The sequence below is a fragment of the Pantherophis guttatus genome, chromosome 1 (assembly GCF_059756535.1).
Source record: "Pantherophis guttatus breed Tessera chromosome 1, ASM5975653v1, whole genome shotgun sequence".
Taxonomy (NCBI): domain Eukaryota; kingdom Metazoa; phylum Chordata; class Lepidosauria; order Squamata; family Colubridae; genus Pantherophis; species Pantherophis guttatus.
Genome location: NC_142063.1, coordinates 29,598,961 through 29,671,049, shown reverse-complemented (window position 1 = coordinate 29,671,049; position 72,089 = coordinate 29,598,961). Strand labels below are relative to the sequence as shown.

Sequence of the window (72,089 nt, the reverse complement as noted above, 5' to 3'; positions counted from 1 at the left end):
CAATTTGTATGCTGCCCCTCTCTGAAGACTCAGGGCGGCTAATACAGGCATTAAAAATACAGAACAATTAAAACTCGGACCACATGTTTTCTGAATAGTTTTTATCCCAGAGCTATAATTGCACTCAACAATGAACTAAAGGGCCACCATCAGTGAGCTGTTGGGCAGTATTACTTGGTCTGTTGTGTGGATGTTTGGGTGGTTTAGGGGTAGGGAATTGTGGTGGGTGGGAGTGTGTTTGGGGATTGTTATGTATGTTGGACCTGGTCTTTGTGTGTTAAGTGAATTTCATTGTATGGGTATACTGTGTATACACATACAATGACAATAAAGTTAATAATTAATTAATTAATTAATTACAATCCTGGCTGGAATTTCTGAAGTTGGTTAAAGCACCAGAGACAGGGAATTTAGCCTGCAATGCAGAATTGCCCCATGTCTGTAAATCTGATCTTTAGTCAATGAAACAGGATGCAATACCAGCACTACTGAAGAAATCATACAGGAGACATATTTTAATTACCAATGGTTTATTATTTGATGATTTATTATGGCTTCCTGATGCTAAAAAAGCAATGTCTTGAAGACTGAATGTTACCTCTGGATTTGCCTCCAAATATCAGTTGAAGAACATCAGCAGCGGGAAAAGATTATGATTCTTGCCTGCACCCCAGAAACATCTGGTTGTCAACAGTAAGAAACAAAATGCCGGAATAAGATGGAATTGACCTAATCCAGCAGGGTTGCTCTTACATCCTTACAAAAATACATGGAGCAACCTTGCACAAGAGATCTCCCTTTGGGATTTAGTTAAAACATGGGAAGCTGGGGAGGCTGAAGACAGCTAGAGAAAAAAAATGTAAACTTGAAAGACATTTACAAACACCCACTTTGTCTACCTTGTGACTAAATAAATCCAAGAACACTACATTATATATATATATGTGTGAATTTCTCTGAAATTCTGTTCTTTGGGGGAGAAAAACCTGTCCAAGCATTAAGCCTAGGTGTTCTTCCGTAGACAGTGCCTGTGTCAACCTGAGACTAATGTTGCTCTTGATGTTCCCACAATACAGTTTGAAGAGATTAAGTTTAGAATTGATTTAGTTAAGCTGCAGCAGCAGCACAGAAAATACAGCAAAGATGAGAGAGGGAGACAGGGGTGGGGTGGGGGGAGAGAGAGTTGAGATAGATAGATGATAGATAATAGATAGATAGACAGATAGACAGACAGGCAGGCAGACAGACAGACAGACAGAGGTAGAGGTAGAGGTAGAGGTAGAGGTAGAGGTAGAGATAGATAGAGATAGAGATAGCTAGCTAGATAGGTAGGTAGGTAGGTAGGCAGGCATAAACACACACACACACACACACACACACACACACACACACACACACACACACACTATACTATTCAGAGCAAGGAACATTATGAAGGACAAAGAAAAATGGTTAGAAAATGCTACCCAAATAAATTAAAAGCTTGAGATAAGAAAAGGAAAAGATACCTGAAGTTTACATCAACTCCATTCGTGAATTTCTCTAATGCTTTCTGTCTTTGCACACCAATCTTTGCTTTCACTCTATCCATACATCATTTTGTATGTCACTTTTAACATTCTCACCTCTTCCTTTTTGATGATCTATAATCTTATACTATGATTCCATTGTACAAGATCTAGAATCTCAAGAAGGAACTCAAGGATTCAAGGAATAAAACACACTGCCGTCAACCTGCGCAGGACAGGGCAAGTTACTGTATATAAACAGGGAGATAACTCCATGCTCACTAATACTGTTGATATTACCTAGTTGGGTAATGAACATCTGCAAGCAAATGATCAAGCTCAGCTACCATCAAGGACTCCACGGTGTTTGATGTGTTTCCTTTTCTTCTGCCCTGCAGCAAGGGAAGGAAACAAGGAAAAGACCGAAAATGCTGGCTAGCAGCCATTGTTAGTGCTTCCCAACTGGCCAGCTAGAGAGAACTTTGGGAGATGATAACATTCATGGAATGCTTCAGTGTGCCAGAAAAGTGATGCCAATAGTTTTATAGAAGTGGGGGCTAGGGGTAACGCTCACAGCCTGATGGAAAGGTTCTTTGCCCTGTTCAAACGTTGTATTCTAAGTACTATTCACATCCAGCAGCTTCCCAATTTCAAAGAAGGCCAGTGTTGAAGGTTTCAGGAGCAGAAAACGAGCAGAGAATGAGATTTGGAACAAGCACTGAAAATATAGTCGGTGCATAGATGACTACAGGATTGGAGGGCTTTTTCTTGAGTAGACCTTAACTCCACCAATTGTCTGCACATGGTGTACAGTATGCTTTTTTCTTTTTTCATTCAACATTGGATTTCTTTTTTAAAAAAATAGTACTTTATTAGAGTTTATTATAACATTAAATGCAATTAGAAACAAAGATCAGAAAAAAACGGGGAAAGAAGAATGCAAGGATGTAAAAAGGAAAAAAAGTAGGGACTTCCGTTTTTTTTTCAGTGCAGTGCAGTCCAATATAGTTAAAGCTTTAAGTTTTTACAAGCCATTCCTATAACAACGAACTTCATTTAAATATCAAAACCTTAAACCAGAAAATTTTCTGTTTCAAGCATAAAGTCCAGAAGTAGTTTCCAAGTGGAAACAAAACCGAGTAAGTTCTCTTTAATTAAAACAGTCAGCTTTACTATCTTTGCTAATTTCATCATCTGTTCCATCCATTCTTCCATTGTGGGAATTGATGTATTTTTCCATCTTTGTGCATATAGGATTCTCACCGCTTTTCATTCAATGTGGCTAAACACATTCCATGTTTGGATAAATGACATGGCAGATCAGCAGCAGCGAAGGAGCGATTAGTTTATCATCTCTCTTAGCTCAACCATCTAGATCTTTAACTCTTTTAAGAAGTGTCATTTAAAGCCTTGAGAACACCCAGAAGCAAGCCTCGGGCTTCGATTCTACTTTTCTCTCCCCTTCAGTAAAGATGCAAAACAAAAAAATTTCCAGCTTCTGTTTAAGCATTTGTGAAATTGGGATAGAAGGAAGGCGATTGGTTGCTCAGCTGATAAAGCTGTAAGAATCACAGCTTACCTGCAAAAAACAAAGCTGTATTATTATTATTATTTTGCAAGGAAAATTTCAGGGACAAGGGCATGGAAATTTTCTCCTGATTATGATGCAAGATGGAGCTGTAGTACCCAAGCTAAGCATTTAAGACTACTTTTACATAAACAGAGATTCAATTTCAGCTGTAATAATAATAACAATAACAGAAGCAAAAGAACTGGAGAAAAATCACAAAATATAAAGACCTGCAAATAGAAGTAGAATGACTGTGGCAATAGTAATAGGTGCCTTAGGTGCAATCCCAAAATATCTGGAGCACCGCTTGAACAGCATCGGCATTGACAAAATCCACCATCAGTCAATTGCAAAAGGCAGCTTTACTTAGAACAGCTTACATCCTGCAATAATTTTAAAGTATTAAGCCACAGCCTCTGCCTATCCCAGGTCCTTGGAAAGAACTTGATAGATGGACAAAAATGCCAAATCCAGTCTAAATTTCCCATTTAAAGTACTACTATGTTTGAATTCAGTTGCCTGTGGTTTCTTCTCCTTCTCTGGAGGTTTTCGAACATAGATTGTCATCTATCAGGGATAGTGCAGTGAATCCTGCAGTGTGCAATGGATTGGACTTGATCACCTCTTAGGACCTTTCCAACTCCCTGATTCTATGATTCTATCTCAGATCAAGAAAGACTGACAAACACCTATGCCATACATTATGCTAAGCCACAATCTGCTCAACCATAGCTTATTGGCTACATTAGCAAACATGCAAAGCCATGCATTTTAACAGGACTCAACGGTTGGGTTCACACAACACTTTAACTTAAACCAAATAAAACAAGATATAGTTTAGCACAGTATATGGATCCAGTCTTAAAAATGTAGAGCACTGTTTACATTCAGCATGGCTAAAGTCTGCATTTATTTTTCATTCCTTTGCCTTTCTCTCCTCTCTCTTTCTGGCACATGCATATTTTTGCAGGTCTTGATTTGTTGGTAAAGTGAGAAACATTTCACCCAGGCAAGGCTGACGTTGGAACCTCTTTGATGTTGATATAGCCACACGGCCAGCAGTGTTGTGCCATATCCACTCCATTTAAGATATGACCATATGAGTCACCCAACACTGGAGGAGAAGCAGGAGGCAGAATATCATTGACAGTCAACAGTGCTGCAGTGAAAGTACTGCAGTAAGCCTTGGTCAACTTCCTGCTTATAAAAGAATTATGTCCCTCTTATAGCATTCACAGAAGTAAAAAGAATTATATCCCTCTCTCATTCACAGAAGCAAAATAGGTAGTGCAACAGTTTTGAAACATAACTACCATATACTTAACAGTCAGTGGTGGGATTCAAATTTTTTTTACTACTGGTTCTGTGGGTGTGGCTTGGTAGGCGTGGCATGGTGGGCATGGCATGGCATGGCTTGGTGGGTGTGGCAGGGGAAGGATACTGTAAAATCTCCATTTCCTCCCGATCAGCTAGGACTCGGGAGACAGAGAATAGATGGGGGCGGGGCCAGTCAGAGGTGGTATTTACTGCTTCTCTGAACTACTCAAAATTTCCACTACCGGTTCTCCAGAACTGGTCAGAACCTGTTCAATACCACCTCTGTTAACAGTCTATGAAAACCAAGTCAAACCACACCTTAAGAACTATGCTCAGTTCTGGGCATCATAATTCATGAGGGTTTTAATTCAACCTGGAACAGTTCAAAGAAAGAACAATGAAGGTGATCAGGGAACTCAAAAACTAAGCTTTTGGAGGAAAGATTGGAGGAACTGGGAACATTTAATCTTGAGAAGATGGAAACAGGGGAGCACACAGAACTGATACCACAGAGAAGAAGGTCAAAACCTATTTTCTATCACCTCCAAGTGAAGGACATGGAGAGCCAGTGTGGAGGAATGGCTGAAATATTTTGCTAGTATTGGGGAGACCCAGGTGCAAGTCAGTTTTCAGCCATGGAAATACATGAGGTGGTCACTTCCTTTCAAGCCAACTTCACACTGTTGTGGGCATAAAATGAAGGAAAATCCTTTGTGACCCACAATGAACTCTGAAGAAAAGGCAGGAAAAGAACCACATAGATAAATAATAGATACATAGACAGACAGACAGACCGGGGTGAAATCCAGCAGGTCCTGACAGGTTCTGGAGAACTGGTAGTGGAAATTTTGAGCAATTCGGAAAACTGGTAGCGGAAATTGTGAGTAGTTCGGAGAACCAGCAAATACCATTTCTGGCTGGCCCCAGAGTGGGGTAGGAATGGAAATTTTGCAGTATCCTTCCCCTGCCATGCCCACCAAGCCAAGCCCACCAAGCCACGCCCACAGAACCGGTAGTAAAAAAAATCGGATTTCACTACTGCAGACAGACTATACAGTATGTTATTCAGATTTAGACTGAATGTTAGAAAAAAATTCCGAAGAGTAAAAGTAGCTTAACAGTGGAGCCAAGGTGATTGTCTCTTTACTGACTATGTTCAAGCAGATGATTATACTTGTTGATTATCACTACATATTATCTCTTTTCTAAGTGACTCTGGATCTCCTTTTGGTGAAAGGCGGGAGATAGCTAAAAAATTGAAACATTTTCTATATCTTTCCTAGGTATGGAAGGAAGGCTGGCAGCAGGAAGATAAAGACAAAAAACATTGGCCTATTATAGCATTGGTTCAGTTCTAAAATAAGTCTAGACATTCCTCAATTCCTCAGAATATAGACTAAATCCAGTTGGAGAAAATATGTGTTACTTATTTATCAGCAAAGAAAGTTTATGCATATATTGTCATGGCAGTAACCCCATTCTGCTTAGGATTGTTTGGTGGGGGAACCCTGTCCCAAACATCTGTCCGACACTAGATGGAGAAAAATGGTATTTTAATTATTTATTCTGCTTTGGCTAGATCCTGTCCTTAAGTTCCCATTTCCCTCTCTTTTAAAAATGTAAACGTGTAACCACAGGCATGGTGATGGATTAGCTACCCATCCCAGAAAGCGGATTTTAACCCTGAGTCTTCTTCCTCTCTAACAGGCTCACAAAACACAATTAGAGATGTAGACAGATGTCAGTTCTTTGAGTGCTGTGTGGCCTGGCTCATCTGAAGTGGTAAGTCTGGAAGTGGGGAGAGAAATGCAGGGTTCAAATGACAGGCCTCTGAAGCACCAGAGTCATCCCGAACTGCCAACAGAATTGTGGGCTTCCTTAAAAAAAACAAAACAAGGGTGGACGAGTGGGTGGGAGGTATGACTCAATGTAGCCTTGAGGAATTTGCATATCTGAATTTGCCAGATGCTTTCCTGAGGGAGGCTGGAGCACAACTTCCTAGGAGGTCTCAGGCATCATTGGAATGAATGGCAGTTCCTTCTAATGGGATGGGTGGAAAACAATTCCCAAGCAGACTGCCTGCCCTTGGAGAAAATGTGGTCTCTTCCTGCCAACTGCTATTTCAGAAGCATGGCATGGGCATTTCATCTTCCAGAACTAGCTATTATCTCTTCGAAAGGGTGAACAAGAGGATTTAAATGAATATTGAGGCTGAAATTCATACAGCTCCATAAACCTCAAAAAAACAAGGGGGGGGGGGGAAATCCAAGGAAAGTCCCCAACTAAGATGACTGGGGAAGTCTATCAGGGGAATCAAACTCGAGATGTTTGTACTTCACCTCTACAAGTGTGGGAAAGGGCCTTTCTCTCTCTAACTGGTTGTCACTGGTAACCTTTTTTCCCCCTAAGTTAGGATTAAAATATTTTCTTACTCCACTTTATTACAGTTGCTGCTGTTGAATTTTATGTCGCTTTTAAAATATTTATTCTGGTTCGTTCCTCTGTTTTGGAATCAGTTTGCAGATGAAAAAGGGACAGCAAACTTTTATGAATAAATTTATTTATTTAGTTTGTCAAACATGTATTAGACAACAGATAAAGTATAAACATGATTATGAATACAGGAAATGAGTACGAATAAATGGGGACAGTAGGACAGGGACGGTAGGCACATTGGTGCGCTTATGCACGCCCCTTACAGACCTCTTAGGAATGGGGTGAGGTCAACAGTAGACAGTCTAAGGTTAAAGTTTTGGGGGTTTGGGGAAAAGACCACAAAGTCAGGTAGTGCATTCCAGGCATTGACCACTCTGTTGCTTAAGTCGTATTTTCTGCAATCAAGTTTGGAGCGGTTTAATGAAGAATACATAGAAGGTTAGAGTGTGTATCTGGATCAACCACAGCCCTATTGTGTGAGCAAACAAAACAATACAATTGGAAGCCGTTTCTCCAACCTGATTAAAATGCCTTAAAAGTAGATTGTGACTATGCTGACTAAAGTCCAGGATAGGCCCAAATCCACAGAAACTGATGAAGGTGAAGAAAGAACAGGATTTACTCCTATTGTTTTAGTCCAAGACTTTGCACTGATTATTCCTTTCCTAGAAAAAAGAGAATGGCTGTACAACAGATGGGAATTATATTTTGTGCGGTTCAATCATCTTCCGTTTGTTTAGGCAAATGGTAGAAAGTATGGATCCAACGATGACCCATGTGAATTTATCTTGGTTGATGATTTTTTGATTGATTGATTGATTGATTGATTATGTGCCATCAGGTCTTAGTCACCACATAGATTTTCTCCATAATAATCTGTCCTGGTCTGATCTTTCAGATCTTCCAAGAGTGCACTCATTGTCACTGAAACTGAGTCTATCCACTTTGCTGCTTGTCATCTTGTCTTTCCTTCCACCTTTCCCAGCATTAGGGGCTTCTCTAGAGAGCTACGTCTTTGCATAATGTGTCCAAAGGAGGATAATTTGAGCCTTGTCATTTGTGCCTTGTGTGAGAAATCTGGATTGGTTTGTTTGATGATCCATTATTACCTTGGCTATCCATGGTTTTTCCAGGAGTCGTCTTCAACACCAAACTTAAAAAGCATCAATACTCATCCAACTTTCATTTCTGTCAACTATCACAGGGAACAACATTACTTGCGCTGTTCTGATCTTTGTACAGTAGGAATACACACATGATAGTATCTGAATATCTTTTCCAAGGCCTTCATGGCTGCTTTATTGCTATTTTGCAGCATATTTTTTTTGATTGCTTGTTTCTTTACAATTAATGATTAATGCTTTAATCATTAATACAATTAATGCTAAATGGGAAAAGCTATCTACCACTTCAGTATCTTCATTATTAATTCTAAGACTGGCTGCTAGTTAAAGAATGTACGGTAAAATGGGCCAATGATTTTGGGTTATAATATTCAAATGGATCAATGGGAGAGAATTGATTAAAAAGCCTGGAATTCACATTCCTTTACAATTTAAAACTTTTTAAAAAATGAAGTTGGTATGTGACATCAGAGAAATTGTCTACAATGTATAAAAGTAATTGTAATCGTCGTTGTAAATGTGAAAAACAGGAAGGGACGTTTCATCATGCATGGTGGACTTGTGAAAAAGACAAAAGACACTGGATATAAATATATATGGTGATGCAGAGAGTTTTAAAAATTAACGTTCAGATGAAACTGATTTTTTTTCCTGTTAGGACTTTTGGATGCTGAACTAGAAAAGGCTCATGGATGATTGGTTTTATATATGGTAATTGCAGCAAGGTTATTATAGACACAAAGATGGGAGATTACAAAAGCATCAGTAATGGAAGAATGGATTGTGAAGATGACTGAGTTTGCACAAATGGCTAAATTGACTCATTTGATAAAAGGGGGAAGTACAATTTCATTTACAAAAGACATTGTTGAGAATGAATAAAAATGGATTACTAATTTGGGGATTTATTGATTAAGAAGGTTTCTTTATGGGAAGAAGGGAACTATGATATGCAATATGGGAGGGTAGAGATGGTCATTACTATGTTTGTAACCGCTGCAAAGAAAATTGAAACCTGCTTCTTTAGCTATCTTTCTTTTTCTTGTTTTTTGTTATTCTTCACTTTTTATTTTACATTTTTATATTTTTTTTCCTTCTGTGTTTCTGTAGTTTTTAAAATCCCCTTTAATAAAAAAATATTTTTAAGATTTCTACTAAAGGAAAATATTTGTAGCTCAGGGTTGAAATGGGAAGTCTTTTGTGCTGTCTGAACTTGGTTGTTTTCTTGCAAATATTTCATTACCCAAACTAGGTAACATCATTAGAAGTAGCAGATGAGAGCAGCTACGATATATGCAGGTGGACTTTAAAATACAGATGATGTTACCTACAGTACTTTGGGTAATGAAACATCTGCAAGAAAACAATCAAACTCAGAAGTTGTTCAAGGATCCTTCAATTTTTTTAAAGGCTGCTTGTTGTACATTTTGTTTGGCTTTCCTTATATTTAATTTTGTTCCATTCTTTTCACTATAGTCCTTGCCTTTTATTAGTAGACCTTGCAGATTCTTTGCATTTTGGGTTATCAGAGTAGCACCATCACAATAGAGCAAGTATTGATGTTTCAATGGTGTAGGTTTTCCTGCTTGAGCAGGGGGCTGGACTAGAAGACCTCCAAGGTCTCTTCCAGCTCATTCTATTCCTATCCTATCCTATCCTATCCTATCCTATCCTATCCTATCCTATCCTATCCTATCCTATCCTATCCTATCCTATCCTATTCCTATCTATCCTTCCACTGATTGATGATATCCATATATAATTGCATGGTGAAAATGTACTACAAAAAGAAATACAGGTCAAAAACTAGTGGTTTGTTCCAGTGGTGGGTTCCAACTAGTGTTACCATTGGTTCTCTTCGTGCACACGCTTTGCGTGCTCTGTGCATTCGCATTAGATTTCTGCCCAGCTGAGGTGCAGCAATCCACTCTGCCGCGCCTATCAGCTGGGCTAAAAAACGACAAATAAAGGAAGGTATAACGTGGGGGCGGGAGGGAGGGCCCAGCTCACAGTCATAGAGAACTGGTTCGCTGGCATCACATCATCACCACCACTGGCTCGCCCAAACTGGGCCGAACCAGGAGCAACCCACCACTGGTTTGTTCCCATCTTCCTTCTCTTCCACCTCTTCCTTTTCTCAAAATACCTGATGGAGTAGGGTCCTCTTCAGCGACATTCTGTGCCAGGTTTCCCCAAACTATGAGGTGTGCCTCCCTTGGAGAGGTGCAGACAGAGTCTAGGGTAGGTGAAGATTTTTATTTATGTCCTTATTACAAGTAAAATTTAATTGCATTTTTTTTCATTGTTCGCTTATGTTCATTTTGGTGGTTGGATTTTTAGAGGAAGTGTTTACATTAGGATTGCACTAGAGGAGGTGAGGGACATGGTGACTCAGTGGCTAAGATGCTGAACTTGCCGATCAAAAGGTCGGCAGTTCAGTGGTTCGAATCCCTAGTGCTGCATAATGGGGTGAGCTCCCATTACTTGTCCCAGCTTCTGCCAGTCTAGCAGTTCGAAAGCATGTAAAAAATACAAGTAGAAAAATAGAGACCACCTTTGGTGGGAAGGTAACAGCATTCCGTGCACCTTTGGCATTTAATCATGCTGACTACATGACCATGGAGATGTCTTCGGACAGCACTGACTCTTCAGCTTTGAAATGGAGATGAGCACTGCCCCCTAGAGTTGGGAACGACTAGCACATATGTGCGAGGGGAACCTTTTAGAGGGAGGTGAGATGGCAAAAAATTTAGGAACCCCCATTCTATGGAAAATGAAGATGATGTTGCTAAATGCTCAGGCAGAACTTTGTTAGATGAAATACCCTGAAATGAACTCACTGATTCAGTTCAGTTGACACAGAAGCCTTTGCTGCCCATAGCTATTAGAACCTCAGAGCTCTGCAATGTGTTTAAGCAGATTGGGTATCAATCTTTCCTATGCATTCCGATCATCTCCCAATCTCTCTCATATATGTAACAATTTGAGGCAAAGACCTTGACATACCAATTTCCATACCAATTTCCTGCAAAGTCTCAGAATATCAAGGACTCAATCTGGATCAATCTTCTCCAATCTGATGACGTTTAGATCAGGGGTGAAATCCAGCAGTTTCTGACAGGTTCTGGAGAACCAGTAGCGGAAATTTTGAGCAGTTCAGAGAACTGGCAAATACCAACTCTGGCTGGCCCCAGAGTGGGATGGTAATGGAGCAGTGGTGGGTTTCTCCCGGTTCGGCCCGGTTCTGCCGAGCTGGTAGCGGTGATGATATGATGTCACCGAACCGGTTCTGCCCCCCCCACCCCCCATGTTATTCTTACCTTTTATTTGGCCCCACCCCCAATCTATTGCTGCCTCCTGAGTCCCAGCTGATGGGCTATAAGGAAAAAAACTGTTTAAACTCTTGTTGCAGGGCTTCAAAGGGCTGCCCTACAGCTGATCAGTGGTAAAAGGCAGTTTGGTGGTAGACCGGTGCCTCCAAAAACAAATGAGTAGACTGGTGCCTGCAAAAATAAATGGGTGGACCAGTGCCTGCAAAAATACATGAGTAGACTGGTACAGCTCTGCAAGCAGTTAAAAGCCTGGTAGACCAGTACCTCTGCTAAATCCTAAAGAATTGACACATGACCATCAAGCCACGCCCACAAAATAAGTCACGCCCACAGAACCAGTAGTAAAAATTTTTAGAGCCCACCTCTGTAATGGAGATTTTGCAATATTCTTCCCCCAGGAGTGGGGAGGGAATGGGGATTTTGCAGTATCCTTCTCCTGCCATGCCCATCAAGCCACACCCACTGAACTGGTAGTAAAAAAATTTGGATTTCACCACTGGTTTAGATATGCTAAACCTCAACTCCCATTACAATTGTTCACTGGTAACAATGCACCCATGATACAGTGCTGATATCACAAGACTCTCATACTTACTGCTATACATAAAATGAATCTGAATTGTACTTTTCTGTTTTATACACACAGCCAACTGATTCTTGCATTCACTTGACAGCAACTAACGTGATACCTGCAATACCAGGTTAATTTTTAAACCTCCAAGTTGACAGTCTGGCATCTATTAGGTTGCACGGAATATAAGATCCAATGACTGCTCCTAGTTTCAAATGTTCAATGGTAAGAGATGTTATTATTAGAGGTGGGATGAAGAGGTGGGAAAGACTACTCGAAATCATGGAGAGTTACCACAAGTGACCAGGAGATGGCAGGCCATAGCAGAATCAGACTCCAGGTGTCAGATGTATTTATTTATTTATATATATATTTCTAAGATAAGCATTCTTAGGGTAATGCTAACACAAACATCATAATGAGGAAGTTGAAAATATTATAGAGGGAAGACAATGGAGCAGCACAAATGTAAAATAGCCTGAGTTTTTCAGGCGCTCAAGTAACAAAATAGATGTCAGGCAAAATTTTTGAGCTTCATTACAAAATGAAAAGTCAGTCTATTACTGAAAGATCATCTGCAAAGAACCATCCCATCATGCCCCAACATGTAAAGAAACTTAAAACAGAGTTCAGAAATGGGAAAAGTACTTCTTCAAGAGTCTTAGATGTGACATTGGCTGTTCTTGTCTAGGCTCAGAAGTTGGACAGTTCTGGTTAGTACTTGAATAGAAGTCCATCAGAATATCCTCAACGAAAGAAATCAATATATATATATCTTTACAAGGAGCTGTTCAGGGTATCTTAAATTTCATGCCAAAACAATTAGACACAAAGATAGATTTCCCCCCTATCTGTCAAACATCTAATTCTCACCTATCTCTATCTTATGCCTAAAGATATTCACCCATGTAGTAGGGCTGTATTGCGATTATCCTTCTCATTTTCTAATCTTTCCAATCTTTCTCACCTTATCATCTTTCTTACTACGTTCTCCTATTATTATCTTATGATTTATCATTTGTTGTCTGGATCTATGATTTATGATTGTCTCTTATGATTTATGATCTATGACTTGTCACATTGTTGTTTGTATGTACACTGAGAGCTTATGCATCAGAGACAAATTCCTTATGTGTCCAATCACACTTGGTCAATAAAGAATATTCCAGTTCCAATTCTCCAGACCCCGGGCTCATAATTGCAAAAGGTTGTATAAGTTAATACATAAGTCTTGAATAATGTAATGGTAATATTTAGATTACTATATCATAGCTCTATAGGACTCCCTTTTTCAGCAGGTTTTCCAAAATGAATTCTACCAGAGATGAAATAAGACTCTTCCACTGGGGAAGACATTCAAGCAAACTTCCTTGATTTTTCTTAAACTTATTAATGATGAGAAATTTCAGGGTTTGCTGCTTGTTTCTGAAAATTTATTTTGATTAACTTTAATGACTTTTTAACTGTGTTTCATGTTTTTTGTTCATTTTCCTTTATAATAGTTAATTGGTTTAAGCATCCTATATTGTAAAACAAGACAACATATAGAAATAATATGAAATAAGTAGCACAATAGTAATACTCTGACCCTAATTAAATGCACTTATCTCTGTAAACTATCTCCTTTTCATCTAAGCAGTTCCATCCTCTTCCATTGGAGTTACACATTTCTTTTGAAATGTTTTGCAAGTATTTCCACCAAAATATTTTTTTTATCTTGTTCCTGAGGGTATACCTTGGGGAGGTGATCCTATTTCTCTCAAATTTTGTGCATATTTCATCTTCATTGGACTATTTTACAACAGATTTATAAAAGATGTTGGATATTTCAGCAAGCTTTGAGGGTCACTCAACTTGTTTCTGTGACATGGAAGCAGCCAATATTTTTGCATTCATTCATTTAGGGCTATTAAACATTTTTAATTTTATTTGAATTTGCTTGGGAAGAAAGAAGAGAAAAGATCTTTGAGCCGTGGTGGCACAGTGGTTAGAGTGCAGTACTGCAGGCTACTTCTGCTGATCACCGGCTGCCAGCAGTTTGGCAGATCGAATCTCACCAGGCTCAGGGTTGACTCAGCCTTCCATCCTTCCAAGGTCGGTAAAAATGAGGAGCCAGATTGTTGGGGGCAATGTGTTGCCCCTTAAACCGCTTAGAGAGGGCTGTAAAGCACTATGAAGCGGTATATAAGTCTAAGTGCTATTGCTATTTATTTTATTATTTATTTTATTAGTCATATTTCTATGCCGCCCACTCTCCGAGGACTCTGGGTGGCTTACACTAAATAGCATATTGCCCCCTAACAATCTGGGTCCTCATTTTACCCACCTCAGAAGGGTGGAAGGCTGAGTCAACCTTGAGCCAGTGAGATTTGATCCGCTGATCTGCTGAACTAGCAGTCAGCTGAAGTAGCTGCAGTACTGCACCCTAACCACTGCGCCACCTCAGCTCTATTGCTACTTTAGTGATCAGATTGCGCAAAGACTTTTTCAGCTATGAGTGTGCCTCCCTTGGACTTACAGGACTGGCAAAGAGGGAGCTTTTGGCTAAGCCCTAATAAGCAGGTATATACAAAAGTATGAAGGCTATTGCTTAACGCATTGTAAGCTGCCCTGAGTCTCCAGAGAAGGGCGGCATATAAATTGAACCAATAAATAAATAAGCTAAGAGTTTAAAGGGATGGATACAAGAAATAGAAGATGAGTAGAACCTTCACAGTGTGCCAGCAAGTGTTATATATCTACAGAAAGTCAGAAAGGCTAAAGTGGGGTGTCAAACTTGCATCATCACAGCAGTGTCATGTGATGTATCATGACTTTCCCCCCTTTGCTAAACCAGGCATGGGCGTGGCCAGCACCTGACACATCTGGCCCGCGTGCTGCGAGTTTGACAGTCCTGGGCTAAAGCATTAGAAAAACATAGCCTCAGAAATAATACTAAAATCAACAAAAGGCTGTTTTGGCTATGTCAGAAGGGAGATGCATTCTTGTTGCTATGAAAAGAGGGTAAAGTAGGAAAAAGTGACAGGAAATGGATAGAGCTCTTCCATTCTTACTTCGCTTTGGTCTTCTCCCCAAACAAGAACTATGTTCAGATGGACCTTAGTAGACTCAAAGACATAAGATGGAGTAAAAATCTAAGTTAAATAAAAATAAAAATAGAGAGCCAGGCTGGTCTAATGGTTAAGGCACCAGGTTAATACCAGGAGACTGTGTGTTCTAGTCCCACATTAGGCATGAATGCCGGCTGGGTGACTGTAGGCCAATCACCAGGAGAATATGAATTCTAGCCCAATTCACCTCACACAGTTGTTGTTCTGTGGAAAATAGGAAGAGTATTAGGTAGGTTCACTGTTTTGAGTTATTTATTGGGGGGGGGGAGTGGAATTGAAAAAAAAAACTTTAAAAAGAGAAAGTGGTTAGGAAGCATCTGGTTATCACAAGTGAATTTAAGTTTCCAGAATCAGTTCAATGATGTTCAAGAGTCCTGAAAGAGATCACAAATGTCATATCAGCACCCTTTTCGGTAATATTTGAGAAATCACGCAAGGAAGCAGTGAAAATAAGGACTGAGGTAGGGCAAATTTGTTTCAAAAAGGAAATGGAAGATGGGGTCTGCTTGAAGTTGATATCAGGCAAAACTCCAAAATAAATTAAGTACTTGACTCATGAATATTTAGAAAATAACAAATTGTTTCATAGAGTTTATTAACAATAAATCATGCCAAGCCAGCTCGAATTCACTTTTGATAGTGTGACCAATTTTGCTGAGGGAATGGGTGGACCTTTAACAAAGCATTTGACAATTCTAATAAAGGCAATGGTTCAGAACAATGGAATCCAATACTATACATAAATGACTCTGTTTCCATCTGCCACGAAGTAGTGTGTATTATAAGGGTCTGTTTGAGTCCACTGTACTTCTTCAATTCATTTATAAATTATTTGAAACGGTGTGAGAAATGTATGACCTGCGTGCCTTGGTAAATCACAGATCAGTATGTAAAAGTCAGCACTGCCAATGCAATCCTGAGTTACATTAACAGAGGTATAACACTGAGATCATGGGAAATAAAAATTCCATTCTATACTGCACTGGACAGACTGCAGCTGGGATACCATGTCAAGTTCTGATCACCACAATTTAAGAAGGATGATGAGAAAACAGAAAGAGTATGGAGTATGGAGAAAAGCAACAAAAACTTTACAGAGTTTTACACAGAGAGATCCATTCTTTGAAATTTGGATGTTACTTTATTTATTTATTTTATTTTATATTGGATTTCTATACCGCCCTTCTCCCTAAGGACTCAGGGCGGTGTACAGCCAGATTAAAAAAACATGCAGAACAAATATTAAAAACAATTAAAAGATGTATAAATTTGGCCCAATTAAAACTCATTTACCAATTAAAAACGTTTAAAACATTTAAAAACAGTTAAAAATTTCATCTTAAGCCAGCCCGGCTTGTTTAAATAAATGGGTTTTAAGGGCGCGACGGAAGGCACTGAGGTCTTGGATTCTCCTTATCTCTGGGGGGAGCTGATTCCAGAGGGTGGGTGCCCCCACAGAGAAGGCCCTCCCCCTGGGGGTCACCAGCCTGCATTGTTTGGCTGATGGCACCCCGAGGAGGCCCTCTCTGTGGGAGCGCACGGGTCGCTGGGAGGTCGTCGGTAGCAGCAGGCGGTCTCGCAGATAGCTAGGCCCTATGCCATGGAGCGCTTTAAAGGTGATAACCAACACCTTGAAGCGCACCCGGAAGACAACTGGGAGCCAGTGCAGCTCGCGCAGGAGCGGTGTTACATGGGAGCGCCATGCTGCTCCCGTCACTACCCGAGCTGCTGCGTTCTGGACCAGCTGGAGCCTCCGGGTGCTCCTCAAGGGGAGCCCCATGTAGAGAGCGTTGCAGTAGTCAAGGCGAGAGGTGACGAGGGCATGAGTGACTGTGCACAGGGAATCCCGATCAAGAAAGGGCCGCAACTGGCGAATCAGGCGAACCTGACAAAAGGTCCCCCTGGTTACAGCCGTCAGATGTTCCTCCAAGGACAGCTGCATATCCAGGAGGACTCCCAGATTGCGAGCCCTCTCTGTGGGGGCCAATGACTCGCCCCCAATAGTCAGTGATGGAGTCAACTGACTATATCGGGATGCCGGGAGCCACAGCCACTCAGTCTTGGAAGGGTTGAGCTTGAGCCTGTTCCTCCCCATCCAGACCCGTACAGCCTCCAGGCACTGGGACATCACTTCAAGGGCATCGTTGGGGTGGCCTGGGGTGGAGATGTACAGCTGGGTGTCATCAGCGTACTGGTGGTATCTCACCCCAAAGCCACGGATGATCTCACCCAGCGGCTTCACATAAATGTTGAACAGAAGGGGCGAGAGGACCGATCCCTGCGGCACTCCACAAATGAGAGGCCTCGAGGTCGACCTCTGCCCCCCTGCCAACACAAACTGCGACCGGTCGGAGAGAAAGGAGGAGAACCACCGCAACACGGTGCCTCCCACCCCCAACTCTTCCAGCCGGTGCAGCATGATACCATGGTCGATGGTATCAAAAGCCGCTGAGAGGTCTAACAGGACCAGAACAGAGGAACAACCCCTGTCCCGAGCCCTCCAGAGATCATCAACCAACGCGACCAATGCCGTTTCTGTGCTGTGCCCAGACCTGAAACCCGACTGGAACGGATCTAGATAAGATGTTTCCTCCAGGAATTGCGGAAACTGTCGTGCGACCACACTCTCAACAACCTTCGCCATAAAGCGAAGGTTGGAGACAGGACGATAGTTGGCCAATATTGCCGGATCCAGGGACGGCTTCTTGAGGAGAGGCCTCACCACCGCCTCTTTCAAGGCGGTGGGGAAGTAACCCTCACTCAACGAAGCGTTGATAACACCCTGGAGCCAGCCTCGTGTAACCTCCCGGGAAGCCAGTACCAACCAGGAGGGACACGGGTCCAGTAAACATGTGGCCGCACTAAGTCTCCCCAAAATCCTGTCCACATCATCAGGAGTCACAGCATCAAACTCCTCCCAGATAACATTCTCAAGACTATTCCTCGTCACCCTGCCCTGATCTACCCAGTCAGAGTCCAAATCCCCCCGGATCTGGGCGATTTTGTCATACAGGTATTGTCCGAAATCCTCCGCCCTGCCTTCTAAGGGATCCTCCCGCACTCCTGGATGGAGCAGGGCGCGGGTCACCCTAAACAGGGCAGCCGGACGATTCCCTGATGACGCAATAGAGGCGGAAAAGTAGTTAGACTTTGCCGTCTCTATCGCCACTAGGTAGGCCTTAATATGCGACCTTACCAGTGTTCGATCAGATTCAGCGAGACTGGCCCTCCAACCGCTCTCCAGGCGTCTTTTCCGGCGCTTCATTTCCCTCAGCTCCTCAGTAAACCAAGGAGCCGCACGGGATCGGCATCGGGTCAGAGGCCGCAAAGGCACAACTCGGTCCAAGGCCCCACCAGCCGCCCGATCCCAGGCGGCTACCAGGTCCTCGGCCGAGTCATGTGCTAGATCCTCAGGAAATGGCCCAAGCTCCGTCTGGAACCTATCAGGATCCATCAGGCGCCTGGGGCGGATCCATCTAATTGGATCCACCTCCCTGCGGCGAGGGGTCGCGGTTCGAAGATCTAGGCGAAGGAGTGAGTGGTCAGACCATGACAAGGGTTCCATGTCTATATCCCCTATAACAAGACCACTCAACCACTGGCCAGAGACAAAAATCAGATCCAGAGTGTGACCTCCCCTGTGAGTAGGGCCATGAACTAACTGGGTCAGGTCCATGGCCGTCATGGAAGCCATGAACTCCCGAGCCACCTCAGACGTTTCACCGACGGATGGCAAGTTGAAATCACCCATGACTAAAAGCCTGGGTGTATCTACTGCCACCGTGGCTATCACGTCGAGTAGCTCAGGTAGGGCTGTTGCCACGCGGCAGGGAGCCAGGTACGTAAGCAACAAGCCCATCTGAACCCCACGGCCCCACCTCACAAGGAGGGACTCACATCCGGCTATCTGAGGCACAGTGGTCTCCCTCGGACCCAGATCCTCGTTAATAATAACCGCCACCCCCCCGCCCCTCCCCTGAGCCCTCGGCTGATGGAATGCTCTGAAGCCTGGTGGGCACATTTCAACCAGAGGGACGCCACCCTCCGGGCCCAACCAGGTCTCCGTAATACCCGCCAGGTCCGCTCCTCCCTCTTGTATAAGATCGTGAATGAGGGGGGCCTTATTGACCACGGACCTGGCATTGCACAGCATCAGCCGAAGGCCCAGCTCCTGAGTATCTAAGCCACCTAGTATCCGAGCAGAGCCTTGGGGACCGGGGCAAGCAATTGCTCTCAGACAGCAAGTGCGAGCCCCCAGCACCTGATGTGGTCCCCTGCTCCCGCCATATCTGCCCCTCCCATTCACCGTGCCGATGGTACGGCCCTCATAGATATCGTCCCCCATCCCTTTCCCAATCCCTCGTCCGGTGCCCCCCGGATCGTTACCCTGTGCCGGGCACGGCTCTGACCCTGGTGGATTTCCCCCCCAATCCGCCTTAGTCGTCTTCCCAATATCTTTAAAAGAATAATTACAACCCCCTCCCCCAGAACCCCTTAAAATCTACTACTATTACTATTACTATTTTTAATAATAATTTTTATAAAAATACTTATATAATCTAAAAAAAAGAAAAAAAGATGCAAAAAAGAGTTAGAAGAAAAATAAGAATACAGTAAAGAAAAACAAAAATATCTAAGAAATGACATCCCATCTTCCCCACTACAAGTATAAACCATTTTAATGATTTATTACCTTCTCTTAAAATACAACAAATGATCTCTTCTTCGCATGCCTCATCTCTTTTCTATAAACCAATCCATAAAGCCTTGGCATTTCAGTCCTGATTTCAGGAAAATTCTTTAAAGGTTACCAGAGGTAGCAATTTATCTATTTTAACCTTGATCAAATAAACCAATTTTACATTCCTTCCTTTTAACATTTTTTGATCTTTAGCCCTTTCAAATAATGTCTTAGATATTGATCTTTTCATTTTTTTTTCTTTGTACAATAAGAATGCTTTTTTTTTTTTTTTACTGCGATAGCTATTAAATAGTCAAGTAACCTGACTCCTGGCAGTCCATCATTGGAAGTTTTTAAACAAAAGTTGGATATCCTTTTGCCTGAGATGGGAATGCAGTTTTCTGTCCTAGGCAGGAAGTTGGACTAGAATATATTCAAGTCCCTTTCCACTTTATGACTTATTTTGATTCCATGAAAATATGATTATCAAATCTCAGATGACACAAAAATAGGAAAGAATGCAAAATAGTTGGAGGCAGATTTGTTCAATGGCCCATTTCTTTTCTTAGCCGATCACTCTCAGCAGTCACCTGCAACACCAAAGTTCAAAAGTGTCAAATTTTCTTTCTCTCCTGCTTCTTAGGACAGAATAAAAGAGCTGAAATGTGAAGCATGAATTGCCAGTGTAAGAGCAAGTTCAGTTGACAACCTTTTAAAATTTTCAGGCATTGCTAAAGATAAGTTCTTAAAGAAGTTATTTCACAAAATCTATCAAAGAAGCCTCTTTGAGACATTCTGATGATGAAATCAATTGGCACAGTAAGAGCGGAGTTTGGGATTTTTATCTTGATAAACAAAAATGGAGCCTTGATAGTACAGGGGTTTAGTGCACCCTGTAATTAACACAGCTGCCTGCAATTTCTGCTGGTTCGAATCTCTCCAAGGCTCAAGGTTGACTCAGCCTTCCATCCTTTCTAAGGTAGGTGAAATGAGGACCCAGTTTGTGAGGGCAATAAGCTGACTTTGTATAAAACATACAAAAGAATGAATGCTATTGCTTAACGCATTGTAAGCCGCCCGAGTCTCCGGAGAAGGGCGGCATATAAATCAAATTAAAAAAAAAGAAAAAGAAAGAAAAAAACAGAAAAAGAAGCATTTACTATAAGAATTGGACATTGCAACACTAACATTGGATGCAGTTGCTAGATAAGAGAGGCATTATTTAGAAAGGACATAATCCTTCCATCACCCCCACCATCCTACCAGAACTGATGGTGCTTCTTGGATGAGAAACGAAACTTCTTCTTCTTCTTCTTCTTCTTCTTCTTCTTCTTCTTCTTCTTCTTCTTCTTCTTCTTCTTCTTCTTCTTCTTCTTCTTCTTCTTCTCCTTCTCCTTCTCCTTCTCCTTCTCCTTCTCCTTCTCCTCCTTCTCAAGGAGAAAAATAGCCCACAGTCCATTGCCTTTTGAAAAAGAACCTTTGGAGACAACCATTTTATGGATTAAGCTTCCACTAGGTCCCAATCTGTGTATGTTTAAGGTGCAGGTGTGTGTGTGTGAGAGAGAGAAAGAGCAATTACTAGAACTGTTCACAAATGGCTTTTCGGAATTCTTTGCACATATTGTAGATAGGTAAAATTAAACTTCTTTCACGACTATTTCTCTCGGATTCAAAGAATGAGATGTAAGGAAATGCAGACTATTAGTGGAGATTGTGTGCCTTAGTGACCTCATAAATTAGTAAGTGCAAGAACTTCACACTTACCACCAGAATTTGAAATTCTATATTTACGGAGCATAGAGTGCTATTTTGTAATTAAGTTTGGGATTATATTTGGCTAAATAAATGTGACACTATTCTTGGGGGAACTGCAAGCTTTACTGCTAGATTCTCACTGGACACTGAGGAGCAGCAGTCCAAGGTCTGAGCTGGATTCTTTGGCAGGCACCAAATCAGCATGAGATAAGGTGAGAAGAGTTGGGTTGTGCATGAACAACCCGTTTATACACCCACCAGCTCTTCCTTGACCCGACGGGCATCCCACAACCGGCATGGGTTTTGTAACTTTCCCTAATCTGATGCCTTCCAGATCATCCCGGCTGGAAGACCCACTCGGATTAAAGTCAACCCTGCAGAAGATCGTGCCTTTTAAAGAAAAAAAAAAAAAGTGAGTGGGTGAATGAGATTGACAGAGGCCAAGGGGGTGGGACATCCACTTGCAAATCCCAGTACGGGAGGGTGGGGGGGTGGGGGGGAGGAAAGCGGGGAGGGCGGTGCTTTGCTTGTGCTGCGCTGACGGACAGGCCGGTGCGAGGAGTGACTTCTCCCGCCCACGTGACTCTCCCTGGAGCTGGAAGAAAAGCAGCGGCCTGTTGGGAGGGGGTTTCATTATATTCAAATATATTCATTTTCCAGGAGCCACTCCGGAGCATCAGGTCCCAGCGATCGTTCCTATCCGCGCTTCGGAGAAGCGATTCGTAATAGCTACAGCAGCGGCAGCGGCGGCGGCGGCGGCGGCAACAGCAGCAATCCAAGAGCGATTTTCCTCTTTCCCTCAAGCGGACTCCGGATTTCCCCGCGCGGCGAGTTTTGTTTTTGTTTTTTTTCTCCCCTCCCACGAGTCGCGTTTCACGCTGGCTGTCAAGAACCATGGACTGTTTTTGTATGCCTTGCTTTCTGTCAGTGAGTAGCGCTTTCGTGTTTTTTTTTTTTTTCCTTCCTCCCCCTGTGGTTTTGATGTAAAGCATAGGAGTCATTTTAAGGCTAGAAGAGTGAGTGTGTGTGTGTAAGAGAGAGAGAGAGAGAGAGAGAGGGGGAAAAAAAAAAGTGAACGCCTTCCTTGTGGATTTTCCATTTCTGTAATTGATTTCTTCGGCACCTGAAAAACAAGTCGCTGCGAAGCGGTTCGGGCTGCAGACTTAACCTAAGCCGCTTCCTCGAACCTAACAAACTCTCTCGGACCGGAGTTTTATTTCCGAATAAACATGGATAGCAGCACCGCGCTTTACTTATTTCAATATATTAAAACCTCTCTCCATCCCCCCCACCCCAAAAGATAAAAGCCCTTTAAGGTACTGTGGGGAGGGGGGCATCCTTATCCGCAACCCCCACTTTTCCCTCTCTCGGCGATCACAAAGCACTTAATCCGGAGCGCTCCTTGGGAGTTGGGGGGGAGAGGCAGGTCCCTAGTGGTTAGCATCTACGAACCGGGAAGGTTATAAGCGCCAAAACACGTCCGATGGAAAAAGCGCTCTGCGCCCCGACGGGAAGGGTTATTAACAATGAACCGAAGCGTCCGACCCCCGCAGCTCCCCGTCCCGCGTGTTTTTTTTCCCTCTCTGCGTTGCAAAAGGGGGCAACTCCGATCGAGGAGTGTCTTGAGTTTTTAGCGAGGGGTGGGTGGGTGGGTGGCTGCGGGGGTGGGGGTGGTGGAACAGTCCTTCCACGGAGATGGATTTGAATGGAAGCATTTCTCTTTGAGAACTTCTTCCAGGACAATCGCGTTTTTAGCCAGCATAGTCCGATAGAAACAGACGGGTGAAAAGAGAGGTGGGGAATTCGTTTGATGGGGGAACCTAAAGGCATTGTGCCCAAAGTTTTAATAGCCACTTCTTTTCTTTAAAAAAAAAAAAAGCTGTTGTCTGCATTCCCCCCCCCCCCCCAAAAGTGTAGGCTATTGGGTGCTTTATTTTATTTTATTTTATTTTATTTTATTTTTTTCACCAACCTTGTTTGCTTGTTCTGGTTCCTTTTCTCCTCCCTTCCCTGCTTCCTGCCCCCTCCTACACTTCCAACCACCCCCCCCTCCCCAGAGACACCATGACGCCTGGTAGCCGAATGCTGATGGTCATTCTATTGTGCCAAGTGATCCTAGGAGGTTCCAACCGGGCCAGTTTGATACCTGCCGAGACTGGGAAGAAGAAGGTGGCCGCGAGTTTGCATCAACAGCAGCAGCAGCAACGAGGAGGAGGAGGAGGAGGAGACGGAGACGGGGAGGGCGCCTCGGGAACTGCACGCCGCCTGTTCCCAAACCATGAACTCTTGCGTGGGTTCGAGGCCACCCTCCTCCAGATGTTTGGGCTGCGCCGGCGGCCACAGCCCAGCAAAACAGCCATCATCCCCTCTTACATGATGGATCTCTATCGCCTCCAGTCTGGGGATGAAGAGGAGAATCTCCAAGATCTCAACCTCCAATATCCCGAGAAATCGACCAGCCGCGCCAACACTGTGAGAAGCTTTCACCATGAAGGTGCGTTGCAAGATGAGGAGTTAGGTGGGTTCGGGTGGTTCCATTAAAGTGAGAAGTGATGGGATTGCAGAATTGCCTCTTCTGAGTAATAAAAGGGGAGGGGGGGGAATGTGACCATAGCAGCAACTGAAGCATCCCCTTAACAAGCTCCCCCAAATCCGATTGACTAGCATAGGAAAAGTAGGCTGCAGAAACAGCTTTTTGGAAGCTTCTTCACCTGGGAATTTGACTGGAGGGGCAGGTAGGCAGATTTACTTATTCCCCCCCCCCCCTTGATATTTTGCTGCCTTTCTAGCAATTTGCATTTTGGATGCAGTAGATTTAAACTGAAAGTTTGCTTTTTCAGGGTTCTATTCTAGATTGTGGCTTGGACTGTCCTGGGAAAGGGAGGGCATAGGATGAGGGTCCCTCTTCCTTTCATTTCTTCATATTTAGCAGTCTCCAGAAAAGGGAGGGATTGCTTTGTGGGATATTTAATGCACTGTCCTTGAATTTTTTTAAAAAAAGCATTTTGCCTAGGAAATAACAGCCTGCGGTGCTTGTCCTGCTGTCTTAGCAGTTAGCAGGGTGCCCGTGGCTTCAATAAGAAAAGGAAAGATATGGAAAGCCATATCTTTCACAACTGAGAATGCATCCAGGTAGAATTGGCACGGTAATAAAAATAGCAATTATTCCTATTACCAAATAATTATCATTGGTTTCGTAGCTTGGGTAGAGCATGCACTCTCTATGTGTGTGTATGTGTGTGCAAGAGACAAAGTGAGAGCGTCTGCACTCACATCCTGCACATGGAGCTCTAAGAACATATTCCATCAGATAACAGCAGTGAGATTCCAGATTTCACGCTGGTTGCACTGGATTGCTACCTGCTCCCCCATCCTGCTCCTTAGGAGTTTATGTAGGAATTATTATTGCTTTCCATACCAACTTTAGATAAAACTGTTTCCACTCATTCATTGTTGTATTTTTGGGTGGGTGGGTGTCCATACATTCTCCTTTTTAATGACCAATGTGAATGACTAGAAAGAGGGGAGGAGTGTGCATAACTGGACCCCCAAATATTTCCTAGCATGAATTTTGTCTCAGATCTCCCACTCCCTAAAGAAAAGTCCATGGTATTAATTTGCTCGTCCAGGATTGTATTTTTGGGAATCTGGACTTTGTAAAGCTGTGAACTAACTGGTGTGTATTGTAAGTGAATCTATTTCAAAGAATTAAAAGAAATAACAACACATGGAGTTTTTAAAAAGAAGCAAGCCTGCATATTTCATTAGATAAATATTTTTTACAATCCGATTTTCCCTTTCAGAAGAGATATATTTAATCTTATCCAACCACCATCCCATGATCTGCATCTGTCTCTTACCCTTGCTTCTGAAAGAACTTGCAATTTAGGGATTGTGAGAAGAGCTTATTTCAAAAGATAGGCAGAAGTGTGGGAGTTGAAGCAGTCCTGGGAAGGGTTACACTTTTGTTGTTTCCTAAAGATGTGACACAATTTCTGCTTTTTATTCTCCCCCATCCTCCATGGGGCACAGTCCATTTTTCTTTTTATGGTGTCCAGGGCTGGGCATGTGCCTGACATTCTATAAATACAAGAATGAATTATGATACAATTAGGACAAGAGATATGCACTCACAGGCTTGGCCAGAGGGCATGACTAGGTACACTGGCTGAACTTTGGCAGCACCCTGCAGATTGTTACTGAGGTAGGACCAAAGCAAAGGATGCTGCCAGGCTTGTTTGGACAAATTTGTCTGTTTCGAAGCATCCAACATTTTGCCTCAGTATCCCCTTGGAGCATCCTGGCTGCTGCATGATAACACTTATAGAAACCCCACTGATTTCACCGGGGCTAAGTTCCAACTAAACAGTTACTGAAGTATAGGTTGCAATCTTCTTTTCGTTGGCTTAATTTCCCAGGAAATCATGTTTGGGATCCAGCTAAGAAGGCTACTCTATGCTGAAAAGTTAAATCTCAGCAGGACTTTCCCATGACTTACTTGCCTTGTTGGCAACCCCATGGGATACCTCTAACATGTATCGTGGGCAGTGGCTTGACATTTCCTGACAGTTAGAACAATTAATCAGTGGAACAACTTACCTCCAGAAGTTGTGGGTGCTTCAACGCTGGAGGTTTTGAAGAAGAGATTGGACAGACATTTCTCTGAATGGCAGTGATGGCTAACCTTTTTGCCATCGCGTGCCAGGAGAGGGGGGTGGGGGGAGGGTCGCGCATGCACGTGCCCACGCGCATGCGCACGCAACCCCACCCACCCCCGCTCCTGGCACATGATGGCCTGGTAGGCCCATTTTTCTTTCTTACCTGATTCCAGATCCTTTCTATGCATCTGGGAAGGTCGAAAACAGCCTTTCCCACTCCCTTGGAGGCCCTACGGAGGCTGAAAGGGCCCATTTCCCAACTCTCGGTGGGACAGGAAGTGATGTTTTTTGCTGTCCCCAGCCTCCAGAATCTCTCTAGGAGTCTGTAGGAGCCTCTCTAGGAGTCTGTAGGAGCCTCTCTAGGAGTCTCTGGAGACTGGGGAGAGAAAAAAACATCACTTCCTGTCCCACTGGGAGTCGGGAGATGGGCCCTTTCAGCCTCTGTAGGGCCTCCGAGGGAGTGGGAAAGGCTGTTTTTGCCCTTCCCAGATCCATAGAAAGGATCTGGAGCCAGGTAAAAAAGAAAAACGGGCCTCCCCCACCCCCCAGGCCCTCCAGAGGCAGGAAACAGCCTGTTTCCCTACTTCTGGTGGGCCCAGAAGGCCCAAAAATCAGCTGTCCGGCATGCGCATGCGCCCCAGAGCTGAGCTGACATGCCCACTAATATGGCTTCGCGTGCCACCTGTGGCACGCGTGCCATAGGTTTGCCATCACGGGTATAGGGCCTCCTGCTTGAGCCAGGGGGGTTGAAGTAGAAGACCTCCAAGATCCCTTCTAACTCTGTTATTCTGTTAAAGCAAACAAAATGCATGAAAATGGGGGCATGGAGAATTTTCTTTAAGGGAAGGGGCATCCTTTCCACCTTGGTGCACAAAAGCAGGGAAATCACATCCCCATGGTGTCATCCTGTCGCTAATATAATGTTTATAATTTTCTGGGCTTGTGAAACTGCATCTCCTCCTTGGTGCATCCTGCTAACCTCTTCCCCTTTGTTCTTCTCTGTCTCTTCCTTCCTCCAGAACACCTGGAACACGTGGCCAACCCATGGAACCAACCCACTCACTTCCACTTCTTCTTCAACCTCAGCAGCGTGCCGCCCACCGAGCCCATCTCTTCTGCAGAGCTGAGACTCTTCCGGCAGCAAATCAAGGAAGAGGAGGCCGCGGCGACCGCAGCGGCTTGGGAGAAAGGCTTCCACCGGATCAACATTTATGAGGTGATGAAGCCCCTGCAAGGGGGGGACTTGGTCACCAGACTGCTGGACACACGCCTGGTGCATCACAATGTGAGCCGCTGGGAAAGCTTTGATGTAAGCCCCGCAGTCATCCGATGGACCGCAGGTGGCCAGCCTAACCACGGGCTGGCAGTGGAGGTCATCCACCTCTACCCCGCGCAGACTCACCAGGGCAAACATGTCCGGATTAGCCGCTCTTTACCTCAAGGAGACCGTCTGGAGGATGCTGAATGGGCTCACCTCCGGCCTCTCCTGGTCACCTTCAGCCACGATGGCAGGGGCCAATCTCTGCTCACCCGGAGGACCAAACGCAGCCCTAAGCATGCACAGCGGCAGCGCAAGAGCAAGAAGAATTGTCGCCGCCATGCCTTGTACGTGGATTTCAGCGACGTGGGCTGGAATGACTGGATTGTGGCCCCCCCAGGCTACCAAGCGTTCTATTGCCACGGGGATTGCCCCTTCCCTTTGGCTGACCACCTCAACTCTACTAACCATGCCATTGTGCAGACTCTGGTGAATTCCGTCAACTCCAGCATTCCCAAAGCCTGCTGTGTCCCCACAGAGCTGAGCGCCATCTCCATGCTCTATTTGGATGAGTACGATAAAGTTGTTCTCAAGAACTACCAGGAAATGGTGGTAGAGGGTTGTGGCTGTCGTTAAAGGAGGAGGGGGGGGGGAATGAGTACTCCCTGACTCTTCCACTTGCCACCTCCCAGCCAGTCTGGCCAAAATGTGCCCAGGATGAAGGGAGGGGGGGAATGGCCTTTGATTTCACAGAGGAAGCCAAACCTGATCAACCTCTTTATCGCAGTAACAACTACAACTCCCTTGATCCAGTAACAACTACAACTCCCTTGATCCGTTCTCCTTGACCTTATTTATGTGCAAATGTTTTGACAATAATAATCATATATTTTGGCAAGATATATTTATAACGACATATTAAAATATAAAAAAAAATTAAAACGAGTCATTATTTTAAAGGTAAAGCCAATAGATTTTATAAAATTATTTTTAAATATTTTTTTTTGTTACTATCCAGAGAGGACCAGGTTGAGGTTGCCGAGCTTTTCCCTCAGGCAGTTGAAAGAATATGGAGTCATTCCCTCCCCTCAGCCCCCCCTCCCCCACTGTTTTAAAAATTGTCTTAATTGCCAACTATCCTGACTGGCCTGTCCCCCAACCTTTTGTAGATGTAATTTGGGGAATGATTGGGTTTCTCTGCTCCATCTCCATATAACCTTCCCTTTACCCACCTCTTTTACTTCAGTTTTTAGGATTTGTTTTTAAAGGAACATAGCTGGATTTAATTGTTACTTTGACTGATCAGCCACACCTCTGTAAACAAAGCTTTTTGTGACATCCCAATCTTTTGGCAGGGAATGGTCGCAGTTGGACTATCTGGTAGTTTGTTTTTCTGGTCCTGCTACCATGCATGTATGTACTTGTGATCAACTCTGAGAGGGTGTTTACTTTTTTTTTTTAAATCCATTTTTTTAAAATAAAAATCCCCAAAGTATTTATTATGAGACCACTGCACATGGATCCACGGTCTTGAGACTGGTGAACAAGGGTCAAGATAACCTCTGAAAGAAGCCCTTTCTATTTCAATGGACTATCCCAGCAAGTGGCATTAGGGCAGTTCTCTACTGGACTCTACTGGCTGGCAGTCCAAAAGCATCTGAAGGACACTCGATCCCCCTAAAGAATGCTTTTTCCTTGATTGCCAGCAGACCCCCTAAATCCTCCGTTCTTGAATGTAAAACTGCAACAGTCTACAGCTGAGATTACTGATCCATAGTTTACAGAGTTTATAAAATCAATCCAACTTTCTAGATCTAGGTGGAGACAAAGATGAGCTTTATTCTGTAAACTTTCACCACTTTTTAAAAGATCTGCTCACCTTAGTTTCCTCTTGGTGCTGTTCATCTTTTTAAAATGCTCTTTCTAACCCCTCTTCCATCAAGTGTACATGACCTTTGTCCAACATGATGGCTTCCCATTGTCTGGGTAGAAATTCTGGTATTTGCAGTCCTAGAAACTCTTGAGGGCCACCCCATGGAGGAAGAATGATGTAAACCGAATAGATATCCAATTCCTGGGACAGATCTATTAGATAGTCACAAGGCTGTGAACTGATTACGGTAACTGAAGGACATAGAGAACAGGATGTTCTACATATATTTCAAACTTCAGATATCTTAAAAACTAAGCCTTAGAAACAGAGCAATCAGTCTGTCTGGGTCAGACTGGGTCTGTCATCCATCCTGCAGACAGCAACAAGAGCAGCCACCAACAAACAGGCTGGTCAGCTACGTTAAATTTGCTCCCACCCATCAGGGAAGGAGCACCTGACTTACTAACCATGTGAAATGTTCTAAGGAAGGAGAGTGAGAGAGCGAGAGCAATGCATTTGAAAAGAAGCTTAAAGGTTTTCTTTGGGGGTTGGGGAACAATGCTGAGCCCTGGAGGGTTTGTTCCTCTATTTTATTCCTTTATTTTAACCCTCTCTTGCTCCTAGCCCTCGGGTTGAAAAGTATTAACATTTGGGGGGGGGGGGAAAGTGACTGGGAAAGCACTTTAACTCCCTTCAAAGCTTGGAGAAGTCTTTGAAGATCATATCTGGCAATTATGACATCTTAAGAAAGAAAAGGGGAATGTCAAAAGAGTTAAATATGAATTAGAAGCTAAATGGATGTTTGGGGTTTGACTTTTCCTTCTCAAATGATAGCAGGTGAGATGATCCAAAATACTTCTACGATGGGTAGAGTTTGCTCCAAGTAAAATAAAAAGAAGCTGTTTCAGAAAGGAAGTTTGAGGGACCCATTGTCCCTTTGCTGTGTTCTCCATGCTGTAAGCACTATCCACGGCTAGGAATCCTCCATCATCAAACATTGGTCAAAAGTCCTCTTTCAGAAAATAACCCATAAAAATGATTGGACCCTTGCACAACTTGCAGGAGATCTGCTTGTGGGTTTTGTTCTTATGCATTAGTAAGTATGAATACAATATGTGAGTTCCTTCTCCTCAAAGACTGGTAGTGGTCTCAATGCTCCAGAAAGCCAGTGTGGTTAGTGCTTGTGGTGTTGGACAAGGCCCAGGAGATGCAGGTTCCAAGCTACCCTCAGTCACAGGAAGCTCATTGGATGACATTGGCTAGTCATTATGTCTCGGGCAACCTATCTTGCAGGTTTATTATGGGAATAAAATGAATCAAAGTCTTCCTATAAGCTACCTTTGAGAAAAAGATGAGCTATCCCTTATGCAAATATAAATACAATATAATATAAATGTCCTCATTCACTTTCTTCCAGGGCTTAGCCAGCAGTATAATCTCATTTTCAAAAACCCTCCAGGGCCTCCTCCTTGCTTGTCTCTCTGCCCTTATGATCTGATGAATGCCTTCTGGTGACCTTCAGTCATCCTGCTCTACTACCCTCAGCTATCCAAACATTTCTGGGTTCTTGAAATTACCTACCCATGCTTTCTGCTGCCTCTTGTGCCTCTAACTGCCTCATGGACCCATCTTATTTATTCATGTCCTTCCTAATATTTTATGCTCTTCTGCAAACTCACCTTTTCTAAAGACCTTGAGGCTGCTATGTAATGATTGTAGTATATGTAATTGAAATACAAAATAGCCTCCTTTGTTAAAATGTGCTTCCCTCCTTCTTTCTCATTTTTTCCTCTATTTAATTAAGTTCTTCCTCCTTGTAATAGGCTATGTAGCTACCCAGAGTTGGTTTGATATGAGATGGGTGGCAAACAAATGTAATCCATAATAAATAAATAAAATAATGGGGGAGGTACAGAGGAGATATTGGTGGATCTAGAAAGCCAGCTGAAAAATAGTGAAGGGCAATTAAAGGTCAGGTCAGATGAAAGCAATGAAGTGGCTATGGAAGGATGTGCTTTGAAAATGATTTCCACGAAAAGTTTTGGCTCTCGTGAGCTTGGCACCCCTCTGTTACTTGTTAAAGCAGCCCATCTTTTGCAGGTTTCGGCAGGAGCCAGGAAAAGAAAGAGAGAGAGATGATTGTTTAGGAGTTACCTTTTGAGTTGATTTCCATCGCATTTATGAAGAAACCAGTGAGATACAAAACACATTAGTGTAAAATGTGATTAGAATTACAGCTTTAGAAAGATGAAGGGAATTTGACAATTGACAGCTACTGATCATAAGACCCAAATAGAACTTCCATATAGGGAAGCAATATATTCCAGATGCTGGAGATAACCAGACAGAGAAAACAGCCATATCCACCATATTAGCTAAGCTCCTCAAAGACCAGCCTGGAATGGAAGCATATGTTTATCTTGTTCTAATTCCATATATGATAGCCTGGGAGAAGAATGAAAGAAATGATACTTATTTAAAGATGCCAGATTCAGTGAGGAGTCTCTTATCTGGATTTAGGTGCTCTCCTCCTTGGGCCTGGATAAAATTGCAAGACATATCAAAGATGATTGAATTTCACCATCATTTAAATCACCCGTTTTCCCAGAATTATGATTGAGAAGACTCCTCTAAGATAGTGACTTGTAGAACTGCCATCCCAGCACATCTGAGGAACATGAGCTTGGGGAACCCTATGCTTTACTACTTTAATTAGGAAAACAGTAACACCGTGGCTCTACCCAGGTCCTCAGCTGCACTTGAAACATTTGTGCAAAGTTTGATATTCATAGGAGATTTGCGCATGACTCGAAAAGAGGGCCTGCCAGACAATGGCAAGGCTGAGGTTACACCTGCCATTTAAGGTAAAGGTAAAGATTCCCCTCGCACATGCCTGCTAGTCGTTCCCAACTCTAGGGGGCAGTGCTCATCTCCGTTTCAAAGCCGAAGAGCCAGCGCTGTCCGAAGACGTCTCCGTGGCTATGTGGCCGGCATGACTAAACGCCAAAGGTGCACGGAACGCTGTTACCTTCCCACCAAAGGTGGTCCCTATTTTTCTACTTGCATTTTTTACGTGCTTTCAAACTGCTAGGTTGACAGAAGCTGGGACCAGTAACAGGAACTCACCCCATTACGTGGCACTAGGGATTCGAACTGCTGAACTGCCGACCTTTCGATCGACAAGCTCAGCATCTTAGCCACTGAGCCACCACGTCCTTCTCCATTTAGGGTAGTATCAAAGACTCAGTGCAACCTTTTCCCCTGCTTGCCTGCCTGCCTGCCTGATGCCTTCAGTCAGCTCAATACACTTCCAATGAAAAAGAAATACGCATGCATACTTGGTGGGGGAGGATGAGAAAAGAAGGCTGAAAATGATGCAGCACTTGTTGTTTTTCATTACTGGAGCTCCCCAAGCCTCCAAGAGGGCAGCTTAGTGGAAACCAATAAAAACCGAGGTGGAAAGGTTGCCAGAAGCCTCATCTCCCTAGAGAGCGCAGGTGGAGAGACCAGATCAGAGCCTCAGGCAAAAGCAAATACGCATGCATGCAGGCTTGCACACCCACGCTCCCCCACACCGACTTGCTCTTGCAAAACTACTTTCTGACCAAAAAAAAAAAAAAAAGGTGTTTAACTCACTGGGTGCTCATTTACTCCCACTCCAGCCCTTCGTTCTCCGTGGAACTGGAAGCAGCTCTGTTAGTCTCCCCCCACCTCTCCCTCCCCCCCTGGCTTTTGGTGTTTGTCCGGTTTCCAAAGAATTTTCACATTCCTCTCTTTAAAAATACATGTGTTATTGTGGAAAAGAAATGGACAAAGATAGTAGCAGAGTCAAGTGGGCATTTCTCTTGCATACGTCTCCCACTTCCCTCAGAAGAAATCTTCATGCTCTTGTGCAGTTCCTAGTCATTTCAGTGGAGCTTGCAAGACATGGAGTCATTGGATCAGGGTCTCTCTCGGATTAATCAATCCTATGTATTAAGGCAGGGGTGTCCAAGCTTGACAACTTTAAGCCTGGAGGACTTCAACTCCCAGAATTCCCCAGCCAGAAATTCTGGGAGTTGAAGTCCTCCAGGCTTAAAGTTGCCAAGCTTGGACAACCCTATATTAAGGTTATAAAAATAAGCTACATGCAAGGCTGATTTTCTCATACATAAGAGAAGTAATTAGAGTTGGGCCCAAATTGCTTTCCAAAATTCTCCACTCAGTTTAAGGCAGAGATACTGGGTGGCTTGTAACTCCAAAGAAAGGAGAATTCTCCAATCATTTCTCAGGAACAGGACTCATTTGTAATGTTGATGGTAGCATCTGAGGTGAAAAAGCCTCATGGAAGGTATGCTTTCATCAGGTCTTCATGCCTGGCGATGTTTCTGCATCAGACATATAAATATGGTGAATGAAGGTGAATATAATGTGTCCTAGGATAATGTTGTAGGATCCAACTTGGGTCGGTCACCAGGACCAGAGGTTTTGTCTTCCGAGCTTTCGGAAGAGAGCCCATCATCAGGGAACTTCTTTCTAGCTAGCATGAGTCTGAAAGCTTGGAAGACAAAGCTTCTGGTTGCAGTGACCCAGGGGTGAAATCCAGCAGGTTCTGACAGGTTCTGGAAAACCGGTAGTGGAAATTTTGAGTAGTTCGGAGAACCGGCAAATACCACCTCTGGCTGGTCCCAGAGTGGGGAGGGAATGGGGATTTTGCAGTATCCTTCCCCTGCCATGCCCACCAAGTCATGCCCACCAAGCCACTCCACACCCACCAAGCCACTCCCACAGAACCAGTAGTAACATTTTTTTGATTTCACCACTGCAGTGGCCCACCCAGATTGGATCCTGCAATATAAATATGGTCATTGCCATAGGATAAGTAAAGTGAATGTGCCAAAAAAAAAAAAAAAGGCTAATGACAATCCCACAACTCTCCCTTCTCTCTGAGGCATTTGGTTTTTTCAGACTTTTAACAAATAAATTAAATAAAACAAGGAAATAGTAACTAGAGTTGAAAATGCTTTGTGTCTCGTGGAAGCAGTCCTCTCTAGTAAGGCCAAACTAAGAAATATGTTCAAATAATGAGTGAGAGGAGCAGAAGTCACATTTGTCATTGTGGGAGTAATTTTTTCAAAGCTGAATCAAAATTACATTCAAATAATAAGTGAGAGCCAGCTGGAACTGAAGCAGAACTTCTCATTGACTAACCCATCCAAATTCTTAAAAAGTTTCTTGATTTGCCTGGAAGAGATTATATGTAGTGACCACACCGTAGACCAATGACCATATATTTCTATTTCATGAATATTTTGGATGCTAACACTACAGATCCTCCCCCCCCATTTCTGTGTATTCTAAAATGCTTCACGTATAGAATATCATTTTCATCACTTCCATAAGGTGCTCCAAAATTTGATTATATTCTTTTTAACTATATTAAAAATTCCTTCATAAAAAGCATCACTATAGGAAATAGATAATGAATATTTTAAACAAGAAGAAAGTACTGTGATTGTGCAGTAGCAAATGGCAATTTGGACAATCGATACCAAAACTTATCGATCTATAATTCTGCAAGGCACTTGGCCTTTACCTCTGTTAATCTTTGATACTGTATGACAGTGATGGCTAACTTTTTTGCCATCGTGTGCCAAAAGCGGGGGGAGCGCGCGGGAGGTAGCGCACATGTGTGCCCACAGCCATAATTCAAGGCCCCCCGCCATGCCCTGCTCCCCCTGCGCATGCATGCACGCCCCCCCTGCGCTCACCCAGCTTTTGGCACGCAATGGCAAAACGTTACTGGTGGGCCCAGTATGGCTGTTTTTCACCCTCCCCAGGCTCCAGAGGCTTTCTTGGAGCCTGGGGAGGGCAAAAACGGCCTCCACCATGCCCCTGAGGCCCTCCAGAGGCTGGAAACAGCCCATTTCCCGACTTCTGGTAGGCCCGGAAGGCCTGAAAATTAGCTGGCCGGTGCACGCATGAGTGCTGGAACTAAGCTAGGGCAACGCTCACGTGCCCACAGATATGAGTCCGTGTACCACCTGTGGCACACATGCCATAGGTTCGCCATCACGGCAGTATGAGTTCTGTAATAAATTTTATTTTGTTTGCTCTTTAACCATGTCAGTATATTGTTCCAAAAGATTCTTTATCGATAAGTATTGCAGGGTTTTTTTTCTCCACAAAGGATTAAATGGAATTACTATCTTCAGTACTAAGTTACTGAATGGGAAATTTTGCCTTATATTTGTTAGGTTCACTCAAAACAACAAGAAAAAAAAAATAACAACCCTGAAATAGGATTTTAGGTTATTATGTACAACAATTCAATTGTTCAAGACATACTCATCAAATTGAAACACTTTTGAAGACCTTTCTGGATCTATCATTAGAAAATAAAATGATTTCTCTGTAAAGTCTTTTCTTTGGACACCTGTTTTCAAACTAATAATGGAGCAGAGACATGCTCTTCCAAAATTCTGTTATTCTAACTTATAATAAAAGAGAACATTTCTAAAATCCCTTTCTTGACTTTGCCTACCCTATATGGGTAAATATGACTGAATTGCTCTTCCCCCATTTTCTCAGAAAATGAAGAGAAGAAAGGGGAAGCCAGTCAGAGATGCAGCTGCCTCTGGATGTGTTAAATGTGATTGTGTAGCATATCTGAGTCTTTAAAAGCAGGGCAGTCCCTGTGTGGCTATTAAGGGAAGTTTGGGAAGTCAGGGAGAGAAAGATACCCGTCCAGTAAGAATGCTTTTTCCCTCAAATTTCTCTTCTCTTTCCGAAGAACTTCTAAAGCAAATTTCAGCAAATTGAATGGGGACTATAGAAAATAATCCTAGAGTCTTCTGCGTGGATGGAATGCCCTTTTTCTCAGCTCCAAATTTGATTGCTATCACATTGTATTAAGCAATGCTTATTTCAATAGTAATTTATGGGATGCCACACAATTGGTGGGGTTTGGATAGCAAGCTAAGCCATAAAACCATGGCTTTCAGGTTACCACAGCCAGATTCACAGTAAATGTTTTTGTGACTTAATGCAATGTGTCAAGTCAGCCACTGGAAAAACATTTTGCATTCAGTAGTAAATAGCATTTGTAGTAGCATGTAATCCTGTGCCCCCTTCCCTCCCAAATCTGAGAATGATTGTATCACCAGGTATAAGCAGTCAATAGAAATTTGACCCTCTGTCAATCAAACTACAGTTGCATGCATTGACTTAATACTTATTGATGGAATGCTCAATGAAGTCACTATACAATTTTTAAAAAATATACCTAAAGTTTCCTATTAACTGAGTTATCCACCCTACTTCCATTGTTAGTAAATTAGTCAATATTAATAAAGCAAAATGACTGCCTTCCTTTTAAAAAACAAAAATAAAACTGTATAAGCAAAGAGTATTGTTACTTCTACTTCTAGGAATTAAAACAGCCAGCATATGATAACCAGGGCAAATTTAGCATCATAATGATAGGAGAGACAAAGTAATAGGAAGTGGATTTCACAACGGAGCAGGAAAACTGTTTGGTAACTTTACTGAGGATATCTTCTACCTGAATTTTTAAACTATTGAATTTCCCCCCCTCTTGTCCCTCTTGTTTATATTCACATTTTAGGTCAGTAGCTAAAGGTGTTGTTATCTAACAAACATGCTGGATTACATGAAGTTTATATTGCATTTCTTTAATATTCCATTAAATCCGTCTGTCAGTTAAGAGATCCTGTTAAATTAATTCTATGGAGAAACAAATCAATCAGCATTTACTGCCAAAATACCACCTCGGCTTTTTGTACAAATAGTGTCAGTTCAGTCTGAGGTAAATTTATCCTTTTCTTCAATGGATTGACCAATTACATTCTGAGATATTCCCATTTACATAGGAATTTGATGTTATTTGTGTACACATAAATAATCTCCTTGCATGCTAAGCAAAGTAAATTCTGTTCTATTACCAGAATTAATTGTGATGTGCTACCCCACCCCCTCTCTCTCTGGACATTTAAAATCCTTCTGCCTTGGTTTCCTCCCTATCTTTCAAGAGATAGCTTGTATATTTATTCAATCTGAAATTTGATCGGCAGGATTTACTATGACATTCTGTGAATTGCATTTAACTAGTTAAGAAAACAGCTCTCAGGATAGCCCTGTTTCATATTATATTAACTGGACTCTAGTGGAACTATATGTTTATGGGTGCTTGTATGTGTGCATGTGCTTGCATCACCCACACATACTTGTTCATGTGTGTTTTGTCCAGGGTCCCACTTATCATCAGATTGCTGTGGTTCCCCAACATCTGACGTGGACCTTGTTAATCCTGGTGGCATGATCCTCCTAATTTATGTCCATCTCACAATTAAGATAGGCAGGTAAGGTGTCAAAGAGTCTTTTTTCAAGGACCCCTATTGGTAAAGTAGGTGCCAACTGGGATTCAAACCACAGGCTCCTGCATAAATGACACTAAGCAAAGGTTAAAGTAGCTGTGATTGCAACCGGGACAGTGACTCCAACAGGTCCTAGGAAGAACATCAGAGTTTAGGAAGAGCCAAGATTCTGCACAGAACCTTCAAATTCCCAGGTCTCTGGTAGCGGATCCAAGAGTAAAGAAGACACAGGCTACCCATAAGGGTGAGAAGGGATTTTGTATGTTTTTATGTAACTTGGTCTGGGAGGAAGGAAATTGTATTATATTATTATTATTATTGACAGTATACACAGCAAACGAGATGACCATGCTGGATTTCGTATCCCAAATCACTAGTCGAACACTTCCCAAGCGTTTAGGACTTCGTGATGTATCGGCGGATTATGCGAGCAGATCCCAGTAAGGTGGCCTTCTGCAGCTGACCAATGGTGATCTTGTCAGCACCAATTGTTTTTAAGTGCTTGCCTAGGTTATTATTATTATTATTATTATTATTATTATTATTATTATTATTTAATCTTTAGTGAGATTCACAGCCTTTGAGGCTGGTTAATAGCTCAGCAAATCGAGTCCTAACCAAGGACCTAGGAACTGTTAAGGTATCGTCGGAGGATGTAAGCTGTTCCAAGTAAGGTGGTTTTTTGTAGAGTCAAAATGTTCAAGTCCGGCAAATTTAGAATTTCTAAATAGCGGGGTAGCCCTTTGGGTATTGCTCCAAGGGCTCCAATTACAATTGGGACAACACACGATTTCTTTTTCCACAGTCGCTCAGCTTCAATTTGCAAGTCCCGGTACTCTGTGATTTTTTCTTGCTGCTTATCTTCAATCCGTGCATCACCAGGAAAAAAAAATCACATCATCATCATCATCATCATCATCATCATCATTATTATTATTATTATTATTATTATTATTATTATTATTATTATATGCCATCTGATTTCAGGCAGTTTGCCAAATGATTTTAAAAAATGAAAATTCTGACATGATATGCAAGAAACAAAAAAAAATTGGTAGGGATAGAAGAATAACAAATGGGGTGGAAACAAAACAAAACACAAATTAAAACAAAACAAAACAAACAACAGAACCAACCTATACTATGTTACAAGGAGGCTTCAGCAATCCCCACCAAAGATCTTTAGATCCCTTTGAAATCCCCTAATAGTTGATTCATTAGTTTAATTTCCCTTATCTACAACATTTACTCCATCATTTGATAGTCACAATATCCTCTGGACAGTTAATATAAAATTTAAAAGTAGCATGAAGCATAAAAACAAGACATATATTTTGAACAGCATCCAAAAAAAGAAAAAAAGAAAAAAAGAAATTTAAAAGCGATAGCACCCTGTACCTAAATAACCACGATGTACTGTAGATTGCAGTCTGAGAGGCGGTTTGATGTAGAGGTCAAGACACCAGGCTGGAAATTAGAGAAATTGTGAATTCTAGTCCTGTGTTGGGTACAAAACCAGCTGGATGACTTTGGGCCAGCCCCTGTCTCTCAGCCCTAGGAAGGAGGCAATGGCAAACCGCTTCTGAAATCTTTACAAGAAAACTGCAGGGACTAGTCTGCAGGGAGAACTAAAGAAGCTTCTTGGATGAGAAGTGAAATGTTTTCAAAAGAAAAAAAAACACAAGAAAGTCCAGTTGCCTTTTGAAAAATCACCCTTGGGACAACCATGATCAGGATGATTGAGAATTTCCAAGAACAAGTCCAGGCAGAAGGCAACTCTAGAACCAAGTGACCAGTAGTGAAATCCCTCCGGTTCTATCTGGTTCGCTGAACCCATAGCGCCGGTGGCGGGAGGCTCTGCCCACCCGCCAGGACATCAATACGTTCCTTTTTTTACCATCTGTGCATGAGCAAAAGAGGCCCGTGTTCTTATAGTGCGCATGTGCTCCCGCGCGCTCCCATTCCTGAACTGGTAGCGAAGGTAAGTGGATTTCACCGCTACAAGTGACTATTACTGAAAAGCCCCATCTCTTATCAATTTCTAGATTTTCCTCCTTTGACAGGATACAGGAGAAGGACATGAAGGCAACTTTATATAAATAGTATCTGATTCAAGAGCTACCTCTGTGAAGTTTTTTTTTTTTTAAATGAGAGTGAACTTGGAAAGAAGAATATTTATTTATTATTTATTTATTAAATTGGTTTGCTGCCCATCTCATTATATTCAAATGGGCAGGAGCACCACAAATAAACAAATATCATTATAGCAGTGGAAATATTAGAGAAAGATGATCTAGAAGTGTTATGTGCTATCCCTGATTCAGTCTCTCATCTAAATTTGATAATACCAATGATTGAATTACATAGCTCCTTTGTCCCTCTAATGAATACCAAGTTTTTGAATGACTATCTGCAATGAGCTTATCAAACATGAACAAATTGACTGTACAATTCAGTGTACAATATCCATAACAAATTTAGTATTTGGGAAGAATACTTCCCCAGTCTACTGCTCTTTGGATCTGTTGATCTATAAAAATTCTCAGCCAGATGTTAGTCTATCTAATATATTGGCTAGGAAAAGCTGATATACATGGATTCCATCCCTGTGATTGGATATTCAATCCCATAGGCTGCTAATTTGTGTCCATTCTTGGCATTAGCAAGTTGGATCAGACAGACAGTCTGTCAGTGTATATCATGCCTTTCATGAACTTGCAGAGGTGGTCTTGAGGTCAGCCTTGAGAATGTAAGGCCAAAGGACATTTCAGCCACTCACCTGAACTCATCCACTTCAGGCACTTGTCAATCAACTTGCTTTTATGAAGGCTGTAGCATTTTGTAATTTGTGACCTTCTCAGCCAGCTTCCAACAAGCAAAGTCAATTGGGGAAGCTGGATTCACTTATAACAACTATGTGATTCATGTAATGACCATAGTAAAAATGATAGTAAAATCAGGTCTGGTCATACGATGACTTGCTTGATGACTGCATTGCTTAGCAACCAAACTCCAGTCCCAAGGGCGGTTGTAAGTCAAAGACTACCTGTATCCCAAATTATATAGACCTCAATATCTATGGCAGGTTAAATCTTGGCTGTTGTGTTTTGGGGGAATGGTGAGCTGTATGTAGGCAAGGTTGTGGTTGGGGACTATGCTTTTTCATTCATTATTGTGGCGGTCAAAAGCCATAGAAAATAACAATGATGATGCAACAATGCCAGCAGAGAGATAGGCCAGGAATATCAACCACTTGTTCTATTTGTGGTTTTGGAAAAAAAATACAAGCAGCTTAACATACACAGTGTTCCTTCTTGTGAAAAATGCACTTTATAATTCAAACATTTGTCACCAATTTCAGGCAGGGTGACTTGGGAGAGGGACAAAGAAGTATGTAAATAAACAGTGGGCAACATATAGCTTATGGCCAGTCTGCCCATCCCTAATGTAGGGAAGTCATTTCTAGATGCCTAGTGAGTGGGAATGACCAATGATGTTGCCCATTTTCTTTACTGTTCAAACTCTCCCCACTCCAGAGCGTGTTAAGGGTGTGGTATCCTTCTATGCAATTACATTTAAGCAAGTAGCCAAGACTTTTCTGTTTAAAACTGCCTTAACTTTGTTGAATTTGTTGTGTGGTCAAAGAGCTTTGCAAACTACTCTGTATATTTGTTACTATGGGTGTTATGCCTTGTATCTGACTATACTTTTGTTTGTGTGTAGCACTGTACTGCTCCAGAAAGCAAATATACTTTAAATAACCAACTAACCAATAAATAAATAAACAGGCTTTGGTGGTTTTATTCTTCTTTTTCTGCCTAGGCATTTTGTAATGTACTGAGATTATTATGGTTTATTCAATTTTAGCCAATATGTTTTAAATTCACATAAAAGTCACAGATGGGCAGAAAGGCAGGATAGAAATATTTTTACTCATTCTTGTTTAATTTTCTATCATTCATCTAATGATTCTGTGAAGTGTCTGAAGGTCTTTAATTGCTTTACAGGATGATACACCAAGATTATAATCTGACCTAGTAAATCATACCTGGCTCACCACTTGAGTAGACCACTGCAATGTGTCCTATGTGGAGCAGCTTTTAGAGGAATCCAGAAGCTGCATCTGGAACAAAATGTGGCAGCATTGTTATTAGTAAGCCCTTACTAATCAATAATGTCAACAGAGAATTGCACCTATATGGGTGCAAGAAGCTTTCCAGGCCCAGCTCAAAATGCAGGTTATTATGTTTTGGATCCTTAATGGCACAGCATTAGAATATATCAAGAATACCTGCCACAACTGAGTTTGCTTTCCTGGCTACTGAAATTCTCTTTTGCCTTTCCATTATCTTTAATTTTCTTTGTTGTCTTTTGTTCTTGATGTTCATCTGGATTTAGATAAATTATTAGGCATATTGATGTATTTATATTGTTCCTGCAGTCCTGTCTGTCCTTCCTTCCTTCCTTCCTTCCTTCCTTCCTTCCTTCCTTCCTTCCTTCCTTCCTTCATTCCTTCCTTCCTTCCTTCCTTCCTATCTATCATCTATCTATCTATCATTTATCTATCTATCTATCTATCTATCTATCTATCTATCTATCTATCTATCTATCATCTATCTATCTATCTATCTATCTATCTATTGTATATCTGCATGTCTTCCTTCATATATTTATACTTTAATGCTTTATTCAAACTGTAGCACAGTGAAGAAATATACTGGGGATACAGATACAGAATAATAATAGAGTTATTAATAAATAATAAATTAATATATAATAGTGTTGCAGACTGGTACTTGGTAGAGCATCCATGAAGGCTCTGGAAAAAATTCAGATGTTGTGATGTGTCTATACCTACAAAGATCAGAACAGTGCAAGTAATGGTATTCCCTGTGATAGCCATGGTGGCGCAGTGGTTAGAATGCAGTATTGCAGGTTAATTCTGCCAACTGCCAGCAGTTCCATCCTGATCATCTCAAGGCTGACTTTGCCTTCCATCCTTCCATGGTTAGTAAAATGAGGACCCAGATTGTTGGGGGCAATAGGCTGACTCTGTAAACTGCTTAGAGAGGGTTGTAAAGTACTATGAAGTCTATATATAAGTCTAAGTGCTATTGCTATACTCCAAGGAATTGAAAATTGAACTTTGAACAAACAGGCTAGGAAGAGAATTTATGCTTTTGAATTTTGGTGTTGGAAAAGACTCCTGTGAACATCCATGAATGACAAGAAAAGAAACAAATGGATCAGTGAACAAATCAATTTAGAATTATCACTTAAGGTACAAATGACCAGGCTGAAATGATACTACTTTGGATGCTTTATGGAAAAGGTTATAACGCTGGGGTAAGGTGGAAATAGAAAGAAGAGGACAACCAAAGTCAGTTACAGTGGTGCTGGGTACACCATTGGAAGATTTAAAAAACAGTTTAGGGACAATTTAATGTCACCTTGGTATTTGTCCCATGGGTTTGTTGGTTCTATCCTTTAGGATCACATTTTTTGTTCAATGTCTGCAGTAAAGACTAAATGATAATATTTATTGGGCTTTTAGAATTTATCTTATAAAATTTGAAATCTGTCTTTCAACTCCTGAAAGTATCTCTAAAAATAAAGCTGGGCACCCTCCCATATAGTGTAATGCAATATATCAATTTAAAACATTAAATGAATGGTTCAAAAGGGTATAATACAACTGAGCTAGCCTAAAAATATATCTCTCCCTTCCTTAAAAAAAAAAATCAAGATAGGAGAGGTCAGCTGAATCTTTTTTGGGAGGAAATATCACAAGTTGAGTACTGTTACCAAGAAAAAGCGTCGGAATAGAGATCACTATTTTGGCATGGCAAAAGCAGTCTTCTCTTCTTCTTTGTCAGCTGGCTGGATGACAAGCCCATCTTAGAAAAGAACAGTGTGGCCCGCTGATTAGAGGCCACTTAATGCCATTTACTACACCTTTGCTCAGTGGTGAAATCCAATTTTTTTTTACTACCGGTTCTGTGGGTGTGGCTTGGTGGGCATGGTGTGGCTTGGTGGGCGTGGCAGGGGAAGGATACTGCAAAATCCCCATTCCCTCCCCACTCCTGGGGGAAGGATATTGCAAAATCTCCATTCCCACCCCACTCTGGGACCAGCCAGAGGTGGTATTTGCCAGTTCTCTGAACTACTCAAAATTTCCACTACCAGTTCTCCAGAACCTATCAGAACCTGCTGGATTCCACCCCTGCCTTTGCTACATAATTCTCTGGTTGGTATCTTAATGGTCATAGAGTTAAAGGAATGTATATTACTAAAAGCCTTCAAAAGAAATCTTTCAGTAATTTCCTTTCAAAAGTTCTTGGCTTGCTGTGGAACTACATTTTACCTGTCCCCTTACTTACCAGTAAAACCTTCTTTTCCAGATGAGGTTTATTCATTCCTGCCTTCCTTTATAGAATGAGTCCTTTACATTTTCATTGTTAGAAGCAATCAGAAAGTGAGAACAATTTTGAAGACCCAGAGTAGTTTTTCATCTTTTTCTCGTCTCATAGGTTTGTGAAACAACCTGGTTTATTTTATACATATTTGAAGGGCTTCATTATTGTATAAGTATTTGAGTCTCTTCGTGTTAAATGTGTTGTGCTTGTGTTTATTTGCCTCATATATATATTGCCTATATATTTATACAAGCAATACAAGCTAGACAGACAGACAGACTATTGTTATTTGTCATACATGTTGTCTATATTGTTATTTTATTACATCAAAGCTTCCTGGAGGGATTTCAAAACCTTCATTGTATCCTTTAACGTCTTTTAAATTAATCCTCTTAAAAACAACAGCACCTCCCTTGTGAAACGTAAATCTGACTATACTGGATTTTCTAGCCAATCCTCTGCTCACATATTTTTACTGAATCTGACTTATCTTCCACTGTTTGTTTGTTTTTTGAAACAACAGCAAATCAGCAGTTGCATTTTGCACCAATTCCTGTGTGCTGAGTCAGATGAAATCACAAGACATCATCCTCTCATGTAGCTGTGGTGATTTCCTGCTCCACGTGACAAATAAGGAAGCCCTGTGTCTTCTATTGCAGAAGTCAGTTTTCTGTTTTTGATGGAGTTCAGTCCAGATTTGGTTTAAAGATAAGAGAGTCGTAAAAAGGGAGAGCAAGGGTTACCAACAGTTAGCTCGAGTGCGGGCTGAGTGGCAGGCATACAGATCAACTCTTCCTTTGAGATAGGCCTTTGCACAGCATCGCTGAACCACAAATCGGACAATCACATTACACCCTATGTACTTCTGAGGATAGTTTGGGGTTGAGTGCAGTGGAAGCCTAGAACATATGGGCTAATTCAATAAACTATAGTTTGTTTAACCGTGTTAGGAGTGTCATGTAAACACGATGTTAATGTTATACTTCTTTTTTAACACAAAAGTAATGATTTCCGATTTTTGCATCTGTAGCCAGTGGTTAAGGCATCGGATTAAAAACTGGAACATCATGAATTTTAGTCCTGCCTTAGTCACAAATGATGCTGGGTGACTCTGGACCAGTCTCTTTCTCTCAACCCTAGAAAAGAGACAATGGCAAATCATAGCTGAAAATGTTGCCAAGAAAATTTCAGGGACTTGTCCAGGCAGTCACCAGGATTAAAGGCTGACTTGAAGGCACCCTCTCCCCCCAAAAGCTATAAATCATCATAAAGAAACTGATGACCTGTTTTTGGATTATATGTTTCTTCTTTTTGAGTGATCTGGTTCAAATTGGAATTTTAATCAGAGAATAACTTCCAACAATACACCAATTTGCAATCTAGATTCTAGATTGTACCTGTGACCTACATAAACAAAGACTGGGACCTCAATTACGTAGCTGTAGTCAGTGTCTTGAGTTTTCTGTGGAGACATCTTTAGAACATTCTCTCTTACATGCTCATGTTTTCTTTCTTCTTTACTATCTCCTTCCATGGTGCTTGGAAGACAAAAGTATCCCAGATATAAGAAGAGGTTCTGGGGAAAACAGTCTGGGAATAAAAACCATATTTCCTAGGAGTGATTGGCACATAGAATATTGCTGTAGAGTTGTACCAAGTGATTGAGAGATAATTAGGAAAGGAGACAACAAATCTTACTGTTGTTAATATTGTACTTGCAGCCAATTGAAGGAGCTTAACAGAATAACAAAGTTGGAGGGGACCTCATCTCAGATAAATGGTTGTTCAATCCCTTCTTAAAAACTTCCAGTGTTCGAGTATCCACAACTTCTGGAGGCAGATTGTTCCACTGATTACAGTAATTGTTCTGTCAGGAAATTTCTCCTTAGTTCTAGGTTGCTTCTCTCCTTGATTAATTTCCACCCATTGCTTCTTGTCCTACCCTCAGGTGCTTTGGAGAATAGCTTGACTCTCTCTTCTTTGTGGCAGCCCCTGAGATATTGGAACACTGCTATCATATCAATCCTAGTCCTTCTTTTTATTAAACTAGACATACCCAATTCCAGCAACTGTTCTTCATATGTTTTAGCCCCCAGTCCCCTAATCATCTTTGTTGCTCTTCTCTGCACTCTTTCTAGAGTCTCTTGATCTTGAGGTATGGTTTATCTTTTGAGTAGGAATGGAAGACTCACTGTTCATGGGCGTGGGGCATTGAATCTCTGCCACGCTCCCAAAAATAATTAATGGCCTTAACACATTTCAGAATTAAATAAGTATTTTCTGATTTGGGGAGTCAGAATATTTGGTTTGCTCTGTCAGGTTTTTAACATATTAACAGAGTTGGAAGGGACCTTCTAGGTCATCTAGTCCAACCCCCCCATTCAAGCAGGAGCCCCTACACCATTTCTGACAAATGGCAGTCCAATCTTTTCCTGAAAGTCTCAAGTGATGAAGCTCCCACCACTTCTGAAGGCAAGCTGTTCCATTGGTTGATTGTTCTCACTGTCAGAAAGTTCCTCCTCATTTCTAGGTTGAATCTCTCCTTGGTCAATTTCCATCCACTATTCCTTGTCTGGCCTTCAGGTGCTTTGAAAAATAGCTTGACCCCCTCCTCTCTGTGGCAGCCCCTCAAGTATTGGTTTCTAGCCTCTGTGTGTATGTGTGCATGCCTGTGCTACTTCTTCTGCTATACAAATAAAAATAACTTGAATTATGTTTCTTTCCCATGTCCCTCCCAAAAGTTTCTCTGTGTGTTTCCAGACAACGGATGGGTTGGCTATTGTTCTGTTCAATTTGACTACACAATCTCTCATCTTTGCTTCCAGTTTTGGCTTCTTTTATAAATATGATGTACCTTGGTTGCTGAGTACACAACAAGGTCATGGGTGTGAAAAGAGGATTGGAATAATGGCAACTGATGCCATAAAGGCTCCGGTGTCTTTTACTTCAGCAGACAAGATTGGATTATTTTGCTGTACATGATTGTCGAGAAGGGGTGGGCTCCTCCCAAATAGAATATTAGGAAAAGAGAGTCTGTTAAATCTTCCTGGCATCCAAATATTTTATTTTCTGTCATAGCTGCCATAGTTAAACAACTTACGACAGAAAAGTGATTGGGAACAAACAGACCAAATTATCCTCTCTTCATGGTGATGCTGCAACTTATTTTGGCATTCCATCTTCACAGACGTTTGGCCAGTTGGCCTGGTAGCTTCTCCTTTCTAATTCTAGGACAGCCGCCGCCATCTGGAGAGGATGAGCAAGCACTGGGAAGAAAAATCCCTGAACTCCTGGCTGACTGTTCCCAGGGCTTCTCCTTTCTCTGCTCCGCTCCCCCTCCCGCCCATCCTTAGCTCTTTGTCTCTGGACCCCCCACTCATGCTCATTCCTCCCTCTCTTTAGATGGTAGATATATCACCTGGGGCAGTGATGACCTGTTGCCTCTCCTTTGATGCCTGCATATCAGGCATAACCATGCCAAAGAAAGAATTTCATTTTGAAGTGGTGTAAGCCAAAGGGGAGAGCTTTTCAGCTGTTTGACAGGGCAATTACACACATTTCCACTGATAACCCTCACTTGATGGGTTGCTGCTGCTCCTGCAAAAGGAATTAACTTTAGTACCAGATCTGTACTTAATAGGGGCCTTCCATTGTAACTTGGAGCGGGGGAGGAATTTCACTGAATTTTCAAAGGTTCTGCCTTCAGGGGAACTCTATCTAAAACTGTCATCTATCTATCTATCTATCTATCTATCTATCTATCTATCTATCTATCTATCATCTATTATAAACTGATTTTTCTATGGAATTCTTAAGGGTGCCTTTTAAAGCATAAACTGAATTTGTTAGGCCACAGGCATGAGCAACTGAGTTTCACTGCAACATTGCAGGAACTGGTAATGATCCTGACATATTTATGTATTAGAATTTTATCCCTTCTTTATTACTTGATAAGTAACTCAAAGCAGTGAACATTCCTAATACTCCTTCCTCCTTCTATTTTCCTCACAACAACAACTCTGTGAAGTGGGCCGAGAAAGTGTGGGCTGAGAAAGAGTGATTGACCTGAAGTCACTCAGCTGACTTTCATACCTGGTGGGACTGGAACTCACAGCCTCTTGGTTTCTAGGCCAGCACCTTAACCACTACACTAAACTGGGTCTCGATATCAATATTGTCACTTTCTTCTATATCTGTTATACTCAAAACATGTTATATTTCAATCCTCATAACCCCCAGAGAACTCCCTCTATCTATCTTCATAACAATCCCATGAAAGAGGAAGCTTAAGAACAAAGTTTGTTGTTCTTTGGGTATCATGACTGAATTTGGGTTCCCCTTCTTAGTCCTGTTCTGTAGCCCATCTTACTTGAACTGAATATTGTCCAGATGGAATAACCTTAATAATTTGGAGAATACAAGAGTGAAGGATATGCTCCAGGGATACATTTCCTAACCTTAGAAAGCTTCTTCTTGCTCTGTAAGTTAAGAAGTGCCTATATGGGAGATTTTTACATGATTGGCGATGATGCCCACTTCATCTGAAGAAGCCAAGGAGATAATCCAGGAAAGAGTCTACGAAATGGCCCACTTTGACCAAGTGGTAGAAATCCCCAAAGCTATTTTTTTAACCACTAGACAAAATAAAAACAAGATAGAGCAAAGTATGCATTAATGATGGGCATAATTATATCACTATTTGAAAGGTGATAAAATGTATAAAATTACACTGTGTTCTGGTCTGCCTACTCAATACAACAAACAATCTATTTGTCAGTCCTTTGACTGACCCAGTAATTCTGACAGTTCATTGTGATTATCCATTGCTTAAGGGCTTCTGCGGCTGATGTACTTTATGGAAGGATTTTTATTCTAATAGCTTTTCTGTTCAAATTTTTAAAATTCCATTCATTAGAAGCCTAACAAACAGTGGAAAATTCCTAAAACCTGGCTTCATTTTTAAGTAGTTTTATCTGATTGAAAATCAGTTACAAATACAGGACACTAAACTGCCCAAATTCCAAAAACCTGAAATTGGATGAAAAACAACCAGAATGAGAAGATCGTTTGTTGTGCTGGGGGTCAAAAAGTTTCCTTACGTTATTTGCCAGTGGAGGTCCAACTGAGACTTTCCTACATCAGCTGATTCATTTTAGGGACAAGATCTGGTTGGGATCTTGTCCTATAGATCAGCCTTTTGCTCCTTTGTTATTGTTGATCACTTATAGTCAGCACAGATCTCTTTTCCAACACATTTGGAGAGCACCAGGGTGGGCAAGGTCATTTTAGGTTGGTAATTGTTCCCATTCTGCATATTCAATCAACCATTGCTAATCTTAAAATTGCTGCTAAATTAAAGTAGAGCTGAGCAGCTCCCTCTGGGTCAGGCATTGTGGCTCAGTTTCCCTTATCTTCTCCCACAGCGCAGGGAACCTTTAGTGTCAAAGTGATGTAACCGGAAGCTTTTCTGTCGGGGCTCAGTTTTGAACTATTTGGGAGATTGAGGATGAGAATAGGAGGGCCCTTGCTTTCCAGTTCCTACCCTTAATATTGCGTTCATACAAGTTTTCAAAACATTTTCCTATTAACTGTGTACCTGTGAATAACATGTTTGATTTGATCGTTTATGTGGGGCATGGACTTGTCTGAGGAAAGGTAAAAACTGCCATGAAAAAGAGTGGGATGGCTGAGTTGGATGCCCTGAAAAGCAGTTAATTCCTTAATGTATTGGACTGTGTTTTTAGATCAGAAAGAAAGATGTTTGTGGGATTTTCTATCTCAACTGCCAAATATCTTGGCCAGCAGTAGACATGGCACAACTTGTATCCTGAGGTGAGATAGCTGAAATAGGAGACATTCCTTGAGATAAGCAGGCCCAGGACCTGGCTACAAATAATTTAGAACATGGAAAACCAACACCCTGAACTGAACTTGCAAACATTTTGACAGCAGATGTGTAGCATATCCATAGCAAGATATTGACCCTCTTTAAGCGTTTAAACAGTGCAATCGGGACCCCATGCAGGTACACAAAAAAATTATATGTGAAGTTCTACTCAACACTAGGCAAATGAGTTGCGTCTTTTAAATTCCCATGTGGGGCCCATGTTGCATAAAACATAATATCCAGAAGAATTTAATATGTAGAGGTTAACCCCAAACATCAAAAAAAAAAAATCAGCTACAGGTTCTTGACTTCTCAACACAAATACTAACTGTTCTAATATATTCTTTTGATTCTGAATGACATCAAATGCCATTGATAAATCATTTTGGAATTTTTTTGGGGGTAAATTTACACTTTGAATATTAGCTAGTACCCTATTAAAAGACCAAAGTCTAATCTGCCCATTGCGTATGCTCCAAGCTGTAATCCATCTGTAATTTGCTCCTTAAATAAATTCTGTGCTCATCTTATTTGATAACAATCCATTCCTAAAGAGCAATATATTTATTCTTAACAATACAAATCTTGGACGAGTGGTATATTTGAGTTAAGGATATACCTTTCCACTGTGACAGCATCAGGTACTGAAAATCAAGAGAACTGCTTTCAATACTTTGCATAACACATCCTGTTGCTTCTTCAGACTTAAGTTGATAGAGAGTTGTAAAATGATACTTTATCATACACACATAGTACTATTAGAGGTATATTCTGCAATAAAATGCATAAGGTCTGTAGATGTGCTCCTATTCACTCTACTTCTGCTTCTTCATGACTGGAAAGTAATTCATTTACCAGTGAAATGGTTTGCGTGCAGAAGTAGTGGGTACTCAATCACTGGAGGCTTTTAAAAAGAGATTGGACAGCCATTTGTCTGAAATGGTTTCCTATTTGAGCAGGGGGTTGGATTAGAAGAGCTCAAAGGTCCCTTCCAACTCCATTATTCTATTATTCAATTAATCAGTTTTAATGTTTGTCCTAATCATCTCCTTTTTGTAGTTTAGCCCATGGACGAAGTTGACTCTTGGCTTAAAAGAAGCTGAACATCGAACTAATATCGAGCAAAAGATCTTGGCAGCTATAGTAGATACAGAAAAATAATAATTAGGCAGTAGTCCATTACCAAAATTATAACAGATAACAGATTAACAGAGTTGGAAGGGATCTTACAGGTCATCTAGTCCAACCCCCAATCCCAATCCCAATTATCACGAAAGCTTTACAGAGGATAGCTATTTACTCCCTTTTTCACAAAAGAAGATTGGATGCTGTGGAAATTCAGCCAGTTAAAATACATTGGTGACCCACTGGTCTTGGGCAGGGTCTCATCTAGCATGACCCTTATGGGTAGATATTCACCCACGCACAAGACATTATCAGATGGTAATTGGTGAAGTCCACCTATAACCCCCACTGGTTCAAACATTCTGTAACATGCACTAGAGATTCAGGGAAGAAAGATGAGGAAGTAGAAGAGTATTTATGGACTCAGATTGTTGTGGCGGCTCCCCCCACCTCCACCAGCTGCTGAAAACTACGGCATTGCGTAACAACCAGTGATAGTATCTGCTGCTCATGTTTTACAGCCTAGTTGTTCACTTTTTTATTGCATGTCCGTGCCTAGCACAAAGGACTTTGATTTTTTATTTTTATTTTTAAGTTGGGCCAGGAAAGATTTGTAAGTGCTGTGGCTAAATAGAAACAACCTCAGTCATAAAATCCAACTTCTCTGTAGTGAACAAACACGGCATTTGTTCACTTCCATAATTTTACAGCAGAGTTGGAGGCTCTTTTTATAAAGTGTTAGCTGGAGCTGAATCTTTAAAAGCATGAATCGACTCTTTAAAGATGAGCAGTTGAAATTAGAACATTCCTAATCCTGATTCCAATAGTAGCCAGGATGGACTCTACAGAAACTAACAATTTTTAACAGTGAGAACAATTACCCAGTGGAACGACTTGCCTTCAGAAATTTTGGTTGCTCAATCACTGGAGGCTTTTAAGAAGAGTCTGGAGAGCCACTTGTCTGGAATGGCAATTTAGGATCTCTTGCTTGAACAGAGGGTTTGACTAGAAGATCTCCAAGGTCCCTTTCAACTCTTGTTATTCTGAAACCCCAGCTAGGTAAACTGCTTCTAACGGGATGATTCCATGCATTCATCAATAATAATCAATTTTGAGCAGAACCCATGTCTGTAAATTAGACTCATCATTTAAGATCTAACTGGGCATTGCAACTTATGGAACTGAATTCCATAAATTTATAACAGGTTTGGGGAAAAAAAACAATTGCTTTATTCATTATTGAATACCACTATTAGGCTTCAGCAGCTAATCCAGAATGCCGTGAAAGAGACAAGGAAAATAGTCTTGTATGCATCCTTTTCATAATTGCTTGCATTTTTAATATGTACTTTTATTTGTCCTTTCATCTTCTAAACTAAAATCTACAAACACTTTTCTTTCATGAGAGGGGAAACAAGTTCCTGGTCCTTAGGCTTGTAAACAACAGATGTCTTAAGCAGCACATCATCCTGACAGATATGTAAAGGAAATACATGCTTCCCAATTAACTTTTTGGGGTGGGGGGTGGGGGTGGGGTAGGTAAACATTTCATGATGTGAAACTGACAGTCCCAATTTACAAGTGGACGGGTAAGTATTAACCACAGACATCCTGGGTACTGCTGTAAGGTACAAAGAGGAGAGTTGTGAGTGTTTCAGATCTATACAAGCAGCTAATCAGTGATTAAAACCGTTCCTGGTCTGTATCATTTTAGCTTGCAAGTGGGAGTTGCTTGCTCCCCTCCCCCACATGGGAACTACATGTACAACCATCTGGATTTCACTATCAAATTGAGTGTGTGTTAATACACTGCATATATGACTTAGCTGATGGAATGCAGGAAATAGCAATCCAGCTAACATAGATTCTGTGTAAGCATAGGATTCTAAATTGTAGAGAACAGCATAAGCAGGGTTGAAGTAAAACTGCTAATAGTTGTCCTCATGATGTATGGGTCAAAATGCGCCAAAAGTGACTGGGATTGTTTCTACTGCTATTATTATTACTAGAGAATAATATATGTGATACATGTACAATAAAGATTGATACTTTAAAACTCTGCTAAGTTAAAATGTGTTATGTGGAAGCCTGCAGAGAGAAATGAGACAAAGATGGTTGCAAAACTATGATTTAAACCAAGGAAAGAAAGAAACTGTGATAAAGAAGCTAAGATCGACTCCTCACTTGAGTATAAAAGAAAGAGAGGGGTAAACTTAGGCAGTCATCCAAAATTTTAATAGCCTATATCAATAAAGTTTCAGCCAGACTTGTAAAGTCTCTTTCTTGATGTGGGGTCCAAAGAGTTGACAGCTAATGTTGACATCTGGATGGAGATGCCCCTGTCAGATGAATCAAGAAGAGCCAGAAAATGGTCCTTCCTTCCACAGCTGTATTTGGGAATATTGGCTTCTCCTGTAGAAAGGATATCCAGCAAGGCATCTGAAGTGCCAAGTGTCACATTATTGTCATGGGTATTGTAGCCAAGTGTGAGATTGTGTGGGAGCTGGGAATTCTTGTTATCCACTTGAATATTGAAAAGTAAACTTAGGGTGTTTAAAAAAAAAACCCAAGGGAAAAGCTATTGTAAAAAAAAAAAGTCATGTTATTATCAGCAACAGCATCAACAAAATACTTTGTTTTAAAATGTTATACTGTTTGTCTCTACAAGCCTACTGAGCCTTAATCCGACATTGATCCAAAACCAAAGATCAGTTACACAAATATGACAACAGTTCAGTTGACCAAAGCCATGAGGGGGTAGAAGTGATACATACAAATAAACCCGTAGAAGGATGATCAAAGCTGAGATTTGGAATATAAGAGTATTGGGTAACATAACTGTAAAGGAAAGGGCGGAAAATGGAGAAATATGCACCCGTAAAACTAAGAAAAATTGAAAGACTATAATAGACATGAATAAAAGTGGTCTGATCCTGTGGAATAGAGATGCTGAATGCATACAGGGAGGTAAAAGTATAGGATTAATTATGAATAAAGGACTATATATATCTGAAAACATGAACTGGTTCTAAGGTTGTTTCAGTGTCTATGGAAATGGCAATCCAAAGAGGGTGACTGCACATTGTGCTCCAGTGAATGTTGATGATGGAATTATATGTGAGTATAGAGAGTATAGGAAAGCATTGAATGAATATAAATCAGGAGAAAATTATTCTCTTAGGGAATATGAGTAAGAGGGATGAGAAGAAGACAAGAAAGTACAGAAAAAGTGTTTGGACCTCCCCTTCACAGGCAGAGCCACAAATGAGAATGATGAGTAATGACTATCTGCTTAATAAAAGGCCTGAGTGTTTTGAATACATATCTTAAGCATAAGTCCATTCAGATCAGTGGTGGGTTGCCCCCAGTTCGGACCGGTTCTATAGAACTGGTAGTAAAACTGGTGGGAGGCTCCGCCCACTGACCTGGACATCATCAGGAAGCTTCTGCGTATGTGCAGAAGAGCGCGCGGCCCCGCTGCGAACCAGTAGTAAAGGTAAGTAGAACCCACCCCTGATTCAGATGTACACATAGAAAAGGAATGAATATACATTAAGAGCATAACTGATTTGATCATCTGTGATGAAAGACTCTGGAAATACTGAAGAGCAATGAGAGATTATGAGTATGGGACCAACATATTGTATATGCCAATGTTAAGAACAGGTAGTTCTCGACTTACAACAGTTCAGTTAGTGACTGTTCAAAGTTACAACAGCACTGAAAAAAGTAACATGATTATTTTTCACACTTACATCCCCATGGTCATATGATCAAAATTCAGATGCTTAGGAACTGACTCATATTTATGACAGTTGCAGTGTGCTGGGATCATGTGATCCCCTTTTGGGACCTTCTGACATTTTGTTGGTATTTCGTGCGTTCGCCTCCTGATTGTGGAGAACACCAACACAGAGCCTGTCCACGGGGCCATCTACTGCCCACCGCCCACCTCCAAAGGCTTCACGGTGGAGCAAAACTGCATCTCTTACTTCATTGGCCATAGTTGAAACTTCCCATTCTGAAACAGTCTCATGTCGTTTTTAGCTGCTGAGAAATTTGCACTCACGTTTTATTTTGTAGGCACAAATTTTTTACTGCCAATCAAATCACATCATGGTTTTTTAAAAAAAAGATAATAATCATTTCTCCCCAGCCCGCAAAAGTTCTAGAAATACACATGCTTCGGTTTGAAGAGGGGATGAAAAAAGATTGCATGCATCCAGCTGCTTGATCCGTTTTTGCTCAAAGTTCCTCAGCTTGGACAATTAATGCTTGCCTGGTTTTGGGTAAAGTGCAGAGGTTGCACATTTTATGACAGGGAGGGACGCTTGTGTTTCCCAGACAAAACCAGTAGCTGCTAGTTTGGTCTCTTCTTTAAAAAAAAATCATTTGTTGGCAGTAGCAAAATCTGAAGCAAGCTTACTCAGATCTTCTGTGCTGTTTCATCAGTCTGGAGAACTTGAGAAGGTTGCAGTCTTTCTAGAAAGGATTTGAGGTCACTGTCATTTTGGGCTTCTTCAGGCAATTACTTCAAAGACTCTTTTCCTGTGTGTTAGTCTTTGCAAGGCCCTTTTGCACACTCCGGTTCACAGTACGATCCAATGCAATAGATAGCCCATAATTGAGGGTGAAATAATCTTCCTTTGGAGATTGTATAAGTGTAGAACACCAGCCTATTGAGAGTCAAACTGAATGCAATCCAGGTATACTTCAAAATATTATCCCATTTTTAAAACAAGGAAAACTGATTCCCTCAAGACCGTTGCTCTGGGGATCATTAAATACATCTTGTTTCCCGATCCAAATCTTGTTTATTGCAACATTTTCTTGCATTGGAGGATGAAATGAATTTAATAGATCCTTGGTGTTTGAGTGAATATGTACAGTTAACCTTCAACCAATTGTTTTACAACTGTTCGAAATTAGAGTGACCATAGCTATTGTATTTGGTCATCCTGCCCCTCTGCTTTCACATGACCACGTATTGCATGGCTTGTGTTCCGCAGTCACATGATCACAATTAATGATGTTTTTGGGAGGTTTCTGCCAAAAAAAATATCACCCATTCCAATGAACATTTTCACTTAATGATTTCACCATTTGTTTGACTGACACGTTTGATTAAAGACTCCACATTCAGTTAAAGACTGCCACAAAAATTACCATAATGACCATAATGACTTACAACCAGATTTCCACTCCGAATTACAGTTGTAAGTCGAGGACTTTACCTGTATACATTTTATTCAATTGTGCATCAGCGTTTTTAGGCTTTACTATTTTTTAATGTTGATATTATATCCTTTGTTCAGGGGATGGTCAAAACAGGCAAGATTGTAGCCATAATGGTGCAATTGAAGTTCCATCCACCATCAAGGCTGCCATCTTGATTTTTTTTTTTTTTTTTTACCATATCCTGCAGAGGTCCCTGCACCTAAGAAAGATAATTGATTTGCCCACAAATATTCTTGAACGGGGAGATTTTCTCCCTTCACCTAAAATCAGGACAGGGCAGAACGGATCTACCTTCCTAGCTTTCAAATAAATGGCTCCAGTTTATCTTTGTAACCAGGGCAGTCAAGCTCACATATTGTTGAATGGCTGGCACCCATCACTGGAATAACAAAGGATGAAGTGTTTTTATTTTAATAGAAGGAATATAGGACTTGGTGAATCAGCAGGCCCAAGAGACAGGAACCTTTGATTTATTTAGAAATCATTAACCTGTAAACAGAGGAGCAAAAAAAAAAAAAAAAAAAAGACAGTGAGAGAGATAGAAAATGGGAGCAAAGGTAAAACTGCATACAGAGAAAAGCAGCACAGAATATAAGTAAAGCAAGGCTGGTTTTTCACTGCTGCCTTACTTTAATCCAGTGATGGCAACACCTTTGGGCTCGATGTATCAAAAATTCAGAAAAGGTCTAAATTGACACTGCTGGCATGTCATCCTGACCAAAAGAGAAACAATTCTTTATGTGTGTGTGTGTGTGTGTGTATGTGTATGTATATGTATATGTATATGTATATGTAGTCCAATCCTGTGTGGGATCCCCAGGAATTGCCATACACTATTTATTTTAGATTAGTCTTAGTCTTAGACTTAGAATATTGTACTGTCACTTTGAATGTACGCTAATCTGCATTCATTAAAATGAAATTATGTTGCATACAGCTCTCAAAGGCTCTCCACCTCTAATATAGACATAAACATGACAAGATGGCTAGGTGGCACAAGTGGCTAAAACACTGAACCTTTTCAAAAAATGTCACTATCTAGTCTGAAGGATACTCAATTCAGTACGTATGGCTATTGAAGGGGAGTGGGGGAAAGATTTAGTTTTAGCCCCAATCAAAAGCTCCATTTCGCTTTTCCTTGTGGAATTCAGTAATTCAGGTGCTGATTTTCAGAGCCTTTCCTAATGTTAATTTGTCTCAGTACTAACATTTCTTGCTATTTTTGAATTCTGAATTTATTTCTAGGGAATTTTCTGCTGTGGTCCATTTTTCTTTTCTTTTCTGGGCACTTGCAAAGAGAACAAATCAGCATCCAGGTGAATTTTGGGACCATTTGCTCATCCCTGTTTTTGGGTAAAGGTGAATAAGTGGAATATTTGTTGGGTCACTGCGAAGAGTCTGGAGGACATCTAGGAGATAATGTGGTTTGAATTTGCTGAACCAGACACTCCTGGGCAGATCCATCTGAAGCTACGTCTTGCGAAGTTATTTAGGATGAGTTTGAGCCTGTTTTGTTGAAGGTGGACAGAGATCTCTGCAACATCAACTATGCAATCAGCAATTTGGATTCTCCACCCTTCCTGGCCAGTAAAAGGCTTCTGTTAATAGTGAATATTTCTTTCGTGGAGATAGTGGTGTCACCTGCCTTGAAAAAGCCAAAATTTGACCTGGCAATCTTAGAAAACTACTGGTTTGTCTCCAATGCTTCTTCCCCGAGAAAAGTTGTTGAGAAAGGTGGTGAGGTTGTGGTTGAAGAAAAATCTGAAGAAAATGGATTATCTGTGTTTAGACTGAGGGAATGGAATCAAAATCACAAATAGTATTTATGTATTTAAATGGTTTCTCTAGCTGCCCAACTTTTAACAGTGACTCTGGGAGGCTTATATATAGTTATACATAGTTAAAAACAAAGAAACACCCTACAAGAAACCTACAGAAACATCCAGTATAGGATATTTGAGTTGAATCATACCATATTGGATGGGCTCACCCAATACTTTGGCCCATCTAACACTTTGCCCCAATGGCCAGGAGAAAAAGCCTATCTATTAAAAGGCCAGCAGAATTGAGCCATCTGAATATTTAGCTACGGATGGATGATGCTTCCTCATGCTAAGCTTGTTCATAATCTGGGGTTTCTCCTGAACTCATGGCATTTACTTGAAGTGCATGTGGCAGCCATGACCAGGAAAGCTTTTCTCTTTCCTTTTTCTTCCATTCCCAGGTACCACCATCTCTTATTTTCTCAAAACCTAGGGTTATTTTTATACTGCTGCCAGCATGGTCCAGTTCCTACAGCAAGCACCTTCTTGCCTTATAATAATTACTTTCTCATCATACCCAGCTCACAGCCCAATCTACTTTTAAGAGAGATTACATTTCTTTCACAGATCTCTTTTCTCAGCAGATTTTGTTGTTGTCGTCTCAGTTGCTTGCCTCTATAGCCTCTTTCTTCAGGCTCCTTTTTCAGTCTCTTCTTCTATTTAATTTCCTTGTTTCTGGACAGAGCTCTCTTTTTTAAGCATATGTACTTCACAAGCCTGTTTTCTAACTCATGAGATTCTAATCCTAGCCAGATTGCAGGGGTGGGTTCTACTTACCTTTACTACCAGTTCACAATGGAATTGCGCACGTGCTGAGCGAAGGCGCATGTGCAGAAGCTTCTGCGCATGCGCAGATTGCCTATGACGACATCCGGGGCAGTGGGCGGAGCCTCCCGCCAGTTTTACTACCAGTTCTTGTGAACCAGTCCGAACCGGGGGCAACCCACCACTGCTAGATTGACATCATTTCTGCCCATTCCAGATGTAAAAAGAAATGTTTTATTTCCTTTGTACCCTCACATCAACTCAGTCATAAGCCTTCTAGTTGGGAGATTGTGAACAACAGGCTCTTGTCTTGCCAGGCTGCTTTTAGATAAAACTATTCCTAGTTTATAAGGAATAGTCTGAACATATTTGGAGTAAAACTGAGTTTTTATTGTTATGGAAATGTAGGAAGAAATACTGCACAGATGTGATTAAAATTGGAGATGATAGAAGTAAACCATTGACAAGAATAGAATACTTAGCAAATGCTTCAGCATTGAGCCAAAACAAGGATATATGATATTTAATGGATAAGGAATGCTTGTGGTGACGTAAGTTTATCTTGTTGACATAAGTTTATCTTGTTGGGGATGTGCATGTACATGTATACTTGTATGCAGATAATACTGTCTTATTGGTTAACAATCTTAATGATTTGCAGTGAATTTTAGAAAGAATGTATGATACAATAAGAAACGTGGGTCCGAACATGTGCAAACATTATTAAAAATATAGTGGGTATTATAACAAATAAATGAGGATCAAATAAAATAAAACCAATATATGAAAGTACAGTGAATGGGTCAAGAAAGTTGTAGTTGGACTGAGCAAACAGACTTTGAAAAGAAAGAGATGAGACATTTAAAGAAAAAAAAAGCAATGAGTAAAGTGGTAGAAAGACATGGTAGAAGTAAAGAGAATTTGCAACAAGAGAAAAATATTTAAGATATTGTGTACAGTGAATCGAGTTGTTGTAAACTAAATATGCTGTAGCTCTATTATCCTTAGTCCTTAGTATCTCATGCCTTTAATTTGTTTAGCTTGCTATTTCTAACTCCTAACTCCTGCATTTTGCATAACACTTCTTAGCTAAAAGGGAATTGTATGAAGGGGATGTATGGATGAGCATATGAAACTGATTACAATTGACCATTTGATTAATCAGCAAAGATCTGGTTTGTATATCTAGTAGAATGAGGTAGTAGTAGATTGCTATTATGAGGGAATGGACTGCATTCTGCAGATCAGGTTCATCAATTCTGGCGAATTTGTAATATAGTGATGGATAGACTTGATTAAAATCTCTGTTTTTTCACATGTAGTCCTAGGCTACCTCACTGGATTATTCTGAGAATGAAAGAAAAGGAGACACTTTGTTCTGAGCTCCACAGAGTTAAATATGCAATTAACGACTCAATAACAATTGTCTGCAGATAGAAAAACCTATGAAAAGTTGGGGTGGATTCTTTTCTCCTGGAGAAGAAATATTCACAAAGATTTGAACTGTGAGATTTCTGCCTGTAGAAATGTTTTTATCGTGCGAGATAGGGAAAGTTCAAAAGTGATATCCCCCTTGTTGAAATCTGAAGTGAATGCAATCTTTATTTTGCAAATCCCCACGAACCACCTAAATGTAGTTTATATTTGTGTGTGGTCAATCTTTATATGCCCATTCTTCATTAAAAGAACTATTAAAGAGGTAATATTAAAATGTGTTTCACCATGCCAGAAATTTAAAAAAATGCATGCAATTAATAGGCAATTATTTGAGGAACTTGCAAAAAAAGATAAATAAGCAATCAAGGCAGGGGGCTGGACTTATAGGTTAGGTTTTAATTTTTAATTAAAAACAATCCATTATGCAGATATGGGTTTATCTAAGCTAATTGTATGCACTTAATGAGTGCTCCCAATCTGTCTCTTTCTGTTACAGTTCTGCTTTTGTCTTGAATATATATCTGTAGGCGCTCAGAGCTCCTGATTACCATAGTTGGATTACAGACAGTTAGAAGAATGGGGACCTTTTCTTGAGGCTTCCCCCCACTGACACCACCCCCGGACAATAAGCTTTTAAATGTCAATTGTTTGTCCCACTTTTACTTCAGGATCACAGACTTATTGTCCCTTAGAACAAAGCTAAGCACCAGCTGATCCCATGTTGCGACATACCAATTTATCCCTTCTCTTTCCTTCTCCTTCTTAACATAAGATTAGGTATTATGAAGTAATTGTCTGTAATAGCAATGCTGTTTTACACCTTGAATTGTACAGGCAGCAGTCAGTAAGTATATTGTTTCTTGCATTGATTAGTTGTTTGTTAATGGAGTCTCCCTTGTAAAGGACACCTGTTATTTAATACTGATATAACTCAGCTTTCCATGGCAGGATTAGTGAAAGCATGGTAAATCGATTATATAGGGAGAAAAGAATTGGCCGGCCTCAGTGGCGTTAAATCAAATTAATCGCCAAAATGTAAATGTGTCTCAAGATATACTTTGAAGAAAACAAATTACTCTGCCATGTTTCCTCCTATGGGGTTGCATCATGATTTATAACTGAATGAGAGCTGGGATGTAAAATTCCAACACCAATTAAATGCCCTGCCTTTCCCCTTATGGCAGTTGTTTGGACTGAAGCCGACAATGTCAAGGAGCAAATAAGCAGAAAACTATCCCTTCCTAAATGTTGAAATAGAGAAGGCTACCCACCACTCCTCTTTCTCTGGTTAGGCATGGAGAGAGAACTTTGTGTCTGAAACTGAAGGTGGGGATGGAAAAATGGGATTGGAAGGAACTCAGAAATAAACCATTAATGGAAAATGCAAGGACTGGAAGGGAAACGGTTATAGTGAAGCCTGATTAGTGATTAGAGGGGAATAAGAACACATCTGCGGGTACTCCATCACTGGAGAGTTCTAAGAAAAGATTGAACAGCCAGTTGTCTGGAATGGTATAAAATGTCCTGCTTGAGCAGAAAGTTAGACTAGAAGAAATCCAAGAATTGAAATCCCTTTCAATTCTGTTATTCTATATTATTCTCAAAACTCTTCTCTGAACACCTCTACTATTTCTTATCTTGAATTTTTGTTTTGGTTCATTTGGGTTTCTTTGAGGAAGTGTTGAATTCCTGGCCACTACCTGGACAAGTCCCTGCAGTTTTCTGAGCAGGATTTTAGAAATAGTTTGCAATTGGTGGATGGATTGCATTTAAAAGATCCATATGAGCTAGCAGTATTTTTCATAAAATCCTACTGTTTTGTGTAATGAACAGATTTCTCTAAACCTAGCCCCACCCTCTTTCCTCTTTCTTCTCCCTTTCCAGGTGGGAAACCAAGCTTTTAGCCACAGTGTTCTTCAACTAGACCTTGGGTTAGTGTAGATCTTTTGTGGGATGTATGTTGTGATGATGTTGACATTTTTATCTGGGTATTTCTTCATATAAAACTTGTATCATTCTATTTTTAACTGTTTCATGTTGTATGCTGCCCAGAATTGGGTGGCCTATTAAATCAATCTACCTACCTACCTACCTACTGTTGTGACCCAGGCCCAAGTAGGTATTATCAAACGCAATCAGTTCAAAAACAAACAGACTTTATTAGAACAGCTGAGAATTAACTCATTCTCAGTGTAGTCCAAACTAATTCAAAACAAATTCTTCATAACACAATTCTTCAGCCTTATCACCAACCTTGGTCTAATTAGGCAACCTGCCAAAGGCTTTTCTTGGCAAAAGTTCAGGAGCAGAAGACGCTGACAAGAAATAAATGCAGCAAGACAAGAAACAAATCTATCAATGTTGTTTTCCGACAAAGAGCCCAAGAGCCATTGCTGGTCTTTTAAACCTTATGAGAGGGGCCAATCATCTCTTGGCCTTACTCCTGAGTTGTCCTTTTTGCTTTAGCTGCTCTTGCCTTTCTGGCAGCTCTTCTCATGTGTGCACTAGGAACAGGCTCCTCCTGTTCCTCTGCCGCTCTGCTGTCAGCAGGCTCCAGAGTCCGCACATCACTCCCAGATGGCCCTGGCCCCATCTCTGCCTCCGATGCAGAGCCCTCATCTGGGCCTTCCCCTGATTCCAGGACTGCCCCATGTTCTTCCTCAGCCTCCTCACTGTCCGACTCCGCTGCCAGCTCCGCAGGCTGCTGGTGGACCACAACACCTACCTACCAGGGGTGGGTTTCAAAACCCATTGCTACTGGTTCGCTCGTAGGTGCACGTGAGCTTGCGCATGCGTGTGACGCTTCTGCGCATACGCAGAAGCATACGGATGGCTGGGCAGAGCCTCCCACTGCCGCTGCTACCAGTTCGCCCAATCTGTTGCAAACCAGTAGCAACCCACCACTGATACCTACTATATTCTAATATAGGGGTCTCCAAACATGGCAAATTTAGGACTTGTGGAATTCAGTTTCCAGAATTCCTCGACCAGCATGGCTGGCTGAGGAAATTCTGCAAGTTGAAGTCCACAGGTCTTAAAGTTGCCAGATTTCGAGACCTCTGTTCTAATATCTTGCTAAGCATTTCATGGCAACTGGATATCTTTGCTCTGGAGAGAATCAATTTGGGTGTGGTTACAAGAGGAGCTAAGTTAGGACGTGAGCTATGTGGATGCTTGTTTCTTTCATAGTCTGCAGCTAATTACTCTAATAAGCACCTACCCCAGAAACAAGCTGATTAAGCCCAGTTATTGTCAATCTGACAGAAACACATGTGCTCAGAACTCTTGAGATGTAGAAATGTGGATTACCCCAAATAAAATAAAAACATTTAGAAAAATGTTCCAACCCAAGCAAAATAGCTGATAAAATGTCTCCCCTTTCTCCCGTCCCAACCTCAGGGAACAATTACTTTCCCCTACATATTTTGTGACATCTTCTCCAGATCCCTTGTAAACTTCCATCCTGCTTAGAGTCAGAATTAATATAGGACTTATTGAATGGCATCACCTTAATAACTCTCAGACTTGGCAACTCTTACAGAGAGAAGCAGACAAGGTTTCTGGGTATGAGACAGTCAATTAAAAAATAATTTATTTAAATAGGTTTTGTGGTTTTATATGGGATTGCATCTGAATTGCACCATCAACAGGGAAAACTTCAAGTGCAGGATAAAGTAATAAAATTGTGAGAAGTCTGAACAAATTCTTCATTGTTCTTGTGCAGTTTACTATCTATGCATCCACAAAATGCTCAGATAAGTCGTTGATACCTTTATAGAATTGTATTCAATTTTCAAAAGATAGTGTACCTGTGAGGAATGCACACCCGCATCCTATACCCACACAAGTTACACATGTAGAAGAAAATTTCAGCCAAGGAAATGCTAGTGTAGAATATGCTTTGGGTGGGTGGATTTCCTGCAGAAATGTCAGCTTTTGAAAGTGGACTCCAAAAAGAAATTCCTATAGGGAATTCAAGCCTTTGTAAATTTCCTGCATGCCAGTTATGTTTTTATTTAATGCATGCTAGTGTGCGCTGGGAAAGGGAAAAAGAAATATTACTAAGATTTCTGTTTTTACATTGGTTCACTAATCAAATAGACTTTTTTTTTCTATTAGTCACCAACTTTTTAATTAAATTGAGTATGTTACATGATACTAAAACTGCCTAGCCATCATTTTACATGAATACAGTATAAGATAGCCTTTCTTTACAAAATGAAAGGATGTTCCACCCAAATCCATTTTAAATTAGGCTGAACTAAATCTTACATTCATTTTGTCACATTCTTTCCCACCATGGTGAGATATGTTGGTTATAGGTAGACTGCAGTATTCATTCTTACATTTGCATCACATTTAACACACCTGCTTTCCATTCAGATTATTTCAGTCCTCCACTCCCCGCCATTTTGGATATCATGCTAACGACTTTCTATATTATGCAGATAGGCTTAATATATATTTTAGTCACAGTATGACAAGTATTTATATTTGGAGGGTGCCAGTCGTTTCCTGTCACTCTTCTCTTCATTTTTAAGAAGAGAGTAAAGTTCTCTAACTTTCTGACTACGAGGCGCCTTCCTATCTTCCAGAATAAACCCTAGAAATGAAGACGACATTCGGCACACTGATTGCGTGGAAAAGTGCAGATTAGAAATTTATTTATTTGCGACTTCCGGTTGGTGACTTGCAGCAACAGGGTGTGGAGTGAGAGCTCGCTGCTCCTCAACACCTTTAAACATCGTGTTTTGGGGATCCCCTTGGGGGACGCGGGACCCGGAGAGCCCTGCAGGCAAAAGAGGAAGCCAGGCAAGCGGGAAGTGGGTGTGATCACCTCTCGCTGGACCAGTCGGCTCTGCCTAGCCAACGCGGTGAGCCGGCCATTGATGGCGGGCATGAAGCAGCAATAGCCAACAAAGACGGGAAGCTAAGAAGAAGGTCGGAGGTGCGGTGACAGATTTAAGCCTATTCCCCTACACTTACGATCGTGCGGCAGAGAGGGGATCGGTGGTGTCGGGAGAGGAGTGCTCAGAGCGGTGAGAGGCAGAGACGGAGAGGGTGGAGCAGCTTGTACTCCCGGCGATCCGACAAGCCGAAGAGCAGACGAGAAAATGGGGAGAGCGGATTGCATTTGTAAGGAGCTTTGGAGAGTGCGGTGCGGTGAGAGAGTAAAAGAAAAAGGAAAGACTATTGGTGTGGCTGGCTTTTGGTATTGGGATTGAGTGGAAGAAAGCAGAAGAAATAGGCTTTCAGCAAACAGGAAGTGCTTCCATTGAATCGGAAGAGTGGAACAGCAGAGGTTGAACAAGAAGACGCTCTGGCAGAGACTATTACCATCGAGTTTGGTTGGAGCCCAGCAAAGTGGGAAATTGAAGATCTCCTATTTGTATTCTAAAATTCCGTAAATACTATAAATACTATAAAACAATATACTTATACCCATATATTTATATGTCTATATCCTTCCTATCCTTCTCTTGAGTATCTGTGATATTAATAAGTGAACTCTGTTTTTCTCTCTAACTTTTTAATGTTATAATTAATATTAATTAGACCTCTTAAGCCATTTTATAGATATATACAAAAAAAAAAAAGGTTGATTATATATGAGAATTTAGATCTCTATAATTATTACTAGTTAAGGGGGGAAAAAAGGGTTGGATTTGTATCTTACTAATTGAATTATTATATAGGATTTTATATTTATTTATATTTATTGTAATTTATTTATACCTATTTATACTTATTTATATCTATTATATCTATTTATATCCAACCTTTATTAAGATCTGAACTTAGAATTTATTAGTTCATTAACTTATTGTGGTCAACTTATATAATTTAGAATATCTATCTGTATTTATTTATATCAATACTACCTATCAGGAACTGAAAATAGAATTTATTAACTTAAAATAATTACTTGTATTGCTAGCCTTTAACAATTTATATATATATTATTTACTCTTTTCTAAGATTGAATTTAGATTTTACTAAGTGATTAATTGATTTGTATCGATATTTTGTTTACCTATTTGGAAGAGAACTATATAATTGTATAATTAGTGATTGTTAATTGCTGGAAACTTTATAGTAGCCCACTACAGTACTTTGGAAACTTAGAACCTAGTATTAATTGGAACTTACTGAGAGTGCAGAGAGGACCAATAAAGGAGCGAAATAAAGGTCTAAGAAAGCTCCTCAGAGAAAACGTGGCAAGTGCCACTGGATGAGAATTTGGAGAAAGATAGAGGAGATAATAAGAGACCAAAAATTGGTTCTGAAAGAAATGGCAAGTCTGACCTCCACAATTGCAAAAACTGCTAAAAAAGCGACATCTATACCTACCTTGGCGATGTCTTCCCCAGCCACCCAGAAATCAGTAGAAGGTCTCCAGAAACTAGACAAACCCCCTATAACTCCTACACTACAAACGGTACAAGCATCCCTTCAGTCAATTCAAGAAACAATGCTTGTGATGCAAGAAAAACTTTTGAATAGTCACTCCGAATTAAAATTAGACATCCATGCTCTTGATTTTAAAATGAATGAGATTCAAACTGCTATTGCTAGTAACGAAAATAGAATTTTAAAAGCAGAACAAAGAATTGAAAAAAACGAGAAAAAACTGGACACAGTAGACCAAACTTTGTCGGCACAAAACAAAGAAACGGAAGACGCGCTGATCCAACTTGAGATGGACAAGGCCTCGTTTTTCTTGCGTTTCCAGAACATCCTGGAAGATAAAGATGAGGATTTAGGTGATAAGATAGCGGAGTTGATTGCAGAAACTCTGCAGCAAGACAAGCAGGAAATAATTCGTGAGATCGATGAGGTGTACAGAGTCCAGACAAATTACGCAAGAAGAAACAGACTCCCCAGAGAGGTCCATGTGCGCTTTGCTAGAAAAAAAGTTAGGGATATTCTGTATAATATAGCGCGGGAGGAAAAAATTACCTACGGGGGAAAAGAAATTAATATTCTGAAACAAATTCCGAGAAGAGTGAGGGAAAGGAGGAGAAACTATAGGTTTTTGACAAATCATCTAAACAGGAGAAATATAATTTTTAGGTGGCTTTTGCCGGAAGGACTGCAAATTTCCTGGCAAGGGAGGAAAATAAGAATTGATTGTCTAAGTGATGCTCAAGACTTTTTAGAACAACTAAGGGGAGGAGAGGAGGAACAAACCAGTAAGGAGGATAACGAGATAGCAAATACGGAAGAAGAGATATCCCAAGAGCAAATTACTAGGGAAGACATAGAAGAGGAGAAGAAAAAGGAGGATACTGAGGAAAGAGGGAAAAAATCAAGGCCAGTGAGAGCAGTAACTTTAAAAGGTAAATAAGAACAAGAGTCTAGAAACTAATTTCAGGAATGAACGATACCAAGATAATATCGGTAAATGTGAATGGATTAAACGATTACAAAAAAAGAAGGATAATACTGTCGAAATTGGTGAAACAAAATCCCGATATTATCTGCATCCAAGAGGTCCATATAAAAAAAGATGAAGCCGAATATTTAAATTACTGTAAATTTGGTAAAGTATTTTCCTCATTAGCTGAGAAAAGGAAAAGGGGGGTTGCTATCTATGTTAAGAAAGGAATAACGGCAGAATGTAAATATAAAGATGAAAAAGGGAGAATACTCATAGTTGAAATAATGAGAGGTAACTCTAGACTGTTATTAGTAGGGGTTTATGCACCGAATAAAAAACAAGGGAAATTCTATAGGAAACTGCAGGAACAGTTGGCAAATTGGGCACATCTTGAAATATGTATGCTAGGGGATTTTAATGGAATTGTAGATCCAAAGCTTGATTATAAGTGCGATATAAACAAAAAGAATAAAAGACCTCCCTTACCAAAGATTTTCTTTGATTTGGTGGATGAGATAAATTTAATTGACATGTGGCGTACCTTACACCCCCAGGACAGACAATATACATTTTACTCCATCCCACAGAACTCCTGGTCCAGAATCGATATGGTTTGGGTTACTAGAAAATTGGCATTAGAAATCAAGAAAGTTAACATGGGCATCAATACTTGGGCAGATCATAAGCTCCTTGAAATCAGTTGGTCCCATGATACAAAGAAAATACAACAGAGATGGAGCTTAAGGACCAATCTCCTAAATGAAAAAGAGTTCACACTCAAATTGAATGAAGAAATCAAACGCTTCTTCTTAGAAAATGGAAATCGAGGGACAGCCAAAGAAATTGTGTGGGACACTATGAAGGCCTATGTCAGAGGAGTAGCCATCTCATATACTGCCTTTAAAAATAAGGAAAAAAGAAAGAATAGAGAAGAACTTACTCAAAAATTATTACAAACTGAGGCTGAATTACAGCAACGACCGGGAGATGAGGCGATGAAACAACAGTGGTTGATGATGAGACATAGACTGAATCTATTGGACCAGGAGGAGGTAGCTCAAAAAATAAGAAGATCTAAGCACTATTGTTTCGAGAACGCTAACAAGTCGGGGAGATGGCTGGCATATAAATTAAAAAAAGAGAAGGAAAAAAACCAAATACTAGCCTTAGAAGATCCACAGGGCATCCTGTTGACGAAGGAAGAAGACAAATTAGAAAGCATAAGAAAATTTTATGAATGTCTTTACAAAAATGAAGGAATTGAGTTAAACAAGGTAGAACAGTATTTGTTGGAAGCCAACCTTCCTCAAATTCTGGAAGAAGAAAAGGAAATGTTAAATGGGAAGATCACCATAGGGGAGTTAAAAACCGCCTTATCCAAAATAAAGAAGAATAAAACCCCAGGCCCTGATGGTCTCCCCGGAGAATTATATCAAAAATTTGATGACGCTCTGAAACTGGAATTGTTAGAAATTCTAAATGATGTTATTGCTGGCATAACAATCCCAGACTCCTGGAGGGAAGCGTACCTGACGATCATTCTGAAAGAAGGTGCCGACCCGAAGCAGATTTCCAACTATAGACCTATCTCACTGCTTAACGCAGATTACAAATTATTTATGACTATAATAGCGGAGAGATTCAAGAAAATTTTAAATAGATGGATACATAAGGATCAAAATGGTTTTCTCCCAGGGAGACAGATTAGAGACAATTTGAGAACAGTTTTAAATACCATTGAATATTATGAACAATACCCTGGAAAACAGATGGCTTTAATGTTTGTCGATGCCCAAAAGGCATTCGACAATCTGAATTGGACCTTCATGATAAACCAAATAGATCTAATGGGATTCGGGACTAACTTTAGGAGGATGATAGAGAATATTTACCAAAACCAGAGGGCAAATATATTAGTTAACGGAGACAGAACCCAGACATTTCAGATCCAAAGAGGAGTCAGGCAGGGATGTCCCCTATCCCCCTTACTTTACATTCTAGCATTAGAGGTCTTACTCAGAAGGATTAGAACTAATGAAAATATCAAAGGCTTGAAGATTAGGAAGGAAATATTTAAAACACAGGCTTTTGCGGATGACGTTGCCTTCATATTAGAAGACCCATTAGACACCGGCCCAAAATTAATGCAGGAAGTTCAGAATTATGGAGAAGTCGCGGGCCTTAAACTTAATAAGAACAAAACCAAAATAATTGTGAAAAATATGACGAACCCACAAACGAAAGAATTAGAAGATTTATTAGGCCTCCAGGTAGTTAAGAAGATAAAATATCTGGGAATATGGATTACGGCGAGACTTTCTTCATTAAAAGATGATAACTATATCCCTTTATTGCAGAAAACTAATCAAGACCTTGATAGGTGGAGGAGGCTTAAATTGTCCCTGACTGGTAAAATTGCGGCGATCAAAATGAATATTTTACCGAAATTTCTATTTCTATTTCAAAATATACCGATATCACTAGATAAAAATTTTTTTTCGGATCTGAATAAACATATCAGGAATTTTTTGTGGGAGGGTAAGAAATCGAGGATTTCTCTCAAGACACTTCAAGGGAAAAGAAATTTGGGAGGGTTCGGGCTCCCTGACTGGGAATCATATCAAAAGGCGGCAAAAATAATTTGGATAAAGGAGTGGATCAAATTACAAGAAGGTAGAATCTTGACACTAGAAGGACACGATCTCCTTGAAGGATGGCACGCTTATCTCTGGGACATAAAGGATAGGAAGAAAACTCATTTCTATAAACATAAAATTAGAGAGACATTGATCCGTACGTGGCTGGAAATTAGACAGAAGATATATACCAAGGTTCCTAGCTGGTTGTCGATTATGGATGCTCTAGTGGCCCCAAATAGAAGAGAGAACTATAAAATGGGCACATATAAGGATATCTTGGATGAAGAAGGGAAGCTCAAGCCCTTGGAAGTGCTGAGGGACCAGGGGTTTATTCTGGATTGGTGGAAATATCTTCAGATTAAGTCTAGATTTCAAGAAGATAGAGATAAACGTGGTATTGAAATGAAATATGGATATTTTGACAAAATTATTTGGGGACCAGATAAGAAAATGCAATCGAAAATCTATAACTTTATATTAGATGAGGATAGAGCTGAGAAGATAGCAAAAAATCAGCTAAGCATTTGGGAGAAAAATTTAGGATATGGCCTTAATTTCAATGACTGGGAGATAGCTTGGAACAGAAATCTCAAAATAACAAAATCGGTAACATTCAGGGAAAATCACTACAAAATGCTGCATAGGTGGTACCTAGCCCCGGACAGGCTGGCCAAAATATTTCCAAATTCTTCTGCTTTATGTTGGAAATGTGGAAAGACGGTCGGCACCTTTTACCATCTGTGGTGGACTTGCCCTGAGACCAAAAAGTTTTGGTTAAAGATCCGACTCTGGCTCTCGGAAATAATGGGACAAGAGATAGCCCTGGCCCCGGAATCCTTCCTCCTAGGTATGATTGAAGATGGTCTCGACAACAATAAAACCCAATTGGCAATTCAAATTATTACTGTGGCTAGATTAGCCTTTGCGAAACTCTGGAAATCCAACTCTACCCCCTCTGAAGAAGCATTAATAAATAAAATTCTAGAGTGCGTAGAGATGGCTAAATTGACGAGCGAGCTAAAAAATGAAGAGAACTTCAAGTACTATGAAATATGGGGAATTTGGTATAACTGGTTAAAGAATAGGATAAAAATATGATAATAGGCTACGATTTGTTAGACACCCGAAATGGACTTAATTGTATAGAAATGTAGAGAATTGTATAGAACTGTATATTGTATAGCTATGGATGAAATTCACTTAATGTTTGATCTATGAAATGTGTAAACATTGCACCTCGGATCAAGATTGTGATTGTACATTGTCTTTTTAAAAAATTGGAAAATTCAATAAAGTATTTAAAAAAAAAAAAGAAATTTATTTATTTGCACCTTTCCCATTTTAAAGGTGCATTCCAAAATCATTAAAAAGAGTTATACAGGTAGTCCCCGTCTTACAACAGTTCATTTAGTGACCATTCAAAATTACAATGGCAGTGGAAAAAGTGACTTATAACCAATTTTCACAGTTTCAACCTTTGCAGCATCCCTAGGATCATGTGACAAAAATTCAGATGTGTGGCAACTGGTTTATATTTATGACCGTTGCTGTGTCCCAGGATCATATGATCACCTTTTGCGATCCTCCGACAAACAAACTCAATGAAAAAGCCAGTTTCACCTAACAACTGTGGCTTGAACAGTCATAAAATGGGGCAGAATTCACTTAAAATGTTTCACTTAGCAACAGAAAATTTGGGCTCAACTGTGGTCATAAGTCAAGGACTACCTGTAATCTGCCCATAAAACTGAAATTTGGGAAATATATTGCAGTCATTCCCAAAGATCATGGGAGATGAAGTCCATCATAT

The 72,089-nt window shown here is 40.9% G+C and overlaps 1 protein-coding gene across 1 annotated transcript; it reads left to right on the top strand.

Annotated features, from left to right (window-relative positions):
• The first annotated feature begins 21,924 nt into the window (after positions 1-21,924).
• On the top strand, positions 21,925-28,819 carry BMP4 (bone morphogenetic protein 4). Its single transcript, XM_034433399.3, has 3 exons — positions 21,925-22,331; positions 23,462-23,898; positions 27,082-28,819. Exons 2-3 carry the CDS (start codon positions 23,469-23,471, stop codon positions 27,954-27,956), a joined length of 1,305 nt encoding a protein of 434 aa, XP_034289290.2. The 5' UTR covers positions 21,925-22,331; positions 23,462-23,468; the 3' UTR covers positions 27,957-28,819.
• Positions 28,820-72,089: the final 43,270 nt, after the last annotated feature.

What these genes read in the sequence shown, in the direction of transcription:
- BMP4 (XM_034433399.3), top strand. Translation starts at nt 23,469, where the DNA reads ATGACGCCTGGTAGCCGAATGCTGATGGTCATTCTATTGTGCCAAGTG. An exon ending in GAGAAGCTTTCACCATGAAG is followed by an intron (nt 23,899 to 27,081) that starts GTGCGTTGCAAG and finishes TCCTTCCTCCAG; the next exon opens with AACACCTGGAACACGTGGCC.